This window comes from Lissotriton helveticus, chromosome 4_1 (genome assembly GCF_964261635.1).
Source record: "Lissotriton helveticus chromosome 4_1, aLisHel1.1, whole genome shotgun sequence".
NCBI lineage: Eukaryota > Metazoa > Chordata > Amphibia > Caudata > Salamandridae > Lissotriton > Lissotriton helveticus.
Window position 1 is genome coordinate 14,067,939 of NC_136063.1, and position 72,089 is coordinate 14,140,027.

A 72,089-nucleotide genomic window follows, 5' to 3' on the forward strand; every position below is an offset into this window, starting at 1 on the left:
ATAATGTGAACTATACAATATAGATACACAAATATGCTGTGCTTGCAAACTACTGTTCGTCAATGGAGTATTCTGAAAAATTACAACTTCTACTTTCCTCGGCTTTGCTACTCTGGCACGGACGTGCGGTGTTACATGCTCTTCAAATTAACAATCTTCATCCAGTGACTGTCTACTCTGTCTACATACACCTATGCTATCTATGAGGAAGATACCATCCCGGCATCCATCCATTCAAAGTAAATGTCAATCATTCTTCTTAATGTCTCAACTGGACAAACCTTATCATTCTTTGCCAGTCATTAATTTAACTTGCTCGTCCTTCCTTACACCCTTCTTTCCCATTTCGTTCATCCCATCCATCAAGTTCATCTCTGATCTGACTGGGCTTCTCGATAAAACTTTCACAGCTGAGTTGAAGTCAAATTTAGAGGAGGCCATTGGTTACTCGTCAACTCCCGCCGCTAATGCTATTGCTAATGCGAAGTCAAGGATGACTGCCTTCTACCTGGTTGACAAAAACTTAGTTCTAAATTTGTAAGTCTTCTTAAAAGTAAAGTGTACTTCTACTGTACAACATATACACCCCTGCAGAGAGCCCGCTCTGCAATCTCAATAAGTAAGGAATATAATAGCTTACCACTGCCCGCCACTACCGTGGCATCCCCCACAGCAGTTCCTGCTGGCACCGCATCTGCCCCTGGAGTGACCAACTTCGCGCTGGCCCCGGCACTGGTGGTGGGCTGTGCCGATGGTGTTACGCCTAGAAAATACATTTAATATTTTTAGATGCCACATACACCACTCCCTACTTTGTCTAGGAATGAAAAAATATGTCACTACATAAACAAATTTAATTATGCGTTACTCTCTAGTCTAAACTAAAAATTCCCCTTTCATAAGGGGAGGGTGTTTTTTTTTTATTCTTAGCCATAACATGCTACACTTTTAGGCACAACTGATGAATGCTTGCTTTTTAACACGCACCATTTTTCTCATAACAGACAGAAGCTTCCCTTCTACGAACAAAAGCAATATGTTACTCGGAGCCGTCATCATCACCACCAAGACTTTAAGTTCCAACCAAGTGAGGGCTCTCCCACAATTAATGTGTAAAATCAGCCACTGTTCAGTTTTTTAGAGTGCACAGAACTGGTTGTTTGACTTTTAATAAAGCTTTAAATCTTACATAGACTCTGTGGTTTTTGGTCATGAGTGGGTGAGCGAAAGGGTTTGCAATTTGCAAGCATGAGTCCGTGACTCTGAGAGGTCGGGACTCTGACTCCGTATTCTTATGACCTGGGTTGTATAATCATAGGGGATCATCGCTGCATTCAGGAGCTAAATATTTACTCTGACACGCTAGCTAGTCAGTAAGGAGATTGGGGGTTCAACTTCTGTTATGACTGAGGTATGTGGAAACTGGAAGGTCTAACTGCGCCTATTATCACCAATGCCCTATTTCTTGTCCATAGTTCTGTATGTGTAGAATAGTCCCTGCAACAGTAGTAGTATGTCATCCTATCCAATTAAAAAGTAAACTAGTATCTTATTCTTGGTGGCCATTGACATTTTATTGTTGGGAATTGTCAAAGCATAAACATTAAGAAGACTTCAATAGACATTATGGACAACCCAGAGGACTGCACATAGTGCCTGAAGCTATTGCTGAATAGGAGTTCTGTTTGACATTTTTTGCCAACTGTGCAAGCTTAGCTAGCTACACAGGCCGACTAATAAAAGAGTAGTAGCACAGAGAGTCATAGTAGAGGCAGGATAAGAATTTAGAAACAGTCTACAAGAAGATCAAAGACGATTTAGGAAAAAATAGAATTATGATGAACGTATGGATTAAAGAGGTGCTGTAAAAGTTAGGGAAGTATAATTATTAATATTAACAAGAAAACTTACTGGGGCCAGCCGAAGAGCCCTCGGCGGACCGATCCTGGCCTTCCTGCTCCGCTGGCGCCGCCGATGCCACCTCTGTCCTCCTGCCCCTGGAAGGAGCTGATGTACATGAAAGAAAGACACAAATATGGATGATATATGTCACACAAAATCAAACATTTAAAAAAACAATAACAAATTATTTCGGGGAATTATACAACAATTGCACTAAATATATTGACCTATCTGATGTGGTCTACTAGGATATTAGTATTGCTGGATTCGTGGACCGTCTACTTGGAAAGTTATGTAACTCACTAAACCAACTACGAAAAGGTTCTACTAGGACTGGAAGCACCCAGCAGCACGCAAAGTGACAGACAGAGTCCGTCATGATTTCAGACCACTAAAAAATGTCCTACTAAATAATAAGTCATAATATACTCAACCTATCAATCCACTACCACTATCTCTTCTTAGTGGCAGGGGTACAAAGGAAGGACTGGACTTGAGTCTCTAGTCTCTCTAGCATTACGCAGTTCTGTAAAGAACACTCATACATAATCACTCAAGCCAAATGAGCACAAAATTGAAAACAAGTAAGCATAGTAGCACTGCCACTGACTGAGCAGGTGAGCACCTGCAATCACAGAAGCTTCTGAAACATAATTTACCTGCAATGTAATCGGCAGCATTCTTGCTCTTCGGAAAAACCGTATATTTGCAATATAAAACAGTGCAGAAGAAAACAAAGTAGTGATTTTGCTACTAGTACTCACCAAGCCCAGGGATCTCGATTCCAAGCAGGTCGAGCAGGTCTTGTTCCCGGTCCAGGATGTCGGACCACCGGTGCGTCACCTGGTTATAGGTGCGCCGGACCCCAGACTCCCGATACATGGCCCGGCACACCTTACCCCATAGCTGGCGATGCTCCTGGAGGCCATACACGGTACCGGCCCTGCCGCCTGCCGCAACGGTCTTCGGGAACTGTCGCTGTACAAAGAAGACCAGTGCAGCCACCTCCACCGTGCTAAAGTTATACCTAGGACTTACTGACTCCCCCCTTAATCGCCCACAAGGGAGCCGGCTACGGGGTGCGGGACTCTTCCCCTTTGACTTACCGGCTCCCTTTGCCATGGTCCTGGGTCAAAGAAAGGAAAACTAGGAAAGAATAGGAAAAAAAAGTAAATAATAGAAAAGAGAGAGCTAAAAAAGAAGTAGTTATTGAAGTAACAAAAAGTTGAAAAAAAACACAAAATATAGATGTTGTAAAATAGAGAGATAGATAATGAGTAAAAAAGATCAAAAAAAGTTTAAACAAACAAAGGGTTACAAAGATTAAAGCTGGATAGAAAAAGCATGCCCAGAACCATAGCAATGAATGAAAAACAAGATGGCCGCGCCCATTGCAACCACGTGGGTAAGTTTGCGCAATATTTCCTCCACGAGCACGCAAAAACGATGCAAACACGCAATCGCGCCTCGCAAGTAGGAAATGCACAACGCGAGCATGCAACTAGCGCCCGGAAATGGAAATACGCAATGCGAACACTGAAAAAAAGATGACCGCGCCTATGTTCGACCAAATGGGTAACACGCAAAAATTTAAAAATACGCAAATTCACAAAAGTTCGAGGATTTTCGCACAAATTTATGTTGCACAAATTTATGTACCACGAATTCCCAAAATTCACCCATACTTCACCTATACACACATCTATGCACAGTCACACACCCCCACCCACCCACAGAGCTACTCAGGCACCCATACATATACTCAGACAACAAATTATTGACCCATATAGACACTCATGTAGCTACTCACCAACCCGTGCAGCCACTTACACACCAACTGACAGATATTCACACAGTTTAGTCACTAACCCATGCATTAAGTAAGACACAATTAATCACTCACTGTTAGAATTGGGGGTCTTTGGTTGGCACAGATGAGTACTTGTGACAAACAGGGACCCTCTCCTCTAGTCAGGGCAAGGGACTTACTCCTAAAAAATAACACCTGCTCACCCTCTAGGCAGTGTGGTGCGAGAAGTCAAGGCTAAACTTCAGGGCGTTATGGGCTAAGCATTTGTGATAATATACAGTAACCAGCTGGCACACTACAAATGGACACCAGGCTAGTTTTTATATAAAAAAATAGTTACTTTATATATATTCAAGCAGACTTATGACAATACCAAAATAACGGTATAAATTAGGCCACAATACTCCTTAGCAATCAAAATACGGTTCTTGGTAAAAATGCGTAGTCCGTTGTTTCTATGCGCGTTGCGCACTCTTGCCTGACTCCCAATGTGGAAACAATGTCACAAAAAGTATTTAAGCAAACGTTGCAGGCTCTTGGGCCCGTGGCGTACGCTCTGTAGTACGCGTTGAAACAATGGTACCTTTTGTGAGGCGGAGTCAGGGTCGCAGGCGGTGTCCGAGGCGTGCGAGCACCCACAAGATGCTGGCGGCTCTTTATGAGGTGGGCCCGGCTCTCGCAGCATCTCAGTGCGAGGCAGAGAGCGGGGGGGGCCTCACGGAGCGGGGTGGACGATGCTGGGTGCTGGGCGTGATCACGGTGTACGAGCCACACCTTCGGGTCGGGGCTGCTGGAGAAGGCGGGCAGCGCGGCACGAGGCAGCTGGTAGGAGTCGTACAGGCCGGCTCTTTCCGTGCGGCACGGCCCCGCTGACTGCAAGTGCGGTGCGAGAGGGTGCGTACGCTTCAGGCGTACGGGTCATCCCGCATTCAGGGAGGCACTCCCGTTCACTTCCAGTAGTGGGGGGGAGCAGCAATGCGAGCAGTGCGGCTCGTAAGGGCAAAGTAAGGCAGAGTGCGGGCAGCCCAGCGGGATGTGCATGGAGCGGCTCAAAGCTTGATCGGATCACACGATGCGGGGGGCGGCCAGGTACCAGCGTCATGGCAAGGAGGGGGGCGAGGCGCACTGGGGATCGCAGGGGGCAAGCTCACCCATAAGCCCTTGGAGATTAGTTTGAATGCACACGTTCTGCAAAGTCTCTTTAAGTCTTTTCCTCTCCTTCTTCAGCAAGGCACCCGCTGCAGGCCAATCCCCCAGGTCAGGGACAGTACTCCTCCTCACAGCTTCTTCCAGGTCCTTCTTGTCGGGCAGAGGTTTGTCGTGGTCAAACAGGATCTGATTTCTTAGGAGCAGGGCTTCTATCTTTATACCCAAAATCCTTTGTTCTTTCAGTCCAGGTGGACCTTTGCCTAATCCTGTGCAGGTCATGAGCACTTTGTTTTGGAGATTCTGGCTTTTTTTTCAGTGTGCAGGGCAGATACATCAGACACTCCCTAGGGGGTAGAGCCAGCTTTGAGTGGGTAGAGCACAGCACTATTCAGAGTCAAGGGGCACTCCTCCCACCAATCCTGGTGTAATCTTTCCATTCACCACTGGGCAGCCCAGACTGTCTCCTGGAATTCCCAAGCCCTCTCACTCACACAAACCAAACAGCAGATACACATAAGAGCAGAGGTGGGCTGAAATGGTTAGGCAAGCAAACACCAGCTTTCTAAAAGTGCTGTTAGCAAACACAGGATATTAAAATAAACTTTACTAAAATATGTATTTTATTATGCTGAGTTCAGGCATACCAAACTTGACTTTCTATCATGTTCCCTGAGCCTGTTGGGATTATAGAGTGTAATAATTCCAGCAGCCCATTCCGGCCTATGAGAACAGGTAGCTTACCAATAGTGAAATACGAAAATGGCTGTAATTCACTATTAGGACATGCCACACACATCAGGCTTGTCCTACCCTATGTTTACAATGCACCGTGCTCCTGGGCCTACCATAGGGGTGACTCACATGAAGTAAAGGGGGTATTTAGGGTCTGGCAAGTGTGCGCACTTGCCCAGCCAGCATGACAGTACCAGACTGCACGCAGGTTCTGCAATGGCAGTCCGTAGACACATTTTACAAGGATGCTTCTGGGGATGGCAAAACCTGTTGCTGCAGGCCCACTAGCAGCATTTGGATTCACAAGCCCTGGGACGCCTGGTGCACTTTACTGGGGTTTGACAGTAAACCAAATAAGCCAATCGTGGAAACCAATCACATATACACTTTTCAATGGGAGCACTTGCACTGTGGCGCTGATTGGCAGTGGCACAGTACCCTGAGCAGCTTACACCAGCAAAACACATGAGGCCCATCAGTAAAAAAGTGGAAGGAAGACTCACACCAAGGTGTCAGGTCTAACACGTGTCCCCTCCAGCTGAAATGTGGGGAGAACTACCCTACCCCAGGGAGTTACTCATCAATAAGGCTGAAAAATCTGGACAGACCGTCAGCATTGGTGTGATCTGTGCCAGGGCGGTGTTCCACCGTGAAGTCCACACCCTGTAGGGAGATGGACCACCTCAACAGTTTTGGGTTCTCACCCCTCATTTGCATCAACCATCTGGGGGGCCTGTGGTCTGTCTGAACCTGGAAGTGAGTCCCAAACATGTAGGGTCTTAGCTTCTTCAGCGCCCAGACCACAACAAATGCTCCTCGCTCAATAGCACTCCACCTTTGTTCCCGGGGAAGTAACCTCCTACTGATGAAGGCTACAGGTTGGTCAAAGCCCTCCTCAGTCATCTGTAAAAGAACGGCCCCTACATCATGCTCTGAGGTGTCTGTCTGTACTGGGAACTCTTTGGAGAAGTTGGGTGCCAGGAGCACGGGCACCGTGCACATGGCAGTCTTCAAGGTGTCAAATGCTTTCTGACAGGTGTCAGTCCAGATCACTTTCTTTGGCTGCTTCTTGGAAGTCAGCTCTGTCAAGGGCGCAACAATTTTTCAATATCCCTTGACAAACCTCCTGTAGTACCCGGAGAGTCCTAAAAAGGCCCTCACCTCTATCTGGGTCTTTGGGGATTCCCAAGTCAGGATGGTTTCAATGTTGGGTTGAAGGGGTGCCTCCTGGCCGCTCCCAACCCGGTGTTCCAAGTACACCACGGAACCCTGCCTGATCTGGCACTTACTCGCCTTGATCGTGAGGCCTGCCTTGCGCAGTGCCATCAACACTTCCCAGAGGTGGCGCAGATGGTCTTCCCATGTGCAACTGAACACTGCAATGTCATCCAGGTAGGCGGCACTGAACTCATCCAGCCCAACCAACACCTGGTTGACTAACCTCTGAAAAGTGGCAGGGGCATTCTTCATCCCAAATGGCATAACCCGGAACTGGAAACGCCCATATGGTGTGGAGAATGCTGATATTTCTTTGGCCCCATCAGTCAAGGCGATCTGCTAGTACCCAGACGTCAAATCAAACGTGCTGAGGTACCCGGCAGCCCCTAACCGATCAATGAGCTCATCAGCTCTGGGGATGGGGTGCGCGTCAGTCTTGGTGACTGAATTGAATCCTCTGTAGTCCACACAGAACCGGAGTTCAGGTGTGGCTCCTGACGCTGCAGCCTTTGGGACCAAGACCACTGGGCTTGCCCAAGGACTGCTGGAGGACTCAACCACCCCAAGAGCAAGCATCTTGGAGACCTCCTCTTTGATGCAGGCCCTGACCCTGTCAGTTACTCTGTAAGCTTTGTGCCTTACAGGTAAGCTGTCTCCTGTGTCCACATCATGGACGCACCAATCTATGACACTAGGAATCAGGGAGAACAGGTCAGAAAACTGCCCCAGCAGTTGGCGGCAGTCATTCTGCTGCTCAGGGGTCAGGGTGGCAGAGAAGTTAACTCCATCCACCGACCATGTCGCTCTGAGGCTACCAGGAGGTCAGGAAGAGGCTCAGTATCCTCCTCCATCCCATCATCCGTTGCCACGAGCATGCCCACTTCAGACCTCTCCAAGTGGGGCTTCAGGCGATTGACATGCAGGACCCTCAAGGGGTTCCTGGGAGACTGCAAGTCCACCAAATAGGTAATAGAACTCTTGCGCTCCACAATCTCAAAGGGTCTGGTCCACTTGTCTTGGAGCGCACAAGGCTCCACAGGGGCCAGGACCCACACCTTTTGTCCAGGCTGAAGCTCGACCAGAGTGGCATTCTGGTCATACCACCGCTTCATCTCTTCCTGGCTGGCTTCCAGATTTGCCTCAGCAAGTTGCCTGAAACGCCTATTCTGATTCCTGAAGTCCAGCATGTAGCTGTATACATTCTGGGGAGGTTTCCTGGGAGATTGCTCCCAGCCTTCCTTGACCAGACTTAGAGGTCCTCTCACTGGGTGGCCATACAGGAGTTCAAAGGGGCTGAACCCTAGGGACTTCTGTGGTACCTCGCGGTAAGCAAAGAGAAGGCATGGCAAGAGGACATCCCACTTACGCCTCATGGGTTCTTCCAGACCCATAATCATACCCTTCAGGGTACGGTTGAATCTCTCAACCAACCCATTTCCTCGGGGGTGGTAAGTGTGGTGAACTTGTAGGGTACACCACACTCTTGCCAAAGGGATTTTATATACTTGGATATGAAATTGGTACCCCTGTCAAACACCACCTCTAGAGAGAATCCCACTCTGGAGAAAATTCCCATCAGTGCCCGTCCCACCACGGGGGCCGTCACTGTCCTCAGAGGGATGGCTTCGGAGTAACGGGTGGCAAGGTCCACCAGGACCAGGACAAACCTGTTGCACATGGCTGTCCTGGGGTCCAGTGGCCCCACAATGTCAATTCCCACTCGCTGGAATGGGGTACTGTCTACAGGGAAGGGCTGGAGAGGAGCTTTCTGCTTCCTCCCACTTTTTCCACTTGCCTGGCAAGTCTGGCAGGTCCTACAATGAGCATCTGAGCTCCTACGCATTTGGGGCCAAGGAAAGTGGGTGACAAGCCTTTCAAAGGTCTTGTCCTGCCCCAAATGTCCTGCCAATGGCAAATCGTGATCCAGCCCCAGTAGGAAGGCTCTGAAACTCTGGGGTACCACCAGCAAACGGGCTGACCCAGGCTCAGCAACCTTAGGCTCTGAATACAGGAGGTCATTCTCCCAGTAGATGAAATGTATTCCAGACTGATCACAGTTGGCCTGGTCTGCAGCCTGTTGCTGCAGACCAATGAGAGAAGGACATTCTTTCTGCGCTCTGCAGAATTCCTCCCTGGTGCGCCCTCCTTCCTGCTGCCAATGAGTCAGCTCAGGTAGGTCCCCCAGTTCAGCTATCTGTTCCCCTGTAGGTTCCAGGGCATCCCCCTCAAGGTCTGCTTCTTCCTGGACCGTGGGAACTACAGGGGTCGGCTTCCCGCGCCTCCTGCTCCTTCTCTCCAAGGTTGGTTCCTGGGCCTCTCCCTCAGACTCCAGGACCTCATGATCACCTCTACTGACTGTCATTGACCGAGTGGTCATGCATGCCCAGTCCGGCAGACCCACCATCCTCAGGTGAGTACTTTTCTCCACCTTCTCCCAAGCTGAGCTCTTTAAATCATTCCCTAACAAACAGTCAACAGGCATGGCAGTCCTTACAGCGACCTGAAGAGTACCAGAGACCCCCTCCCACTCAAAGGGAACTTGAGCCACGGGACACTGAGTCTCAGTGTTGTCTGCGTTCACAACTCGGCAGAATGCATGCGGGACAACCTGCTCTTGAGACGCCAGGTGATGCTTGACGCTGGTCACACTGGCTCCTGTTTCTCTAAGAGCCCCCACCTTCTTGCCATTGATGGTCACCCACTGCCCATATTTTTTAGTGTTCTTGGGCAGGTGGCTTGCTGGGACCACCTCACAGTCTCCTAATTAGACATGGGACATCTCTGTGGGACCTCCCCCTCCTTGGACAATCCATTCCTCACCCAGGGCTACACTGGCCATCTGCCGGGGGCTGCACCAGGGGGTGCGGATTTCACAAACTGGCAACACTTGGGGTCATTGGCAAAATGACCCAGCTCACCACACTTATAACATTTTGGGGGCCCTTTTTGAACAGGGGTACCTCTTGGGGCCCACTCGGTCTTGGGGGTGGGGGAGGCTGAGAACCTTTCCCTTGGTTCCCTTGGGGATTACTTTGGTGCCTCTTTTGGAACTCCATCTGTTTGCCCTTGTCCCCCCCACTCTTCTGCTGGGGACCCTGCCCACCCTTGGCTGAGTCTCCCACTTGACCCTTGTGGACCCTGGTGCTGACCCTGCGGTCCGCCTACTCAGCAAGCTTCCTAGGGTTAGTCAGCTTGCTAACAATCAGGTGCTGGCGTAGCTCAGGAAAACAATTACTAGAAAAGTGCTCCCATGCAATTAAATCAAAGAGACCTTGAAAATCATTCACTTTGCTACCCTTCACCCAACCATCCTGTGCTCTGCAAAAAAAAGTTACATATTCAACATAGGTGCTCCCAGGAATCTTTGTACAACCCCTGAACCTCTGTCTGTACAATTCAGGAGCTAACCTATACCTGGTCATTAAAGCTTCCTTCATGTGGGGATAGGAATTAAACTTCAGAGGGCAAATCTAGCAGTGTGTCCCGCCCCTCACTAAGGAACCACCCCCACAACCCCGCTCCCCGATCTCTCTCAGTGACCAGGTGGGAAGACATGGCTACCTCATAGGCCTTGAACCACTGCCCCATGTCATCATTTAAAAAAAATTCCTTCACCACCTCCTTTGGGATGTACACCCTTGACTCTACTTGCACTGGCGATGCGCTGCCACCAGAGGGAGTATGTGCTCTCAGATCAATCTCCCTCATTTTCATCTCATGCTCCATCTGAATTCTTCTTTCTTCCAGAGCCATATTTTTGCTTTCTAGCTCCAATTGCCCATTGACTTTCAGTTTTGCCAACTCCATTTCGTGTGCCCTGGCTTCTTTCCTGTTTGCCAACTCCTCTGGCGACAATACTCTGCCAAATTCATTTAGGCTCTCCGCTGTTTCAAGGTCTACAACATTTGCAGGCACTCTTGACTCACTCCAGGCCCTCAGCGCCTTCATGAAGTGAGCCTTGTTTTTACATCCAGACTGAGACACTCTAAACTTGAGACAGAAGCCCTTCAGTTGGGCGACGGTGTGGCTCTCCAGCCTCTCTTCTTCCCAGTCTATTGCTTCAATGTCAGGGATCACAGAGGCGGCCTTACCTCCATTGAGTGAACTAGGCATGACTTCTTTAAAAATGGAGATCTCTCAGCAAAGCACAAAAAAATCAACAAGTATGTGGCTGCGTTATTGGCCTGAACTCACTACGTAGTGTTCAATAATCACTGTACATAAATCACAGATGCAGATTTGGGATCCTCACCTCTGCCTCCAATGTTAGAATTGGGGGTCTCTGGTTGGCACAGGTAAGTACTTGTGACAAACAGGGACCCTCTCCTCTAGTGAGGGCAAGGGACTTACTCCTAAAAAATAACCCCTGCTCACCCTCTAGGCAGTGTGGCGCGAGTAGTCAAGGCTAAACTTCAGGGCGTTATGGGCTAAGCATTTGTGATAATATACAGTAACCATCTGACACACTACAAATGGACACCAGGCTAGTTTTTATATAGAAAAATAGGTACTTTAAATATATTCAAGCAGACTTTTGACAAGACCAAAATAACGTTGTAAATTAGGCCACAATACTCTTTAGCAATTAAAATACGGTTCTTGGTAAAAATGCGTGGTTCGTTGTTTCTATGCGCGTTGTGCACTCTTGTCCGACTCCCAATGTGGAAACAATGTCACAAAAAGTATTTAAGCAAATGTTGCGGGCTCTTGGGCCCTTGGCGTATGCTCTGTAGTACGCGTTGAAACATTGGTACCTTTTGTGAGGCGGAGTCCGGGTCTCAGGCAGTGTCCGCGGCATGCAGGCACCCACAAGATACTGGTGGCTCTTTACGAGGTGGGCCCCGGCTCTCGCAGCATCTCAGTGCGAGGCGGAGTGCGGGGATGGCCTCACGGTGCGGCGCGGGCGAAGAGGGGTGCCGGGCGCGGTCACGGCGTACGAGCCGTACCTTTGGGTCAGGGGCTGCTGGGGAAGGTGGGCAGCGCGGCGCGAGGCAGCCGGTACGAGTCACACAGGCCGGATCTTTCCATGCAGTGCGGCCCCGGTGACAGCAAGTGGGGTGCGAGAGGGTGCGTACGCTTTAGGCAAGCGGGTTGTCCCGCGTTCAGGGAGGCACTCCTGATCGCTTCCAGCGGTGGGGGGGAGCAGTGCGGCTCGTAAGGGCAAAGTGAGGCAGAGTGCGGGCAGCCCAGCGGGACGTGCACGGAGCGGCTCGAAGCTTGAGCTGCTCACACAATGCGGGGGGGGCGGCCAGGCACCAGCACCCCATCCAGAAACCCCCTAGACCCCCACCCTCCCTCATCAACATCCCTACTATCCCCCTCACGAAGGGACCAAAAGATGGGTCACCCCTGACCAACTGTATGCTCATTAACTGCAGGTCAGCTACTAAACATGCCACAGAGCTAGCGGAATCCATTCTCAACCATGACATTGATATAGCCTTCATCACAGAGACTTGGCTGAACGACACCTCTCCTTCAATTATGGATATGCTCGTACCCCCGGGCTTCTCTATCATCAACAAAGATAGGACAGACCAGAAAGGTGGGGGACTAGCAATCATTCACAACAACCTATCTGTGACGGAAATTGACACGTTCAATTACAACTCCTTTGAATGCCTAGCCACCAACATTATCACAAGTAACAATAATTCACTACTCTGTCATCTCCTATACCACCCTCTTGGCAACACCCCCTCGTTGATGGAACACTTCTTAGACCTGGTCGCCCACTGCTCTCTCCGAGACAGCAACAACCTAATTCTTGGAGACCTCATATGCACTGGAATGATTTAAACAGCGCACCAATACAAAACCTGAACGAACTATTACAGAGCAACGACCTCACCCAGTACTGCTCAGAAGAAACCCACAACAAAGGTGCAATTCTGGATGCCATCATCGCCCAACATAACGTAATCACATTAGACCGCATCCTTCCTGTCGACTGGTCAGACCACCACTTAATCTTATTCCGCATCTCCCAACCGATCATGCACCAATCGCCCATCCAAGACCCCCCCACATGGACAAGAAACCTAACACAGATCAACATGGATGACCTGGAAGAAAAAATAACCACTCTCCTCCCCATCCCCCAGGATGGTCTCTCCACAACAGACCTCACATCCCACTACAACACAACCATGTCCTCTATCCTAGACCAACTTGCCCCCCTGAAACTGAAAAAATCCAGGAACATCCCCTCCAGATCCTGGTTCAACAAGGACATTAACGACGCAAGGAGGCAGCTTAGGGCCACAGAACGTCTATGGAGAAAGGATCCCTCTGCTACCCTCTGCGAAAAACTCAAAACTGCAAGAAGAGTGTACAAAAAACATCTCATTGAAGAAAAAAACAGCTTCTTCTGCACCGCCCTCGACAATGCGAAAAACAGGCCAAAAGAACTCTTCACCATCATCAAGCAGCAAACCTCCAAACCCTCTTTAACCCCAGTCCAGGCCTGCAAAGTTCTATGCGACAACTTCGCAACCTTCTTCAATGAAAAAAACAAGATCGAGCAATCACTCTGCACCATCCTCAATCACGCCTCTAAAAACTCAGCAATCGAAACCACCTCTAGCTTGTGTCCCACTAAAACCTGGAGAACCTTCGACCTCGTACCTGTAGCTGAGATTCTCAATCTAATCTCCTCCTCCAAACCCTCTTCACACATCCTCGACCCTGTACCCTCTCAACTGACCAAAAAGCTGAAACTCTCCCTCGCACCACGATCGTGCGAAATCATAAACAGTTCCTTAAAAACTGGCATCATACCAGATTGTTCAACGTAGTAATGGCGAGTGCACACCGGTTTCATCCATTTTACAAGTTTTCATCCTATGAAGAATTTATTAGCGTGCAAGCCCGGAATCGTGGTCTGCCCTGGCCACGTAATAGTGAGAAACAACTGGAGGAATGGTGCGACCTCTCACACCATGTCCAGGCGCACAGCAATCCCGAGTGCATAACAATGATGCAACCAGTTAATCCAAATGTATTCATCCTTTATTTAAATGTCATTTTCATCACAAAGTTTAGTTTTTTAATCCCAAGCTTTTCCAACAGTCACATGAGAGACATCTCACATTAGTTACGGTAGCCTTTAACGCTGCAGAAATACCAGATTGTCTCAAAGTCAGCCAAGTCACACCTTTACTCAAAAAGCCTGGCCTAGACCCCAACGACCTGAACAACTTCAGACCGGTTTCCAATCTCCCCTTCCTAGCCAAACTCCTCGAAAAATGCGTTCTCCAGCAACTGAATCGACACTTGGACAATATCAACCTGCTAGACCAACACCAATCAGGCTTCAGAAAAGGCTGTAGCACTAAAACTGCGATCCTTAACATCGTTGATGACATCCTCAAATCCCTTGACACTGACCAATGTTGCCTACTCATTCTCCTAGACCTCTCGGCAGCCTTTGACACTGTGGATCACAATCTTCTCATCAAGGCTCTCAAACACCGAGTATGTGCATACGAGGTGGTACTTCACTGGTTCTCTTCCTTCTTTCACGGTCGATCCTAAAGGATAAAAATCAAATCCTTTACGGCAGACCCACTCCCCGTCAACAGAGGTGTCCCCCAAGGCTCAGTACTCTCTCCTCAGCTGTTCAACATATACATGGAACCCCTCACAACCATCCTAAAAAAAGCCAACATACCCTTCCACCTATATGCTGATGACACCCAGATCTACCTGGAAACCTCCTCCATTAATGACATTCTAAGACTCAACAACTCTCTCAAAGAAATTCAACAATGGCTTGCCACACACCACCTTAAACTCAATCAAGAAAAAAACAAAATCCTCCTTATCTCCATCAAAGATGAAAACCCGCAAATCATAGAGTGGCTGAAAGCTATCGATGCTCTCAACGGCAATCTCACTCTGGCTAACTCAGTAAAATCGCTAGGAATCACCCTCGACCAAAAACTAACCATGACAAATCACGTTAAGACCTCTGCCAAGAGTGCCTTCCTTAATTTAAAGCTCCTCAACAAAATCAAACCTTTCATCCCACCCACGGCCCTAAAACTAGCCACCCAATCACTGGTGTTATCTAGACTGGACTGTGGGAACGCAGTTCTCTCCGGTATAGCTCTCTCCCGCCTAGCCCCCCTCAAAACAACTCTCAACGCGGCTGCCAGAATGGTCACCAGAATTAAAAGTACAACCTCCTATCTCCCGCACTCAGAGAACTAAAATGGCTCCCAGTGGAATTGCGTGCCAGCTTCAGAACTGCCTGCCTTACTCACAAAGCCTTACACACAGGGAAACCAGAATACCTGGCCTCCAAGCTCAAGAAAGCCGACCAGTCAAGAAACCCTAGGAGTTCCAACACCCTCCTACTAATCCCTCTGAAAGCACACTCGCAAAAAACTGCAGCTCGTTCTTTCGCAGGAAACGCACTAAAAATATGGAACTCCATCCCGGTTGACATCAGGACTACTCCCTCCTTCATAAAATTCAAAAGAATCCTAGAAGACTTATACCTCAACCGTACCTTCCCAAGCTGAAATCTGAAGTGCATAAGATGACACCTTGATGCCAACAGACAATTGCTCCAACATTCCCATCCTCACCCACGACCCTTAACCCCCTACTCTCCTCCACTGCCGGAGGGAGACGGAGCTCAGGACTTTAGCCACGGATTGAAACTACCTTGGAACCACTCTACCTCAATGTGCTCCTAGGACGCACAGCACACTGGAACTTTTGATCACTTCCGCTTTCTTGTTCCTCTTTTATGTGTTTTTCTCCCCTACTCGCTGTAAAGCGCTCCGATACCTTCGGGTCTGGCTAGCGCTCTATAAAACCATTTAAATAAATAAAAATAAATAAAATAAGGAGGGGGGCAAGGCGCACTGGGGATCACAGTTTTCCAGCGCTAAGGAAGGCCAAAGGTCAGCAGCAGAATGCGAAGGCAGGAAGAGTCCAATAATCCTGGGACTCCGTTCAGGGGGCAAGCTCACCCACAAGCCCTTGGAGATTAGTTTGAATGCACACGTTCTACAAAGTCTCTTTAACTCTTTTCCTCTCCTTCTTCAGCGAGGCACCCACTGCAGGCCAATCCCCCAGGTTAGGGACAGTACTCCTCCTCACAGCTTCTTCCAGGTCCTTCTTGTCGGGCAGAGGTTCGTCGTGGTCAACCAGGATCTGATTTCTTAGGAGCAGGGCTCCTATCTTTATACCCCAAATCCTTTGTTCTTTCAGGCCAGGGGGGCCTTTGCCTAATCCAGTCCAGTTCCTGAGCACTTTGTTTTGGAGACTCTGGCTTTTCTTTCAGTGTGCAGGGTAGAGACATCAGACGCTCCCCAGGGGGTGAAGCCAGCATTGAGGTGGCAGAGCACAGTCCTATTCAGAGTCAAGGGGCACTCCTCCCACCCATCCTGGTGTAATCTCTCTATTCACCACCGGGCAGCCCAGACTGTCTCCTGGAATTCCCCAGCCCTATCACTCACACAAACCAGACAGCAGAAACACATAAGAGCAGAGGTAGGCTGAAATGGTTAGGCAAGCAAACACCAGCTTTCTAGAAGTGGTGTTAGCAAACACAGGATATTAAAATAAACTTTACTAAAAGATGTATTTTATTATGCTGAGTTCAGGCATACCAAACTTGACTTTCTACCATGTTCTCTGAGCCTGTTGGGATTATAGAGTGTAATAATTCCAGCAGCCCATTCTGGCCTATGAGAACAGGTAGCTTACTAATAGTGAAAAACAAAAATGGCTGTAATTCACTATTAGGACATACTACACACATCAGGGCTTGTCCTATCTTATGTTTACAATGCACCCTGCCCTTGGGCCTACCATAGGAGTGACTCACATGATGTTAAGGAGGTTTTTAGAGGCTAGCAAGTGTGTGCACTTGCCCAGCCAGCATGACAGTACCAGACTGCACGCAGGTTCTGCAATGGCAGTCCCTAGACACATTTTACAAGGATGCTTCTGTGGGTGGCACAACCAGTGTTGCAGGCCCACTAGCAGCATTTGGACTCACAAGCCCTTGCACGACTGGTGCACTTTACTGGGGTCTGACAGTAAACCAAATAAGCCAATCATGGAAACCAATCACATATACACTTTACATAGGGAGCACTTGCACTGTGGCACTGATTGGCAGTGGCACAGTGCCCTGAGCAGCTAACACCAGCAAAACACATGAGGCACATCAGAAAAAAAGTGGAAGGAAGACTCACGCCAAGGTGCCAGGTCTAACACTCACTTATACAGTTAGTCACACACCTACTAAATCATCCATTCAGACACTTATACATCCACTCAATCTTCAATACACCTTGGCATATATATATAAAATATATGTCATCTTTACAGAAACACATAGTCACTGGATGATGCCATCAGTGATGTGATTTGAGATGTCATCAGCGATGTCACTGACCATGTCATGAAAGATGTAATATGTGATGTCATCAGCAGTTCATTGCGGGGGTGCGAGTTATAGTTAGCTCAACTAACTATAACAGCCGAATTTCTCTGGTTTTGTACGAGTGAGATGTCCAACTAACTATAACATCCCTGAAACCAGGGGGGCCATAACGGAGGCCAAATTTAAGCGGCCATCAGGCCTTTTTTTGGTGCACTATCCTAGTTTACAGCAATCTGAGCGTCACACCTATATGCAAGGAAGGGGAAACAAAGGTACAGACAAAGCATGTCACCTCTTCACAAATCCTCAAGAGAGACATGCTTTTTACTTTATGTAATCCCTGTACATAAGAGCATTGTATGCATTGTAAGAATGCCAAATTTGCTGGTTGTAGGAGAGTAGGATCTGTTACTATGGTTACCCCCACTTTTTGTTGGTATTTCACTGTTTTTCGAATTTAGTCTGGCTGGGGCCCTTCTATCCAGGACCCCAGCCTAGCTGCTTCCTCTCTAAATTGATTGCATGTACTTTAGGTACACTCCAGTTTGGTTACTGGGGTACCCATGTGTGTCCCTAGTATATGGTACACTAGGTATTAAGGGCATAGGTACCACAGAGGCCTACCAGGGTCTGAAGGATGTTTTATGCCACCCCGGGAAGCCTTCCAAAATGACACCACAGGACTGCTACTGCAGCCTGGGTAGGGTGGTGCATGCACCCCTTACTAAGATATAGGTTACCTATATCTAACTTTAATCACTGCACATAGAAACCTATCAGTCATCCCTATGGCAGGCGTTAATAATCCTGAAGGCAGGATTCTTGGTTTTGTTGTAGAGGGTGCCCATGCATGAGCTGGGTCCCTCTGCAGCGTTCGGAACCTATTCTCTGAGGCTGTTCCATGATGCAGCCAGACCTTATACTCTTAAGTGCATTACAACCTTGTGGTAAATGCTAACTTTGGAATGGCTGCATGTAAACATGTCGTGTTTGGTGTCAAACACTTTGGAATCCTACCCCCCTGTTAGTCCTGGTGGCGGTGGTAGAATTCCACCCTTCTAGAGGGAGAGACATGTGCACACTGGTCTAACGGGTAATAGTTTAAAAGAGCCCTGGCATCACAAAATGGATGCTGCAGCCACAGGCACGAGTCTGGCCTCCTGCTGCTGACCAAAGCTCTGGCAGGGGAGGCCCGGGCAATAGGTTTACTGTCACTGGGAGGTGTAACCACCTCCCAGGCAAGCTTTAGTGTATTGGGGCTGGGTGGGTGCACTCCGAGAGTGTTTTGAAGTCAGCATAAGGTGCACATTTGGTATCCCTGTGCATAGCCCAGTTCAAACTGGTTGCAGGGGCTACCAGCCCCTTCTCTGGTCCTAAGCTGGACAAAGGAAATGGGTGTAGCCACCCCTCTGTCCAGACCCTCCCATAGGTGGGTCCCCAGAGTATGTCCAACCCCTTTCTTAGGTATAAGTAAGGAACCCCTGGCAACAGGACTTTAGATTACACCTGGACGAAACTCTGAAAGTGAATCCTGGAACTTTGATGCTCAATAAAGACTAGAGGATGGAAGATTCTCCCTTAGGATCAAAGAGTGACTCCCCTGCTTGGCAGGCACTAACGAAGCATCTTGCCATTCTGCATTTCTGAAGCTCCCACCGGACTCTGAAGTATTTGCAACACAGGAAGAGGCTTTCCAGACTTCTCAGACGCCGACCCAAGTCCCCAGCAAAGCTGGGACCTGCAGCCCTTGTGAGTGACATGGAACCAGAACTCCTGGACGCCTTGCACATTTGCAAGTGCATTGACTTCCCGACGTCTCTTGAAGTTATGCTTTAAGTTACTGGTAGCCGAAGCCCTGAGCACCATCGGCAATGAAGACTGTGGGCCTACTCTCCATGAGTGTTCCGTGAGCCCACTTCTTGAATTTAAGCTCAATGCTCCTTTGCGATCCCCGGTCCTTCAACTGGTTGGTCCCTATGAAGGCAACTCTGATTTTCTTTGGGTTTCCCTGGTTGCTCCAGACGTGCCCTGACTCCTCGCCACATGGTCAGTCCCTTGGACCTTGCTGGTCCACACCGAAGCACTTCTTTGATTCCTGCATGGGTTGCTGTTGCTAAGGCTTTTTGGGGCAAATCTGGGCACCGACACCGCAGCCCCTAGGAATGAATGTCAATTACCGAATCGGTAAATACCGATTCGGTAATTTGGGGAAACATTGAAGGGTGGCAGGGTGTCACTTTGAAACCCTGTTGCACCTCTCAATTGTGCATGGGTGCACATGTTGCATACATGCCCTTAGGGAATGTATGTCTGCAACATGGCACTGTTTAAAAAACAAAAGAAATGCTTTTTAAAGGGTTTTCATAATTTACCGCCAACTTCTATTTGGTGGTAAATTAAGAATTCTTAAACCCCTGTAGCACTGATTACAGTGCTACCGAGATGTCAAAATACAGATTCGGTAATTATACCGATTTGGTATTTTACTGATTCGGTAAATTACCGAATCTGTATTTTTACATGCCCCTACATCCCAAACTCCAAATACCGGTCGGTAACGGCCGAAATCGGCCGTTACCGACAAGTATTCGCCTATCTACATCTGGCCCTAAATGTGTAGGTTGAGGCACACATTTTGCGTTTAGGGAAGCGTCATTTTTTGGAAACAACCCCCACACAACCCAAATGTCATTTGTTAAATCTCCTAATGCTCTCAAATGTTAGAGGTGAGGTGTTAAGATCTGATGTCACTCCTTGTGATGTCTCTTCCTGTCAGGTTATTGGTTGTGATGCCACTTCCTCTCATGTCAAGTGCCATGATGTCACTTGCATACTGCTTAACTGGGATATTCCCCCTACTTTTTTTAGGAGTTGTGCCCTGGTGGTTACCCCTTAGACTGACCTCAAAGTTATCCCCCTCTGTCCTGTCCTGTCCTGGACTGCTCACGCCTCTTTGAGAGACCCCGATCTCCAGTTTTGTCATCCTACTTAATGCCTTGCGGAAACCTAAATAAATTGAAGGTACACTAATTATCCAGCTCAGTATAAATAGCTCTTTTTGGTTTATTATTTATGTAAAAATGTTTCACTTTAAAATGTACATTAAGTTGAAGTTTGTGCAGGTTTTTAACCCTGTGTTGCACAAAGCAGTATTCGCCTCTTTAGACTTGATTGACTCAACTCTTTTGACATGACCATCTCACTCATTACAGAGCTGCGGATGGTCCTTGTTGGAAGGCCAGGAGCCGGAAAAAGCGCCACCGGGAACTCCATCCTCGGGGAGAGGCGCTTTGTGTTCAGGGCGTCTCCGACATCAGTGACCCTGGAGTGTGAGAAGGGGGTCTGTGTCCGAGATGGGAGGTGCCTGGTGGTCGTGGACACGCCGGGGTTCGGTAACAGAAATACACCAAGAGATGTAGTGCAGAGTGAGCTGAGACGCTGTGGGGAGCTCTGTGGCCCTGGGGGGCCCCACGTCCTTCTCCTGGTGCTCCAGGCCGGGCGCTTCAGCCAGGAGGAGGCGGAGTCCGTGGACACCATCCAGAGGGTGCTTGGAAGGGAAGCGCTGAAGCACATGGTGGTCGTCTTCACCCGGAAGGAGGACTTGGAAGATCGTTCAATAAAACGATTTGTGTCAGAATCTGAGCCAAAACTCAGGGAGTTCATCACTAAATGCGGGGGTCGTTTCTGCGCCGTCAACAACAGGGCGACTGGAGACGAGAACACCCAGCAGGTGGAGGAGCTGATCCGCATGATAGAAATGATGAGAGAGCAGAAACAACATTTTAGTTTTGAAAAAGCATGTACTACAACGTGCATATTGTCTTAGTTCAATCTGTGGTGAGTCTATGTGCGTGGTACCATGTTAAATCTAGGGGTCAGAGGGGCTGTGGTGAGTCTAGGGTCAGGGTGACATGGTAAATCTAGGGGTCAGAGGGGCTGTGGTGAGTCTAGGGTCAGGGTGACATGGTAAATCTAGGGGTCAGAGGGGCTGTGGTGAGTCTATGGGCGGGATGCCATGGTAAATCTAGGGGTCAGAGGTGCCATGGTAAATCTAGGGGTCAGAGGTGCCATGGTAAATCTAGGGGTCAGAGGTGCCATGGTAAATCTAGGGGTCAGAGGTGCTGTGGTGAGTGGTCGGACGTGCTGTGGTGAGTCTAGGGGGTGTGGTACCATGTTAAATCTAGGGGTCAGAGGTGCTGTGGTAAAACTAGGGGTCAGAGGTGCTGTGGTAAAACTAGGGGTCAGAGGTGCTGTGGTGAGTCTATGGGCGGGATGCCATGGTAAATCTAGGTGTCAGAGGTGCTGTGGTGAGTGGTCAGAGGTGCTGTGGTGAGTTTATGAGCGGGGTGCCATGGTAAATCTAGGGGTCAGAGGTGCTGTGGTAAATCTAGGGGTCCGAGGTACTGTGGTGAGTCTATGGGCGGGATGCCATGGTAAATCTAGGGGTCAGAGGTGCTGTGGTGAGTCTAGGAGTCAGAGGTACTGTGGTGAGTGGTCAGAGGTGCTGTGGTGAGTCTAGGGACGGGGTGCCTTGGCAAATCTAGGGGTCAGAGGGGCAATGGTGAGTGGTCGGAGGTGCTGTGGTAAATCTAGGGGTCAGAGGTGCTGCGGTGAGTCTATGGGCGGGATGCCATGGTAAATCTAGGGGTCAGAGATGCTGCGGTGAGTCTAGGGGCGGGATGCCATGGTAAACCTAGGGGTCAGAGGTGCTGCGGTGAATCTAGGGGCGGGATGCCATGGTAAACCTAGGGCTCAGAGGTGCTGAGGTAAGTCTAGGGGCGGGATGCCATGGTAAACCTAGGGGTCAGAGGTGCTGTGGTGAGTCTATGAGCGGGATGCCATGGTAAATCTAGGGGTCAGAGGTGCTGTGGTGAGTGGTCAAAGGTGCTGTGGTGAGTCTATGGGGTGGGGTGCCATGGTAAATCTAGGGGTCAGAGGTGCTGTGGTGAGTCTATGAGCGGGATGCCATGGTAAATATAGGGGTTAGAGGAGCTGTGGTGAGTGGTCAGAGGTGCTGTGGTGAGTCTATGAGCGGGGTGCCATGGTAAATCTAGGGGTCAGAGGTGCTGTGGTGAGTCTAGGGGCGGGATGCCATGGTAAATCTAGGGGTCAGAGGTGCTGTGGTGAGTCTGGGGGTGTGGTACCAGGGTAAATATAGGAGTCAGAGGTGCTGTGGTGAGTCTAGGGAGTGGGGTACCATGGTAAATATAGGGGTTAGAGGAGCTGTGGTGAGTGGTCAGAGGTGCTGTGGTGAGTCTAGGGAGTGGGGTACCATGGTAAATATAGGGGTTAGAGGAGCTGTGGTGAGTGGTCAGAGGTGCTGTGGTGAGTCTAGGGTTGGGGTGCCAGGGTAAATCTAGGGGTCAGAGGTGCTGTGGTGAGTCTAGGGGCGGGATGCCATGGTAAATCTAGGGGTCAGAGGTGCTGTGGTGAGTCTGGGGGTGTGGTACCAGGGTAAATATAGGAGTCAGAGGTGCTGTGGTGAGTCTAGGGAGTGGGGTACCATGGTAAATATAGGGGTTAGAGGAGCTGTGGTGAGTGGTCAGAGGTGCTGTGGTGAGTCTAGGGAGTGGGGTACCATGGTAAATATAGGGGTTAGAGGAGCTGTGGTGAGTGGTCAGAGGTGCTGTGGTGAGTCTAGGGAGTGGGGTACCATGGTAAATATAGGGGTTAGAGGAGCTGTGGTGAGTGGTCAGAGGTGCTGTGGTGAGTCTAGGGAGTGGGGTACCATGGTAAATATAGGGGTTAGAGGAGCTGTGGTGAGTGGTCAGAGGTGCTGTGGTGAGTCTAGGGAGTGGGGTACCATGGTAAATATAGGGGTTAGAGGAGCTGTGGTGAGTGGTCAGAGGTGCTGTGGTGAGTCTAGGGTTGGGGTGCCAGGGTAAATCTAGGGGTCAGAGGTGCTGTGGTGAGTCTAGGGGCAGGGTGCCATATTAAATCAAGGGGTCAGAGAAGCTGGGGTGAGTGGTCGCAGGTGCTGTGGTGAGTCTATGGGCGGGGTGCCTTGGTAAATGAAGGTGTCAGGTGCTGTGGTGAGTCTAGGGGCGGGATGCCATGGTAAATCTCGGGGTCAGAGGAGCTGTGGTGTGTGGCCGGAGGTACTGTGGTGAGTCTAGGAGTGGGGTGCCAGGGTAAATCTAGGGGGTCAGAGGAGCTGTGGTGAGTCGAGGGGTGGGGTGCCATGGTAAATCTAGGGGGTCAGAGGAGCTGTGGTGAGTCGAGGGGTGGGGTGCCAGGGTAGATATAGGGGTCAGAGGAGCTGTGGTGAGTGGTCGGAGGTGCTGTGGTGAGTCAAGGGACGCAGTGCCATATTTGATCTAGGGTTCAGAGGAGTTGTGTTGAGTTCAGTGGTGGGAGGTGCTGTGGTGACTCTAGGGGTGGGGTGCCATGGTAAATCTAGGGGTCAGAGGTGATCTAGTGAGTCTAGGGGTGGGGTGCCATGGTAAATCTAGGGGTCAGAGGGGCTGTGGTGAGTGGTCGGAGGTGCTGTGGTGAGTCTATGGGCAGGATGCCATTGGCAATATAGGGGTCAGAGGGGCTGTGGTGAGTCTAGGGGTCTGGTGCCATGGTAAATCTAGGGGTCAGAGGGGCTGTGGTGAGTTTATGGGCAGGGTACCAGGGTAAATCAAGGGGTCAGAGGGTCTGTAGTGAGTGGTCAAAAGTGCTGTTGTCGTAAATTGACAGCGATTAAGTTAGCATTTGCTGAAGCTCAACAAGTTTTTCATTGTTATGTTGCCCGTTTTCGGAGGCCATTTTGTATTACTATCCTCTATTTTGTATGCCTTACATTACCTCGTGCTCGCCATTTGTTTTGTCCTACCTCTCTGCTAATTGCTCGCATATTCTGCCTAGTAACAAGCTATATTTAGCTTGTGATCGAAATATACGCATGCGCAATCAAGCCAAATCTGTTTCTGATAAATCACTGACGAGAGATGTTTACCCCAAACTGGTCAAATCGTTAGCCCCTCCCACTTGTTGAATGTGCACTGAATATCCCCTTATCTGTACATAAATTAGTTTTGTGTTTGTGCCGCCTATTTTCCGAGCACCTGTGTGGGTATAAAAGGACCATGTGCCTTTCGTTAGGGGTGCTACTTCATGCATTGCCGAAGGGTGTTGTCTGAATGTACCACCACCCCATGGGGTCTTAATAAACTTGTCTTTTCTATTCCAGTTTCCGTGCAAACTTCTATTTTAAGGTATTGAGAATTGTTAGCGGTGTAACTAGGCCTACTGAAAACCGATACCACACTGTGGTGAGTGTAGGGGCGGGATGCCATGGTAACTCTAGGGGTCAGAGGTGCTGTGGTGAGTCTAAGCGTGGGGTGCCATGGTAAATCTAGGGGTCAGAGGGGCTGTGGTGAGTCTATGGGCAGGGTACCAGGGTAAATCAAGGGGTCAGAGGTGCTGTGGTGAGACTAAGGATGGGGTGCCATGGTAAATCAAGGGGTCAGAGGAGCTTTGGTGAGTGTAGGGGTGGAATGCCATGGTAAAAATAGGAGTCAGAGGGGCTCTGGTGAGTGATCAGAGGTGCTGTGGTGAGTCTAGGGGTGAGCTGCCTTGGTAAATCAAGGGGTCAGAGGTGCTGTGGTGAGCGGTCAGAGGTGATGTGGTGAGTCTATGGGCAGGGTGCAGGGGTAAATCTGGTGGTCAGAGGGGCAGTGGTGAGTCTAGTGTCAGGGTGCCATGGTAAATCTAGGGGTCAGAGGGGCTGTGGTGATTCTAGGGTCAGGGTGCTGGGGTAAATCTGGTGGTCAGAGGGGCTGTGGTGAGTCTATGGTAGCGGTTCCATGGTAAATCTAGGGGTCAGATGTGCTGTGGTGAGTCTAGGTCAGGGTGCTGGGGTAAATCTGGTGGTAAGAGGGGCTGTGGTGAGTCTAGGGTCAGGGTGCCATGGTAAATCTAGGGGTCAGAGGGGCTGTTGTGAGTCTAGGGATGGGGTGCCATGGTAAATCAAGGGGTCAGAGGGGATGTGGTGAGTCTAGGGTTGGGGTGCCATGGTAAATCAAGGGGTCAGAGGGGATGTGGTGAGTCTAGGGATGGGGCGCCCTGGTAAAACTAGGGGTCAGAGGGGCAATGGTGACTCTAGGGTTGGGGTGCCATGATAAATCTAGTGGTCAGAGGGGCTGTGGTGAGACTAGGGATGGGGTGCAATGGTAAATGAAGGGGTCAGAGGTGCTGTGGTGAGTCTAGGGGCGGGGTGCCAGGGTAAATCAAGGGGTCAGAGGTGCTGTGGTGAGTCTAGGGGCGGGTGCCATGGTTAATCAAGGGGTCAGAGGTGCTGTGGTGAGTGGTAAGAGGTGCTGTGGTGAGTCTATCGGTGGGATGCTATAGGAAATATAGTGGTCAGAGGTGCTGTGGTGCTGTGGTGAGTCTAGGGGTGGGATACCATAGCAAATCTAGGGGTAAGAGGTGCTGTGGTGAGTCTAGGGGTGAGATGCCATGGTAAATATAGGGGTCAGAGGTGCTGTGATGAGTGGTCAGAGGGGCTGTGGTGAGTCTAGGGTCAGGGTGCCATGGTAAACCTAGGGGTCAGAGGTGCTGTGGTGAGTCTTATGGCAGGATGCCATCGTAAATCTAGGGGTCAGAGGGGCTGTGGTGAGTGGTCAGAGGTGACGTGGTTTGTCTAGGGTTGGGGTGCCATGGTAAATCTAGGGGTCAGAGGGGCTGTGTTGAGTCTATGGGCGGGGTTCCATGGTAAATATAGGGGTCAGAGGTGCTGTGGTGAGTCTAGGGAAGAGAGGTCCTGTTGTGTGTCTAGGGGGCGATGTGCCATGGTAAATCAAGGGGTCAGTGAGGCTGCGGTGAGTGGTCATTGGTGCTGTGGTGAATTTAGGGGGCAGGGTACCATGGTAAATATAGGGGTCAGAGGGGCTGTGGTGAGTGGTCAGAGGTGCTGTGGTGAGTCTAGGGTTGGGGTGCACTGGTAAACCTAGGGGTCAGAGGTGCTATGGTGAGTCTAGGGTTAGGGTGCCATGGTACATCTAGGTGTCAGAGGGGCTGTAGTGAGTGGTCAGAGGTGCTGTGGTGAGACTCGGGCGGTTTGCCATGGTAAATCTAGGGGTCAGAGGTGCTGTGGTGAGTCTAGGGTCAGGGTGCCGGGGAAAATCTGGTGGTCAGAGGGGCTGTGGTGAGTCTAGGGTCAGGGTGCCATGGTAAATCTAGGGGTCAGAGGGGCTGTGGTGAGTCTTATGGCAGGATGCCATCGTAAATCTAGGGGTCAGAGGGGCTGTGGTGAGTGGTCAGAGGTGACGTGGTTTGTCTAGGGTTGGGGTGCCATGGTAAATCTAGGGGTCAGAGGGGCTGTGTTGAGTCTATTGGCGGGGTTCCATGGTAAATATAGGGGTCAGAGGTGCTGTGGTGAGTCTAGGGAAGAGAGGTCCTGTTGTGTGTCTAGGGGGCGTTGTGCCATGGTAAATCAAGGGGTCAGTGAGGCTGCGGTGAGTGGTCATTGGTGCTGTGGTGAATTTAGGGGGCAGGGTACCATGGTAAATATAGGGGTCAGAGGGGCTGTGGTGAGTGGTCAGAGGTGCTGTGGTGAGTCTAGGGTTGGGGTGCACTGGTAAACCTAGGGGTCAGAGGTGCTATGGTGAGTCTAGGGTTAGGGTGCCATGGTACATCTAGGGGTCAGAGGGGCTGTAGTGAGTGGTCAGAGGTGCTGTGGTGAGACGGGCGGTTTGCCATGGTAAATCTAGGGGTCAGAGGTGCTGTGGTGAGTCTAGGGTCAGGGTGCCGGGGAAAATCAGGTGGTCAGAGGGGCTGTGGTGAGTCTAGGGTCAGGGTGCCATGGTAAATCTAGGGGTCAGAGGGGCTGTGGTGAGTCTAGGGTCAGGGTGCTGGGGCAAATCTGGTGGTCAGAGGGGCTGTGGTGAGTCTATGGTAGCGTGCGATACAAAAGGGGCTGATGGACGGAGCACTTGAGCAAATCAAACACTCACCCCCAGTCAACTGATCTGGGTTTAATCCATCACCATTCTTTAGCTCACTCGGCCACCCCAGTTCAGACATGGCTATATGCAAATCAAACCTGCTCGGGTGAGTCTAGGGGCGGGGTGCCATGGCAAATCTAGGGGTAAGAGGTGCTGTGGTGAGTCTAGGAGTGGGGTGCCATGGTAAATCTAGGGGTCAGAGGTGCTGTGGTGAGTATAGGGGCGGGGTGACATGGTATATCTAGGGGTCATAGTTGCATTGGTGAGTCTGTGGGCAGGGTGCCATGGTAAATGTTAGATTTGGGGGTCTCTGGTTGGCACAGGTAAGTACTTGCGACAAGCAGGGACCTTCTCCCTCTAGTCAGGACAAGGGGATTTCCCTCTTAAAATAACCCCTGCTCACTCTCTAGTTATTGTGGCGTGAGCAGACAAGGCTTATTTCAGAGGCGTTACGGGTTAAGCATTTGTGAACACATACAGTAACTAAGTGACAACGCCACAAATGGACTTGACACTAAATTTGTATCAAAAATAAGTATCTTTTATATAAAGGTTTAGCACAAGACCAATTAACGTCAAAGGGTACCACAATACTATTAGCAATAGAGTTCTTGTAAAAAATGCGTAGTGTAAACAGTCTGTGCGATTCGTATCTCTCAGTTCGACCGTACGGCGATGAAATGCAACAACAGAGTCAAATTAGCGGAGCGGTCGCTTCTGTCCGATGCACCTTAAACACAGAGTGCGAGTCGTACACAGTACCTTAGTTCGTCAAGAATGATGCGTTGAAAAGCCCAAGCGTTACAAGCGGCGATGTCCTCTTTTGATGGTGCGAGCTACGGCTCGTAGGGGCCCAGAGTTGCGTTACTCGAAGGGACGGTGCCTTGTGTGGTGCGGTTGCTGTTTGTTGTGGCGTACGCGCCGTACCTCGAGAGCGGGCGCCTTTGTAATCCTTCGAGCGTGGTGCGAGGCGGCAGAACACTCCGGTTGAGCGAGACGTACCCAGCCGCTCTACGCGCTGCAGCCTGTTATCATCAGCGGCAGGGGGCGCGTGGAGCAGTGCGGTGCGAAGGGGGAGAAGCAAGGTACGAAGCGGAGTCCTTCCTTCACGTTGCGAGCTATGGCTCATGGGGGCCAAGAAGTCGCGTTGCTCGGGCCGGACGGGTCCTTCCTTTATGTTGCGAGCTACAGCTCGTAGGGGCCAAGAAGTCGCGTTGCTCGGGCCGGAGGGGTCCTTCCTTTACGTTGCGAGGTACGGCCCGTAGGGCCACACAGTCGCGTTGTTTGGGTCGGACAGCTGGGCACGGTCTTCCCAGAGTACGCGGTGATTCCTCACAAGGCGCACACAGCTCCTTGCTTCAGCGCTGCGGGGAAAACTGCGTTCTCAGCAGCTCCTCTCCATGTTGTTGAAGTCCACTGGTCCTGGGACTTCGTTCAGGGGGCAAGCTCACTCACAAGCCCTTGGAAATCTTTTTAAAGTATAGGTTTGAGCAAGAGTCTTTTCTAGTCTTTTTCCTCTCCTACAGTATCAAGGCAACCACTGCAGGGCAATCCTCCAGGTCAGGGACAGTGTTCCTCCTTACAGCTTTCCCTGTTCCTTCTCGTCGGGCAGAGGCTCTGATTTCTTGGGAGCAGTCCTCCAATATTTATACCACAATTCTTTTGTTCTTTGAGGCCAGGGGGCCTTTGCCTAGTTCAGTCCAGTTCTTGAGCACTTTGTTGATATGACTCTGGCTTGTCTTTTTAGTGTGCTGGGAAGAGACATCAGACGCTCCACAAGAGGTGGAGCCAGAATTGTGGTGGCAGAGCACAGTCCTATTCAGAGTCCAGGTGCACCCCTCCCACCCATCTGGATGTAATCCTCCTATTCACCACCTGGCTACCCCAGCCTGTCTCCTGGAATTCCCTAGCCCTGTCACTCACAGAATCCAGACAGCAGATACACATCATAGCAGAGGCGGGCTAAAATGGTTAGGCAAGCAAATACCACCTTTCTAAAAGTGGTATTTGCAAACACAGAACATTAGAAGAACCTTTACTAAAAGTTGTATTTTATTATTCTGAGTTCAGGCATACCAAACTCGAATTTCCACCATGTTCCCTGAGTCTGATAGAGTCATAGATTGTAATAATTCTAACAGCCCATGCTGGCCTATGAGAACAGGTAGCCTTGCAATAGTGAAAAACGGAAATGGCTGTAATTCACTACTAGGACATGCCACATACATCAGGGCTTGTCCTTCCTTATGCTTACAATGCACCCTGCCTACCCTGCCTACCTAGGGCCTACCATAGGGGTGACTCACATGAAGTCAAGGGAAGGTTTAGGGACTGGCAAGTGGGTGCACTTGCCAGTCAGCATGAGAGTACCAGACTGCACACAGGTTCTGCATTGGCAGACCTTGGACACATTTTACAAGGCTGCTTCTGTGGGGGGCACTACCAGTGCTGCAAGCCCACTAGCATCATTTGGATTTACAAGCCCTGGGCACTCCTGGTGCACTGTAATGGGGTCTGACAGTAAAACTAAATAAGCCAATTATGGAATACAATCAACATATACATTTTATACAGGGAGCCCTTGCACTGTGGCACTGATTGGCAGTGGCACAGTGCTCTGAGCAGCTAACACCAGCAACACACATGAGGCACATTAATAAAAAGTGGAAGGGAGACCCACGCCATGGTGCTAGGTCTAACACGTGTCACCTCCAGCTGAAATGTGGGGAGAACTACCCTACCCCAGGGAGTTCTCATCACAAAGGCGAAAAATCTGGACAGACCATCAGCATTGGAGTGATCTGTACCAGGGCGATGTTCCACTGTGAAATCCTTACCCTGTAGGGAAATGGACCACCTTAACATCTTTGGATTCTCACCCCTCATCTGCATCAACCATCTGAGGGGCCTGTGGTCTGTCTGAACCCAGAAGTGAGTCCCAAACAGGTAGGGTCTTAGCTTCTTCAGTGCCCAGACCACAGCAAAAGCCTCACGCTCAATTGCACTCCACCTCTGTTCCCGGGGAAGTAACCTCCTACTGATGAAGGCTACAGGTTGGGCAAAGCCCTCCTCAGTCTTCTGTGAGAAAACAGCCCCTACACCATGCTCTGAAGCATCAGTCTGAACAAGGAACTCTTTGGAGAAGTTGGGTGCCAGGAGCACGGGCGCAGTGCACATGGCAGTTTTCAGGGTCTCAAAAGCTTTCTGACAGGTGTCAGTCCAAATCACTTTCTTTGGCTGCTTCTTGGAAGTCAGCTCTGTCAAGGGTTCAAGTACCTTGCCATACCCCTTGACAAACCTCCTGTAGTACCCGGTGAGTCCTAAGAAGGCCCTCACCTCTGTCTGAGTTTTGGGGGGTTCCCAAGCCAGGATGGTTTCAATCTTGAGTTGCAATCTTGAGCCGTTCCCAACCTGGTGTCCCAAGTACACCGCAGAACCCTGCCCGATCTGGCACTTACTCGCCTTGATCGTGAGGCCTGCCTTCCGCAGTGCCAACAACACTTCCCAGAGGTGGCTCAGATGTTCTTCCCATGTGACATTGAACACTGCAATGTCATCCAGGTAGGCAGCACTGAACTCATCCAGTCCAACCAACACCTGGTTGACCAACCTCTGAAAGGTGGCAGGGGCATTCTTCATCCCAAATGGCATAACCTGGAACTGGAAATGCCCATCTGGTGTGGAGAATGCTGACCTCTCTTTTGCCCCATCAGTCAAGGCGATCTGCCAGTACCCAGACGTCAAGTCAAATGTGCTGAGGTGCCGTACAGCCCCTATTCGATCAATGAGCTCATCAGCTCTGGGGATGGGGTGCGCGTCAGTCTTCATGACTGAATTGATTCCTCTGTCGTCCACACAGAACCGGAGTTCGGGTGGGGTACCCGGCGCTGCAGCCTTCGGGACCAAGACCACTGGGCTGGCCCAAGGTCTGCTGGAGGACTCAATCACCCCAAGGCCAAGCATCTTTGAGACCTCCTCTTTGAAGCAAGCCCTGACCATGTCAATTACCCTGTAAGCCTTGTGCTTCAGAGGTAAGCTGTCTCCTGTATCTACATCATGGACGCACCAATCTGTGATACTAGGAACCAAGAAGAACAGATCAGAGAACTGCCCCAGCAACTGGTGGCAGTCAATCTGTTGCTCAGGGGTCAGGGTGGGAGAGAGGTTAACTCCATCCACTGACCCATCTTGCTCTCTGGGGGCCAAGAGGTCAGGAAGGGGCTCAGTCTCATCCTCCCTTCCAGCATCTGTTGCCAAGAGCATGCCCACTTCAGACCTCCAAGTGGGGCTCAAGGCGGTTCCTGGGAGACTGCAGGTCCACCAAATAGGTAACAGGACTCTTGCGCTCCAGAACCTCAAAGGGGCCAGTCCACTTATCCTGGAGCGCACAAGGCTCCACGGGGGCCAAGACTCACACCTTCTGTTCTGGCTGGAGCTCTACCAGAGTGGCATTCTGGTCGTACCATCGCTTCACCTCCTCCTGGCTGGCTTCCAGATTTGCCTGAGGAAGTTGCCTGAAACACCTAGTCTGGTTCCTGAAGGCCAGCATGTAGCTATATACATTCTTGGGAGCTTTCCTTGCTCCCAGCCTTCCTTGACCATACTTAGAGGTCCTCTCACTGGGTGGCAGTACAGAAGCTCAAAGGAGCTTAACCCTAGAGACTTCTGTGGCACCTCTGGGTAAGCAAAGAGAAGGCACGGTAAGAGGACGTCCCACTTATGCCTCATGGGTTCTTCCAGACCCATTATCATGCCTTTGAGGGTACGGTTGAATCTCTCAACCAACCCATTTCCTTGGGGGTGGTAAGGTGTGGTAAACTTATAGGTTACACCACACTCTTGCCAAAGGGATTTCATATACTTGGATATGAAATGGTCCCCCGGTCAGACACCAGCTCTAGAGGGAACCCCACTCTGGAGAAAATTCCCATCAGCGCATGTCCCACCACGGGGGCTGTCAGTGTCCTGAGAGGGATGGCTTCCGGGTACCAGGTGGCATGGTCCTCCAGGACCAGGATAAACCTGTTGCCCATGGCTGTCCTGGGGTCCAGTGGCCTCATAATGTCAATCCCCACTAGCTGAAATGGGGTACTGACCACAGGTAATGGCTGTAGAGGAGCCTTCTGCTTCCTCCCACTTTTTTCACTTGCCTGACAAGTCTGACAGGTCCTGCAATGAACATCTGAGCTCTTGCGCATTAGGGGCCAATACAAGTGGGTGACAAGCCTTTCAAAGGTCTTGTCCTGCCCCAAATGTCCTGCCAATGGAACATCGTGAGCCAGCCCCAGTAGAAAGGCTCTGAAGCTCTGGGGTACCACCAGCACACTGGCTGACCCAGGCTCAGCAACCTTAGGCTCTGAATACAGGAGTGGTACAAAAGGGGATGGTGATGGACGGAGCATCTGAGTTTATCAAACACTCACACCCAGTACAGAGATCTGGGTTTAATCCATCACCGTTCTTTAGCCCACTCTGCCACCCCAGTTCAGACATGGATATATGCAAATCAGTCTGACCCTGTGCCTCATGGGAACAGTCCAGCCCGAACTGCCAAGCCATGTCTTCCCTGGACCGGAAACAAGCTTCCGAGGACTGGTTTCTGGCATTCCAGCTGTCTTCAGCCCGGCTTGCTTGAATCCAGTGGCAAAGTGAGCAAGGGACTCACGTCTGAGCATACCCTGCCACACTTATGGCGGCCAAAAGCGGTACAAAAGGGGGTGGTGATGGACGGAGCATCTGAGCCAATCAAAAACTCACACCCAGTCAAAAGATCTGGGTTTAATCCATCACTGTTCTTTAGCCCACTCTGCCACCCCAGTTCAGACATGGCTATATGCAAATCAGTCTGACCCTGTGCCTCATGGGAACAGTCCAGCCCGAACTGTCAAGCCATGTCTTCCCTGGACCGTAAACAAGCTTCCGAGGACCGGTTTCTGGAATTCCAGCCGTCTTCAGCCCGGCATGCTTGAATCCAGTGGTAAAGTGAGCAAGGGACTCACGTCTGAGCATACCCTGCCACACTTATGGTGGCCAAAAGCAGTACAAAAGGGGGTGGTGATGGACGGAGCATCTGAGTCAATCAAACACTCACACCCAGTCAAAAGATCTGGGTTTAATCCATGACCGTTCTTTAGCCCACTCTGCCACCCCAGTTCAGACATGGTATATGCAAATCAGTCTGACCCTGTGCCTCATGAGAACAGTCCAGCCCGAACTGCCAAGCCATGTCTTCCCTGGACCGGAAACAAGATTCCGAGGACTGGTTTCTGGCATTCCAGCCGTCTTCAGCCCGGTTTGCTTGAATCCAATGGCAAAGTGATCAAGGGTCTCACGTCTGAGCATACCCCGCCACACTTATGGCGGCCAAAAGTGGTACAAAAGGGGGTCATTCTCCCAATAAATGAAATGTGTTCCAGACTGATCACCGTTGGCCTGGGCTGCAGCCTGCCACCGCAGACCCTCGAGAGAAGGACATTCTTTCTGAGCCCTGCAGAAATCCTCCCTGGAGGGGCCTCGTTCCTGCTGCTAATTGGTCAGCTCAGGCAGGTCCCCTAGTTCATCAATCTGTTCCCCTGTAGATTCCAGGGCATCCCCCTCAAGGTCTGCTACCTCCTGGACTGTGGGAACTTCAGGGGCCGGTTTCCCGAACCTCCTGTGTCTTCTCTCTAAGGCAGGTCCCTGGGCCTCTCCCTCCGGCTTCAGGTCCTCTTAAGCACCCCTACTGGCTGCCATCGACCGGGTGGTTGCGCACGCCCAGTCAGGAAGACCCACCATCCTCATATGAGAACAGGTAGCCTTGCAATAGTGAAAAATGAAAATGGCTGTAATTCACTATTAGGAAAAGCCACATACATCAGGGCTTGTCCCACCCTATGCTTACAATGCACCTGGCCCTTGGGCCTACCATAGTGGTGACTCACATGAAGTTAAGGGAAGGTTTAGGGACTGGCAAGTGGGTGCACTTGCCCAGTCAGCATGAGAGTACCAGACTGCACACAGGTTCTGCAATTGCAGACCTTAGACACATTTTACTAAGCTGCTTCTGTGAGGGGCACAACCAGTGCTGCAGGCCCACTAGCATCATTTGGATTTACAAGCCCTGGGCACTCCTGGTGCACTGTACTGGGGTCTGACAGTAAACCAAATAAGCCAATCATGGAATCCAATCAACAAATACATTTTATTCAGGGAGCACCTGCACTGTTTAACTGATTTGCAGTGGCACAGTGCCCCGAGCAGCTAACAAAAGCAAAACACATGAGGGACAGTAACAAAAAGTAGAAGGGAGACCTATGCCAAGGTGCTAGTTCTAACAGAAAACCTAGGGGTCAGAGGTGCTCTGGTGAGTCTAAGGGCAGGTGCCATGGTAAATCTAGGGGTCAGAGGGGCTGTGGTGAGTTAAAGGTCTGGTGCCATGGTAAATCTAGGGGTCAGAGGTGCTGTGGTGAGTCTATGGGTGGGGTGCCAGGGTAAATCTAGGGGTCGGAGGTGCTGTGGTGAGTCTAAGGACAGGGTGCATTGGTAAATCTTGGGGTCAGAGGTGCTGTGGTGAGTCTAGGGGCGGGATGCCATGGTAAATCTAAGCGTCAAAAGTGCTGTGGTGAGTGGTCAGAGGTGCTGTGTTGAGTCGATGGGCGGGGTGCCATGGTAAATATAGGGGTCGGAGGTTTTGTGATTAGTCTAGGGGTGAGAGGTCCTGTTGTGAGTCTAAGGGGTGGGGTGCCATGGTAAATATAGAGGTCAGAACTTCTGTGGTGAGTCCAGGGTTTAAGGTGCTGTGGTAAATTTAGGGGTCAGAGATACTGTGGTGAGTCTAGGGGAGGGGTGCCAGGGTAAATATAGGAGTCAGTGGTGCTGTGGTACGTCTAAGGATGGGTTACCAGGGTAAATCTAGGGGTCAGAGGAGCTGTAGTGAGTGGTCGGAGGTGCTTTGGTGAGTCTATGGCGGGGAGCCATGGAAAATATAGGGGACAGAGTGCTGTGATGAGTCTAGGGGCGGGATGCCATGGTAAATCTAGGGGCCAGAGGTGCTGTGGTGAGTGGTCAGAGGTGCTGTGGTAAGTCCGTGGGCAGGGTACCATGGTAAATCAAGGGGTCAGAGGTGCTGTGGTGAGTGTAGGAGGCAGGGTGCTTTGATGAATCTAGGGGTGGAGGGGTTGTGGTGAGTCTAGGAGCCCGGAGTTGCTATGATCATGTGTTATAGCAAATGCCACAGCTTTACGTTTTAATGTACATCGAATGCAGCACCTGCCCCTTTAAACATCACTGTGGTGTGCTCCATCTGACATACATATAAGGAGGAAATTGTACATTTTCCCATTACTTCATAATGCCTAGTCCTACGTGATGTAATGTTATTATTTGTTGGTTATTTTCCCTGGAAATGTCAAGGTACACAGTGACCTCTGTAGCAGAGGCGTGCATTCTGTAAGATATGTTGATATATGTGACCAATTAAATAAGCCAGGAAAGATTTATTATCACATTTGTTCTTGTTGACAATTTCTTTTTAAAATAAAGGTATAGGTTGGCTGCCGGACTTGTCATGACTCCGCCCCTCATGTACCTACCCCCATTCTGCCTCCACACTTTGGGTCTCATTTATAACAAAATGACGCAACGCGGCACCACAAGACATTTTCCTGTGCCGAGCTGCGTCATTTTAAAACAACGGGGATGTGTCATATTAACAACACTAGGATGCACACCTGTGCGCTGGCACGCAATTGGCTGCTATACGCCAATTGCAGGCACCCTAACAGCATCAATCATTGCACTAATGGAAAGAGGAAAAGAATTTGGAGAAATAACATTATTTCTCCTCATTGCCCCTCCCAACGCCTCGCCGAGGAAGGCGTAGGATTCTGACGCATTCCCAGATTCACGAAATGTTGTGAATTCAGCAGAATACAAGAGCGTTGCGCGGGAACACCTACAGCAACACCCATGGCACGCTCCTATCACGCAAACTGATCCGTTAAAAAGTACTGTATTTACAAGGCCATGAAAGCCACGCTGGGTAACTTTACATGGCCCTGTAAATAAGGGCCAGCACACTGTACTTCCGGTGCATCTAATAAGTGACACACTGGCGGCGCAACGGGCTTGTAAACATGTCCCTGTGTGGGATATTTACAAGTGATGTGGCAGAGCCTGCCGTTAGCCTCCTTGACTTAACAACATGCTCCGCCACTTCAGGAATCCATGGCTGCACCATATTTACAACAATATTGTGCAGCCTTGCGATTCCCCCTGTGCTGGCGATACACTTAGCAGTGTAGCGCCAATGCAGGCACCCTTGCACTGTAGTGCAAGGTTGTCTGCGTGCAGGGTAAGAGTGTTTATGTACAGGAAGTTCCCCCTTCCTGCACATAAACAATCTCGAAATGCTGTTTTGTCACTTCCATGTTTGCTGCTCAATACAGCACACATGGAAGTTCCAAAATGTCATTTAAAGAAAAAAAAGATATTTTATGTGCAGGAAGGGTCATCTTCCTGAGCATAAACCATCCAAGGCATTTTGCTTTTTCCATGTGTGCTGCACAGGGCAGCATACATGAAAAAAGCAAAACCGAGGAGAAATAAAGCATTTCTCCTCATTTAGCCAACTTAAGACCAGGTTGTCCCTGGTCTTAATTTTGGCTCTACCTTCCATTTACGCTGCCCTTGCAAATAGGGGGCATCCTCAAAATGAATGTGTGTTGCGGTGGAACGCCCACCTCAACACCCACTGCCCACCCCTTCACGCTAAGTGTAGGCTGAAAGGGGGCCTTATTTACAAGGCAGTGTTAAGACACGTTAAGTAGCTTAACGCTCCCTTGTAAATAAGGCAAAGTCCCTATCTCCATGGAAACGTCACAAAAAGTGACGTTCCCAGGGCAATAGGGCTTGTAAATATGCCCCTCTGTTTCCTAATTTATGGGATTCCAGGCTAATATATATTTTTTTTATTTCTGAAGTAATTCTGCAACATCACCATAATTAATCAATATTCACATTCAGTGCTCAATGTTCACGCATGGAAAAATTTCAGAGTTAGAAAAGTATCCTTGATTAAACAACCATTACTAAGTTTCACAACAGCTAGCTTTCCTCACATGGTAAGACTTTTCACCATCAAAACACACAACAAACACACAAGGCACATCCAATATACAATATAAAACATAAGTAAGAGCTGTGGGTCAACCCTTCAACCATTGCGTTTGTTTAGATGAGGCATCTTCAGCTACTAGCTCTCTGGGTTGCCCCTCACATTTTGCAGTCACCCCAAAAATGTTCATGGATTTCTATATTTTTAACCCGTTTACTGTGGCAATAATTTTGCCGCAGTGCGGGCGTTCCATTATGTGGGCTGGACCATGTCAGCCAACTGACGTGCACAGGACTACCGAGGTAGTGCTCGTGATGACCGCTGGCCAACAGGCGCAATTAAAGAGTTAATGTCCTTGGTAATATAGACTACCAAGCATTGGAAACACTATTTTAAGGATTAAAGTGCTCCTCCACTGTTTGGTGTGTTGGTAGTTTGGTTGTGTGATGAAATGAATTGAAAAGGACGTCAGTGTTTGGGGATGAGTGAGTTCATGGATGGAAGGATGAGTGAGTGGCATGGCTTTTTGACTGTACGCATGCATGTTTGAACACTGAGTGCACAAATGGATGGAAGACTGGATGAAAGAGTGAGTGATCACATGGATAAGTAGAGGGACATTACAGCACCCGTATGGGCTGAATCTTTAGAGATCATTAGTGAACTGAGAGGCTGCGTCATGTGCTCAAGTTGGCAGTGGTGGCTGGTGACATTGGAGAACGAGCGCAGCGACTGAGCCCGAACAACCTACAGGGGATTTGAAGGGGCTCTCCCCCGAGAATATTTTTTTAAAAAGTAGACAAATGGTATATTTTTACGCAGAAGAAAGCAGGAAGGGTAATAAAGCAATACGACTGAATTATTTATCATTTAAGAAATTGCCAATTTTTTATGAGCTATAGAGGACAATCTTTGCATATGCTGATGTAAATGTGTGCAGTTATATCAGCACAAACTCGGCCCAGATGCATTGGTGCACTTTACAAGAGCACCAGTTATATTACACTAAGTCAGATTCATGTTATTAGACTCAGGGAGAGTAAGTTATTTACTCAGAATCACAGGATGTTGAGACAGTGCCATAACTTGGATGCCCATTTCTAAATTTGGCCACATCGTTTCTATTTGCTGAACATAAAACAGCATCAGTGCAAATGCATAACTTTGAAAACTATTGTTAGCAACAGTGCAAGTACCAACCACATCCAACACAGTAGGGACAGCACAAACAGCAGTGTTCGCTCCTATGGTACACACACACACACACACACTGACAAATGCAGCACAAGGAGACACAAACGATATGATGTATGGAATACAGGCCACGCATACGAGACAAACTCCGCAGGGGACACGGCCCACAAACACAGGAGCACAAGACAAGGAGACAGGAAGAAATAAAGCATGACATGAGACCAAACAGGTAAGATAATGTTCAGGTGTAACCCAGGACAACTGTAGTTGAGCTGGTGGCAGGATGCTCTGGGGTTGCCGAAAGAGGGATCCTCAACAATGAAATTCCTAAAAGAAGGTATACGCAGATGCACTAAAAAAAATCAGAGTGGGGGTGCTGAAGCATACGTTTGCCCTCCTCCGTGTCAGCAATGAATTGGAAAGATGTGCTACTGTGCACAAACCATGCACATATTTTGGGAATTGCTTATGCTCTCGGAAGAACAGCATTAGGCGGGGTTAGCACTGGGGTGCAAATGACCTCAAGCATCCAATGAGATAGGTTGTGTGTCAGACCAGAGCATGTCAGTACAAGGCAACACAAGCAAACAAATGGGCCTATTAGCATATCGGGCAGATCCCTGGTTCACCCCCTGCCGTATTAGTATGGTGGCGGGGCACGGCAGCGGACAGATAGACTATCCGCCGCTTTTCCACCTGACGGAATGCCGACCGGGCGGAAAAGGGACACAATATGGTGGCGGTGCCTTGCAGGCACTGCCATCCATATTCCTATGGCTGCGGATGGATGCCTTTCCATGCCGGAGACTCCACCATGGAAAGGCATGTGGGAATTTACTGTTGAAGCCTGTTACGGGCCCAGGGGTTTGGGAGGGGTGAGGGGCTGCACTTGGGGGATACCTACGGTACCCCCTACATTGGCATGTACAAGGTGGCAAGCACAGCACAGCCATATTTGGCACTGTGGCGGGTGCTACACAAAACACCGCCCGCCACAATGTTAAATATGCAGGATGCGACCTCCAGGTTGGTAGTCACATCCTAATGGGCACCTCGGGACCGCCACACCTCTGGCGGGCGGTCCCGTTTACCATTATGGTGGCGGGCGTACTTTGACCGGCCGCCATCGTAATAGGCCCGAAAGTCTCTGAAGCATGCTTCTGGTTCAATAAATATTTTAATATATTGAAAACGCCCCTTTGTGTATTCTTTGTATATGTTTCTGAACACAAGAAAGCACGAGTGACTGGGCGAAAGTTTGAGATCTGCCACCACAGTTCCTGCGGGCCCAGAGTTGTCATCTTCAGTGGGAGCCAAAACTGTTTGCTCCATTAAATAAATGGAAACAGAATGTGGGCATTATTCTGGACGAGGAGATGTGTCATGCAGCGACAGTTCTAGGACTATTTGGTACATGATGCAAAGTCCTTGCGTGGAGAGGCATTGCTCAGCAGTGGTTCTGATGAGCTGCGGCTGAAATGCAGAATCCTGCTTCGAGGAGACACACCATATCAGAGTAGATTAATCGGTTCCAGTGGCGATGAGTCATGATGCAGAGGTGATGTGTCTGTCCTGCTGGAGATGTGCTGTGCGATGGGGAGATTCTTCTGTTGTGATGTGACCAGAGATGGGCTGGCAAAGCACCCACTGGCTCACTTCCAAGGGTCCAGGACTGAGGTGGGCCCACTTGGGACAGCAGGGCTCACTGCTGGCAGAGTCCAGGTGCTGGGTTCAAGGTTGTTGTTGCGTGTTTTGTCTCTGGGGCTCTGATCAGGAGGCCAGCCAACTAGCCCTTGAAGTCACTCTGTTCTGGGTTCAGAGATACAGGTTCACTCCTTCTAACCCGGCAGGAAGGCAGCAGAGAAGGGATGCAGTCCTTCAGTGCAGAAGTCCAGCAAAATGGCAGTCCTTTCAGCAACACCTTCTTGACAGAGTCCCCAGGTCCAGATGTGTACTGAAGAGCTGGTGTGGGAGGTCCTATATTAATACCAGGAGCCTCCTTCGAAGTGGGAGAAGCTTCTAGAGAATTCCCTTTGAAGGTTTCCTGCCTCCCCTGCCCTGGCTCCAGACTAACTACAGGTGGTATGCAAGCCTTTGTGTGAAGATAGGACACAGCCTAGTCAGGTGCAAGTGGGTCCGTGCCCAGCTCCGTCCTTCAATCCTGCCTGTGATGGCCCATCCAGGCACAACTAAGTGCCCTATTGTGCGCAGACACCACATGGCTAGGATAAGATAATGGCAATTTTCTAAAAGTTCCATTTTCAAATTGTAATTAAAAATCTGACTTTTCCACTAAAGAGGAATTCCAAAGACACCAGTCTTGAAATGAATCCCTACTTCCAATTGGAAGATACAGCTTATTAAAAATAATAAGGCAACATAATGTTATGAGTTCAAGGCAACCTGCATTACCTTTAAAATCCTTAATTTTTCATCTCGATATATCCTGACTAATCTTCATACCTTCTATATTCCCTCTCGCCAACTTCGTTCTATGGGACAGAATCTTGTGGCTGTCCCCAGGGTTAGGAGGGCTCCTGCTGGGGGGCGCTCCTTCTGTGTGTTGGCCTCGAAGCTCTGGAATGCGCTCCCCATTTCCATTCAGAGTATAAAGTCCTACCTGCCTTTCTGTAAAGCTGTGAAAACATTCCTCTGCCCTCCGTTATAAGCTGTATTTTCTGCAACCAGCTTTGCAATAGTCTGTTTTCAGTGCAGGGACGCCCCTTTGCTGGGGCAGCCGTGCGCTCTACGAAATTCATAACATAACATATACTATGGGAGAGGTAGTCCTTGAGGTAGTGATAAAAGAATTTAAGAATTTTTCGATAGCAGAACATGTACAACTTTAAAGTGCATGTCATACTTTTTAAACACACTTCACCCTGTCCTATGGACTTGTTCTAAGGGTGACTTACAAGTATTTAAATAGAAGCTTTGAGCCTGGCAAAAGGTTTACTTTGCAAGGTCAATATAGAAGTTTAAACTGCACTTACACAGGTTGCAAAGGCAGCATTTAAAGGGATAATTGAGTGGGTGGCATAAGTAGTGCTGCAGGCCCACTGGTAGCATTTAATGTGCATACCCTGAGTACCGGCAATACTACTTTACTAGTGTCATACTGGTAAATTACATTTGCTGATTCAGTATAAGCCAATGTCCATGGTATTGGGAGAGGGAGCACAAGAACTTTAGCACTGGTTTGTTGTAGTAAAGTGCACAGCATCATAAAGTCAGAAAACACAAAGTCAGCAAAACAAGAGGTTGAAGGAAAAAATTTCGGGAAGAACCACACCAAGGATCCTGGGTATGACAAATCGCCCTCAATATCTTCTTTTGTGACCTACATGGTTTTATGATATCAGAATCAGCTTTTGCTCCTCTGAACAAAAAGTCTTGGGTTCAAATTCCTGCAGGGCCAACTAAGCCCTGCATCCTTCCAATGCCGGTTGTATAATAATTCCAGTGTCTGGCTGGCAGAGGTTACAAGAGCAAGCGATCTTTGAACAGATTTGTATGCAATCACTTTAAGACCATTAAATTATCATTAATTGCCCTAAGAAGTGCAGCAGAATAAGGAACAGGAACACAGAGACTTGCAGTCCCTCGTCAAAAGATCTCTGGTTCACAGATCTCTCGAAACTTTGTGAAGGTAAGTCGATAATGTATGCTAGGCAGAATACGAGTGATGATTTGGGGGCAGAGTTAAACATTTAGGGAGCTGGCAAGACAGGCTTGTGAGATAACACTGAACTCTGGGTTCTATGAGGCTGGCAGGTCTGACGATTGAATCAGAAATAGTGCTTGAATAGGTGTGATGAAACAAACCTTGGTGCAGTGTGCCAAGAGATACAGCATGTTTTAATGTGATGCACAGTGGGGTTACTGCCTTACTTTTGGGCATCAACAGAATGCATCGACTTTTAAATATTCTCTCAGAGCTGCACAAGGTCACAGAGGCATGCAGAGCTTGCAGTGACAACAGCTAAAAAGTCACGTTTCTCCAGACTACCTCAGCAGCTTAAGCCAAAGTTCCTTCATTAAGTCATTGTTGTGCCCAACAACAAACTAGACATTTCACCACATTTACATAGTTTGGCATGGCACATTTTCCTAATAATTGTCATGTTCCACTAACCTACTAACCGACTAGAAAAAATGACAGTGCTATAACATGTACTGCCATCAGAAATGCCAGTTTGCTGCCCATCTATATATACCATTGTGTAGGAAAGTGCCCCTTTTTGCATTGCTAACCCCTAACGTTTTGCCAGATACCTGATGCCAACCTGACTGAGTGTGTGCTGGGATTCTGCTAACCATGCCCAGCACCTATGTTATTTCGTCAAAAACTCTACCTTTGTACCCACTATTGGCACATCTCTGTCTATAGGTAAGCTCCTTGTAAAAGGTAACATGAGTACGAAGGGATCTATGGGGGAAGCCCTGTAGGGTCTGCAGTACCTAATCTGCCACCCTCAGAGACCCTGCACCTCAAAACCCACACACTGCCATTGTAGCCTGAGTGTTTTGGTGCAGAGATAAGTGAAGGGTCCACATGACACTCATCCCTAAGTAATTTTGAGCATTATAGGGTCCGGTAGGACTCCAGAGCACAGAGCACAGTGTATATTGCCACGCCGGTTAGTATATTTTTTACCTACTAATCCCTGTGTGTCATGCCTGCAATGCAATGCCTGAGGGCAAGTAAGTCACCCCTGTAGCATGGTGCACTAAACCACAGGTGAGGGTACAAGTGAGTGAGCACTGTACCCCTACAGTGTCTAAGTCCATTCTTAGACTTAGACATTGTAATTGCAGTAAAGGCATAAAACAGTGGCCATTACAAACTCCACAGCTCCATAATGGTTTTACTGAAACCTGTGAAGTTAGGTACCAAACTTCTTAGTACATTAAACCATCACTTATGCCAGTGTGAGTTTTAATGTAAAATGCACACTGAGGACACCCCGAGATGCACCCTGGAAAACGACAAGCCATGTTTTGGTTCCTGAGTTGCTACCAATTATTTGCCGCCACCAGACAGTTTTCTGGGTCCCTGCGTAGAGAGCCTCCACTCTCTGGGTCCAGAAACCAAGCCCATCCTGGGCCTGTCGCCTTTGTAAGCTTTCCCTGTCTTTTGCTGCCACCAGCAACTGGCTTCCACCAGTTCTGTACCCCTACTTTGGGCTGGAGAATCAGCAGGAAATCCAATAAGGAGGGCTTTTGCCATTAGGAGGACTTTTGCCAACCCCACTTGTAAGGTGGTAGAGGCGAGGAGAAGCACACATCTAAGTCCCCCTCATCTAGAAGATGAGGTGACCCAGCCAGTAAAATAGGTGGTGCACTCACCCCAAGAAAGGGACCCATTTTCCCATCCTGCAGACCCCTGTAACACCACCGCTAAATGTTATATTTTAGGGTGACCCTGAACCTTTGCTCCTCAGATTTGAGAAGAAGAAAGAAGAAGGACTGAAGAGCCATGCTGACCCAGTAAGAAGAGGACACCTACTGCTTTGGCTTAAGTAGTAGGTTAGCAAGTCGCAAACTGTATTTTGCAAGTGGGTAATAGGTTCCCAACTCGCAAAATAGGGTTTGTACATTGGGCTGACCAGATTTGTGGTTGTAAATGGACTGATTTCCCGTTTGTGAGTGCAAAAAATGGTTGTGCATCTAGCCCTTACTTACCTGCAAACCGATAACTCTTTTTCTCCATAGGAACCCATATTGTATTTTTTCCTCTGAAATGTTCTAAGGCTAGACCTGATTTTTTGTATGGAGTCAAAGTATCTGTACTTTTGAAGAGTAAATTGTCTTACTTACCTTTGTACTGTAGGACCCAGGGTGTGATATCTAGGCATATCACCTCGAATAGACAATGGAACTAAAACTTCCCAAAATTTCCATTTATTCTGAACTGTTTTGAAAGCAAATACAAACCAGTAACAATTGCAATTTCATCTACAATTGCATTTCTGTGTACAGCCTTGCGTTTGGAAGTATATTTTACCTACCTGTGCCAGGTTCTGCTTAGTTCTAGAAATAAAAAATAAGTGTATCGTTTTTATACTTAGCTAATGGATCTGGATTCAGTCTCTGAGTGTGTGTCATCAATTCTTGATTGAGTGAATACAATAAATGCTTAACACACCCTCTGCTAAGCCTAACTGCTCGCTAGCTGTTAGTGATTATCTAATTTAGCCTCTGTTATACCTCTGGGAAACCTCTGGACTCTGTGCACACTATACCTTACTTTGGTAAGGTATATACAGAGCCAGTTTCCTACACATCATTGTTCAAGGGTGGAGCTAATATTATGTTGAATTTCTCCACTTGTCGGTGTCCACAAAGCAATGACAATATTGCGTTTCCTCAGTTATATATACACTTTACTGCACAGGAACACCTCACATTAAAGAGCCGACCTCCTGCTGGCAGGCAGTTTTATTTTTTTATTTTTGGAGGACTTGTATTGCGCACGAATCACCGGGGGGCATCTCGGCACTTTCCTCAATCACACCTGGAGAACGAAGTAGCAGGACAGACGTCAGGGCCGCTAATACAAATATGCTTTGAGGTGTTTCCTAAAAGCATAATAAGAAGAGATTCCACGCAGGGCCACTGGGAGACTATTCCAATATTTGGGGGCTAAGTAAGAGAAGGCCTTGCCACCCGACCTGCTGCGTTTGATGTGCGGTACTTGGAGTAATTGCATCGAATGCGACCTCAGCGCCCGGGTGGGTCTGTATCTTACCACTTTCTTTTGCAGATAGACGGGACCCAAGCCCTGAAGGGCAGAGAATGTCAGACAGCAGACCTTAAAAAAGGACCGCTGTTTGACCGGAAGCCAGTGGAGGGATTTTAACAAAGGCAGTGACGGTGTGCCAGCTGGTTGATTCAAAACCAGCCTGGCAGCAGTGTTCTGAATGACCTGCAGCTTTCTCAAGTGGGACCTCGGCTAGCAGAGCATTGCCATAATCTAGCCTGCTAATGATCGTTGCTTGGGTCAACGTCCTTCGGTAAGTCATAGGGATAAAGGGTAGAATTTTTCGTAACAGCTTCAGCCTGAAATAGCAAGCCCCGGCTATTGAAGTTATATGGTCTTGCATTGAGAGGGTTTGATTCAGTTTGATGCCCAGATTGATAACACTCTGTGCCAGCACAGGAGGGACACCGAGTTGCGTCGGCCACCAGTCCGAGGACCATGACTCTCCTGCCTTACCCAGAAGCATAATCTCTGTCTTGCTTGGGTTAAGCTGAAGATAGTTTTAACCATCCAATTGGAAATCTCCAACATACCCGTACAGAAACGATGTTTATCGGCCTCTCTATCTGGTCCACAGTTGAACACCAGTTGGTTGTCATTGGCGTATGACACTGTTTCGAACCCCAGGGCTTCCACCACCATAGCCAATGGCGCTATATAGATATTAAAAAGGGTGGGGCTAAGGCAGGAGCCCTGGGGGACACCCTTGTGCAACAGAATGCCTTTGGACTGATAGGGGCCCATAGTGACAGTTTGCTGTCTGTCCTGCAAAAAACTCTCAGCCACTTAAAGGCTAGACCCTAAATACCGGCCGAGCTCAGCCTCTCCGAGAGCTTCGTATGTGAGATGGTATCGAAAGCCGTGGAGAGGTCAAGCAAGACCAGAATAGCCGATCCTCCTCCGTCCATAGTCATCCTCAAGGAATCTGTTATGGCCAGCAGGGCTGTTTATGTGCTAAAGCCCCGTCTGAACCCAGATTGTGAATGGTCCAGGATAGTATTTAATTCAAGATGTCTATTTAATTGTTGATTAATATAGCTTTCCAGCATTTTTCCCAAAAGAGGGAGCAAGGAAATGGGGCGATATTTGCCTAAGTCTTGAGGATCGGCTGTGGCCTTCTACAAGTATTGGGTGTACAAAAGCTTCCTTCCATGCGAATGGAACCACGCCTTCGGAAATCGAAAGATTAAAAATCTTTTGAACCGAAGGGGCCAGAGCATTTGCCAAAAGGGCCATAACCTTGGGGGGGGCAAGGGTCTGCCAGGGAGCCCGATTTAGCTGTTTCCAAGGCTTTAAGGACCTCCATAAGGGAGATAGGTGTAACATGTTCCAGTAAACATTCAACCTGGTCAGAGTGACCTTCCCCACACCCTTCTGAAGAAGTGGGGTCCTGTTTAGGAGAAGGAAAGTTGGCGTATATATTTTCTCAATTTTTTGCAGAAAAAAAACGGCCAACGAGTCACATAATTCTTGCGATTCAATTACTGGTTGTTTACAGGCATCCGGTGCCGTGAAATCTTTCACAATCTCGAATAATGCCTTAGAAGAATTATCTGCTCTTTCGATTTGTGTCACTATTTACCGACATCTGGCTGCCTTCAAATTCTGGTGATAAGATACCAGAGCCAATTTGAAAAGCGCCCTAGATTGTATGGACTTACACCGACCCCACTGTCTCTCAAGCCTTTTGCACGATGATTTTTCCTGTTTGAGCTCCCTCGAATACCAGGGGGCTGAACGGCGATCCCGGGTAGATCTGGCCCGCGTGTAATTCCGCTCGTCTTGAAGTTGGAGATGAGCGGAATTACACGCGGGACGCTACAAGCAATATGATTCAAGAGGCCGTGTAAAAAGAAATAAAGTTTGAAGAGGCCCTGAATACGCCAGCGTGCGCACATATATATATATACGTATAAACAAAGTATATGTTGCACTACAATTACGGCAAATTATATGGACTTCTAAAACATAGTTGCGATCTGGGTATTGCACTGCGTGTACTCTGGATCTTTAATAACGACTTTTATTGATCGAGCCGTTGTCCAAGCAAAAAATCATCTAAAGTGAGAATTATTATTCTACCAAAGAGATAGGAGGTACAATTCCCTACTCAGACGATTAGCTCGGTATACAAGATATCTTGGGAAGGCAGTCAATATTTCCTGATGAAGACGGCCATATACTAATTGTCCGTCGAAACGCGTCGAAATTAAGGGAACAGTACAACATGTATTTGATCTAGGAGTATTCTGATTGTTGCTGAATATACCTTTTTCGTACCTCCCTTCATAGTCTTAGGAAATTGATTAAATGTATTTATGTATTTGATTTGTTCCTTCTGATGTATTCTCTGTGTTCCCAAGTTTTATATATATTTTTAATCTGTCTTTTTTAACTATTTTTATGTATAAATAAACTGTGCATTTTGAACTGATCGTTTTTTCATAATTTTGTAGCTTATGCATTGCTCTTAGTTTTTACGCTTGAATATTTGTTGGTTATTTTGTCTTAGATGAGTTGATGTCTTTTTACTTAATGTGCCCAAAGGGAATTTCTATTTGACATAAAGTCTATTGTAGGTACCCTATCCCTTTGGTATTGGGTCCCTCTCTCTTTTATTAGAGAACAGTTTAATATTGCCACGCCTTCAGCAACGGCTATGTCCCGAATGTCAAACAACTCAGTGGGAGAATAGAATATCCTAGGACCGGAATTGGCATTGAAAGTCATCTGACATGGGGTCGTGGCCTCTGGGCTCGAGTGGGCTCGGACGCCGGCGCGCCCACGGCGCGCCCGCCGCTCGCGTCCGCTTCGCGGAGGGAGGAGCATGTTCCTTTGAACAATCAGAGGTTGCGTCAGAGGACACGCCACGTCCTCAATATCGCGCCTCGGAGGTCGGTGGGGAGATTACCGCACCCACTTGGGCAATAGCTCGCTTAATCTCCCCGACGGCCCCCCAGCGCCTAGAGACCCTTACGGGTGATTGTGCGCTTTACAAATGTGGACTTTACTTTACTTTACTTGAAAGGCCACACCTCTGAGGAAGGAGATCTCTCCTGCAATGTCAAGTTCAGAAGTGGAGAGTGGTTTCCTCCATTTAGTACCACTGACCTATGAACTCTCCAAGGGTTGCTGTTTTATCACTGAATGAGATTCCAAAGAGTGGTATGGTTTATTCCCATGTGCCGGTGCAACCGTGATTGGAGTCAAGGATGCAACAACTGGCGACGATGCCGGAATGCCAACACCAGTCAGCACCCCAGGTGTAAGAGATGACTGTGATCCAACCAAGGAAGCAAGACCAGAAATGACAGGAAGCAGCAGGCAGACAACTTGAGCATCAACAAATAACAAGGAATAACCAGGGTTGATACTAGAGCACAAAACTTGCTCGAAGGCAGACCACAGGTTCACAAAACAAAGCGAACTGGCAACGGCACACATAGAAGACATACACTTGACAAACACACATAGACAACACTGTGAATATATCGCAGTGCACACACTACAAACACACATGTGGTTCTAAGTAACAGTGGAGGGTCTTCACTGCAAAAGCCACATTAAACTTACAGTAACCAGTATGCAGCAAATTCTGGAAGCACTGCAGGATGTTAGGCAAACACAATCTTGTGCCAGGGACAGAGGCGCATGAAATACAATGATAACTGTTGCATCTCACAGGAGAGGACATGCACACACTTTCTCTTTCATCCGCAACATAGGTACAGCACATGTCGTAATCAATACTGATTTCAAACTCCTGATGAACTCTAATTGTGAAAGATTTGTTCTGAGACGAGCAGTACAAAAAGTCTATGGGGCTTATTTACAAGCCCATTGCCTGTCATTTGTTTTGACGCACCAGCAGCGCAATGTGCATGCCCATATCTACAAGGCCATGTAAAGTCACACTGGGTGACTCTTCATGGCGCTGTAAATATGGGCACGATTCACACCTTACTCTGCCAGAAAGGGGTGTTCCACGGGTGTTGCTGCGGGTTTCCCACAGTTATGGAACCTTACACATTCACATATTTACAATGTTTTGTAAAGCTGGTAATGAGTCAGAATCCTAAGCCACCCAAGGGGAGGTGTAAGAGTGGCACGATGAGGAGAAATACTTTTATTTCTCCTGTTTTTCTTCTCCTCTCTTTGTGTGCTACAATCTGCAGCACAAATAGAACAGGAATATTACATCAATGTGTTCCTTCCTTCACAAAAATGATTATCGTTTTAATGCAGGCACCCGTGCAAAATGAGGCAAGGGTGTCTGCATTAGGGCACGACTTTTGTTTGTGCGCTGGCAGGGAAGAAGGACGCATCTTGTAGATATGGTGTGTAGTGTAGTTCCTATCTTCCCAATAGGCTCTGCGCATTGGAATAGTACCTACAGCAGTAAAGGCCTAGACCAGACGTAAACTAGGTCTACTACTGTCGATACTAGACTTAATTTTTGGGTTTGCCAGCTAAGCTCAGAGTTCGCTAGAAACTTTCTCGAATGTTCAAGGAAGGAATTAACTCCCCTGATTAGACAAGAAGGGATTTAGTTTCTGACAACCATAGAACATGACAACTTTGCTCTCCCCTAATCAAGAGTCAATCTCGAGAGTCGTGTGAGCACAAGGCAATTATTTTACTCAGTCAGTACGTGCATTCTTAGTCTCATCAGAATGTAGAGAAAAGGAAGAGACGGGCGTGTTCAATAAAAGATGTTATTTATTGATCAGTCTCTTTTCTCGTACATGAGAAATGGATCTATATTATTGCAATACTTATAGTTAAGTAAAGTGCATACATTAAAAGCAATAGTATAAAATAATACTGTAAAAACATTGATATGGTTTCTGAGCCATATGATGTTTAAAATGATTAAAATATATTTACATACACATATACATTTGACTAAACGTACTCAACTGGTGTTTCTAAATACGCCTACCCCGTGTACCTGACCTAAGTCTAATGCGTGGGTGGGAATAGAAAGTTACAGTTTAAGTTAAGTTTGTTTTTGCCAAGTGAATAACTAAATAATTCTCTGTGAGGGGTTATTCAGTTCTGTACCTGGAAGTTTAGGATGGATGAGGAATGGTATCTCTTTCTCTGCTCTCGATATTCCAGGCTGCCTGCGAGGGCTGCCCAGAAGCGCCGGTGCTGGGTCTCTCGGCTTGAGATAGCAGCGCGTCTCTCAGCGCGTCAGGAAGGCGGGGCTGCTGCCAGCGGGGTCTGCTTCTGCTCTCGGCTTCGGCAAGTATGGCTGCTCCGTCTTGTCACCACGCGTGTGTTTGCATAGGGCAAGGTCGGCAATATTTATACCTTAAAGGTGCCGAGATTGACGTAAGGATGGACATAGGTACGTCAATAAAGATGTCATACGACTTGCTCGTTAGCACATTCTTTACTAAAGTTCTCTGTGAAATCAAAACAATGGCCGCACGGATTATCCAGGTTGTCATAGGTTTGATTTGTTATGAGAACGTCGTATGCCTTATCATGGGCTGGAGGAATGTCGCTTGTCTAATTAGATCTCAAGCGTTATGACCTAATCAGATAACACGTTCCTGTGCCGTAGTGTGACTGCGTCAGATAACGGTATCTGCATCATGGGGGTTTTCTTGCCTCATGGGCTGACTGTTAGTTAACTTGATAGTTAGTTTAACCAGAATAGGGTCAGGAATAGGGGGACTGATTCAGAACCTATAGAAATCCACGACACCCACTCCATGCTAACTATGGTCATATCTACTAATCTATGCATAGTATAACATAGTACAACATACTATAGAGTATAGTGTATACCTTACCACCCCAAAATACATAAATGCATTTCGAAATTTTCAAATATACTGAAAAATTGCAGTCATATATATTGTATGCACTTAAGCTATGAATTAAATGCAAAAGTAAACACGCATTTTTATGCATTATTGCTCATTGGTATATGAGAAATACACATGAAATGGCTCTTAATATGGCTATACAGAAAGGAAGTTCGAGACCATTTCATCACATAATAAAATATTTGTGAACATCCCAGCGAGCAGCTAAAGTCTATAAAGTATCTAAAAATAGAAATTTTAGTTCTCTAGGAATAGTTTCTTACTTTAAGCAGAAGATCAGTGTCCCGGGGAAAAATATGTAGAAAAATATTTTAAGGGGCTTGCTGAAAAATATTGCTGTCCGTGAGCTGGAGTGAAATTGTTCATGTGACTTTATTTTTAAAGTTGAAGGCCGAATTCAGGGAACGCTGTGTGCGAGTTTACTCAAAAGTCTCTATTTCTGTTCTGGAGAGAACATCATATCATTCAGGCTTTCGAAAAAACTGTCAACAGCTTCATGGGAAAGTTCCACTAAGTCGGAAATAGGGGTAACCATGCATTAGTGCGCATGATTGTCTCCATTGACATTCTGATTCGCATTGCTGACAGAAGGTCGTACCTGTTCGATGTTGCTTTCATCTTGAACTTCACTACTCTTCAATCGCAGTGGTGAAGATTCCAGGAATGCCGTCATCAGGATTGGCAGCCTTTGAGGGCAGCACAAAGCGTGAACCTTGGTAGGAACCAACAGTGTATCTGCATCCACCGGCGCATCCGATTGTAGCGTCAGACAGGTGTCTAACACGCATTCTTCTCCGCATAGCAGACACCTTAGTACAGGTAAAACACACCTTTGCCACATTGGTCGAAATGATAGAAACCAAGTCATGTTTAGGTCTCTAAGCCGGGAGAGTCCCAGGATTTTTGATATCCGGTCCCGGTATCCAATGGCTAGGATCGTATCTTCCATTGTCGCGAGAGTTTGATCTGTGACATGGGTTGCCATAATGAAAAATAAGGACTAGGAATAGGATTCCGGCAATTAGTCCTAGGATCAGGGGAAGTCCGCCAAAAATCGAATGGACGAAATCTGGAAAAATACCCAGTATGGCTTTGAATGGTGTTAATGCCATCGAAAATACTGTCTTAAATACCCTTGAGACCCCAGTGGTATCAGAAATATTTAAGATTTCGCTCAGGATTTCCGCGAAATGTACGGGGGAATTAGTTGATAATAATGTATGTATCTCTGCAGTCGTCCTTGCGACTTGTAGATCATACGTTTCTTTTGATGACGTGAGCCTTGTAGGCGTCTGAAGAAGCACTGTTTTCATTCTGCTTAAAGTGTCTATTCGAATAGAAGTAATTTTCAAACTGGGCCATGCCCTTGCCTCCCTGTCTGGAAAGGAGCTGGGGAATAAAGAACGTCCACAGCACTTGACCTTCGCCGTTGTAGTGACTAGATAAGGAGTCCCGGGCATAAGACTACAACATCTGCGGTCTACAATAAGAATGTAACTCCCATTATAGAGTCTTTGAAAGAATGGTTCTATTTCAGTTGCAGGTGCGCCTTGCTGGTGACATGAAAGGTTGTATGAATTCCCTTCACAGGCTCCATGCAAACTAATTCCGTTACACAGAAGCGTGCCGCTTAGTGACATAGCACAATTGTTGCCACTAAGAAACACTTTCTGTCCTTTATTACTGACACATGCATGTGAATAGGGCAGGTTCCAAGTTGTTTTAAGGTACCCTTTTCCCAATTTCTCGTACATGCCAGCCTGTATATATTTTTGGCAGTATTGAAACCTGAAGGTTGAGATTGGAATATTTATGATTCCGTGTATTATCCATTCACTGACAGGTCGTTCTGACATTGTCATTGGTAATCTTTCTAGTTTTTCAATGCTCAAGATTGTATAATCAGCACCCTTTTGCGCCATACCGATTTGTCTATCAGTAAGGTTAAAGATTTGGAATAGTGACGTTGTGTTGATTAAACGCCAAGGCACATAGCCTGAACGCAGATTTTGTAACGTCCAGCCAAGCTGTACAATGGAACGCAATTGTGACTGACCATGTTGTAATAACAGTAAGTCTTGCGATAGTATATCGATTGCTGAAGACACAATGCTGTCCAATGAAAAAATTCTGGAGGACAGAGTCATTAACCCATTGTCCACTACAGATAGTGTTTTTTCCAAATTAATACGGTCAATTTCCCGTATTCTTTCTGCTGTCTCAATTTGAGTAACCTTCCAGGCCTCATTGTATGCTGCATATACAGAGGCTGCTATGAAACGCTTTTGACGCTGTTTGCGTGGTCCCATTATGAAATCACGCAAGTCAGCACCATCAGTAAGTAAAGTTAGGTGTTGCTTAATTTCAGGCAGTGTGGAAGTCTGTAGCCATTGAAGGCATAATTTGCCCACACTGTAGGTTGTTATTATCCCTGGGTGATGTCTTTGTGGATATCTAGGGTCTGGCCTGGTCATTTTGAAACCCTTTTATTCAGGAATCTATCTTGACAGTTATTTGTATCTGTGGGCCAGATCAACCATTGTTTCCAATCAGGATGTGTTCTGTTATGGTTTAGTATATGGTTTACGTCTATCTCTTCATCTGTATCAGAGCTATTGCTAAACATTGTTGGCTTTGGAATAGACGGTTTAATTAAATCTTTGATTTTGGCTAAGCCAAGACAGGTGGTTTGTTGAATAGTGTCATTTAAAAATATCATTTGTTCTGGGATCATGCAGGCTCTAAACAAAGCTTCTATACCCTGTACTTGCCATTCTTTTGTACCCCAAACACTTTTCAAATCAACATTTTTGTCCCAATAATCAAATCCAAATGTATTCATTTTTTCAAAGAATGAATCTGAATATATCAATTTTGTGTTGGTTATCATGGTTTTCATCCCTGTCTTGTTTGACAATTTAAAATAAAATGTTTCAGCATTACTTATGTTAAAACCTGAAAAATATGAATATTTGTCATACACGGTTCTAGAGCTCCCTTTTGGAGGTGTAGCACAATGTTCCCATTGATTATAATTTAAAACATTTCTAGGTTGTGCAGATTTATGCAAAAAATGGTTACCATAATGGTTATAGCAATACATACTATCATAATTTGTAGAACCTTGCAAATAATCATGTTTTGTAAATTTAGCAGACATTACTAAGTCAGACATCATGTTGTTAATACTTTCGAAGTCCCAATCATCAGCAAATGAGTTTGGTTTTGCAAAATCACTCAAGGAGATCTTGATTTGGTGTGGATATTTCAGGATCTCGACCGGACCATAAATTTCATAGTCAGTGTTGTCCCAGGCTACCCCACCAGGTATAGGATTGGCTGTGAAGTTGGCTGAAGAAAGTTCTGAAGAGAGTTCTCTTTTCTCGACGTGTGAAGATGTGTGTGGTTTGAGGATCAAGTTGATGTTCTGACTTGCTGTGTCCATTTTAGCATATTTTCCCTCAATGAAGCGTCCCAAAGTAAATACCATGATGAGCCAAAGTATGAGGATAAATGCACCAAAACCCACCCAAAATTCAATCCATGGAGAAACCAGATATGTTTCTTTCAGTTGTTTCAAAAGTTCCTTCGCTTTGTCTTTAAAGGATTTTGATGATGGCTGTGTCTTTGATTCACTGAGGTTTTCAGAGGAATCATCGAAGTTGATGAAGTACCCGGATGCAGTTCTGTCAATTGTTCCAATTGCTTCAGGATTTTTGTTTCTTGCATTGTCACTTGGTACTTCATTGTAGATTGGTGTGTCTCTGCTAAATGTTTTTATTTGGGTTTTCAGAGGTCTTAGTTCTATTGCATTGTTGCATAGTCCTTGTTGTTCTTCTGCAGGCGTTTCGAATGTGATGAGCCTTTTTGTTAGGACCTCTGTACTGGTAGCAAACCTTGGTGTTCTGCTACTTATTGGGAGTCCACTTGGCCTACTGTTTGTTATCGGCCACATGTTGTGGTTTTACCAGGTCGATGGACACAACTCGGTTCTCCTTTTTTCCAGCAAGTGGCGGTAGTACAACTGATCTTGTCCCGTTGACAGACAAGACAGGAACTGCTTTTCTGTAAGAAGGCCAAAATTCCTTCTTTACCGCGATCTTCTCCCTGACTAGATCCCCGACTTTTGGAATCCAGACAGGTCTTGCTGGGACAGGTGGTGATTCTTCAGTGGTCGTTGGCTGTTGTTTCAACTGTATGTTGCTCAGGTATTTTCTTGTTTTGTTTAAGTCCTGTAAAATAGCCAAACGGTCTTTGACATCAAAGGTTTTTTCTATTACCACTGAAGTCTGACTATCAAGGTCAGAGATCAACATCCTAGTTCCGAATAATAATTCGTACGGACTGAATCGCTTCAGAGAATTTCTTGGCAAGTTATTTAGACTACGTTGGACACTTATTAGATGTTTGACCCACCCAGCTCCCGAACCTAATACCTTTGCCGTTATAGATTGCTTTATGTCACGGTTTTTTCTTTCAACAATTCCGTTCCCCTCAGGGTGAAATGGACAAGAGTACCGCAATTGCACGCCCATGCTGACAATGGCATCCTTATAAGCCCGAGAGCTAAAAGCAGGACCATTGTCCGAATGCAGAATGCCAATTGCGTATGTGCCGATGAAGACCCGCAAATCTTTTATAACAGTTCTGGCGTCAGCCGTTCACTGGGGCCACATCCATATGAATCTCGTGCATGAGTCCACTGCGACCAAGATATATTTATAGTTACCATCCCTTTGTAAGGGACCGCAGTGGTCTAGATAAACACAGGCTAATGGTTTATCCGAGATTAGAAGGGGCGTCTGTGCTGGACGTCTCACAGTTGATACTTTAATTTTTTGACATATTTCACATGCTAGAACATAGTTCCTTGTTTGTCTTCTCATTTGTGGCCACCAGTATCTCTGTTTTAATAATGATACAGTGGCTGAGACGCCAGCATGGGTAGAAGCAAGCCCTTCGTGTTCCGCTATTATTAGTCCTAACCTATGTTCCATGTTTGGAATTGCCCTATCCCCCACTCCAGGGATTTGAGCAAAAGGAACATTGTTTGCATCAGTTATGTATGAGTATTTTACTGGAAAGCCTTTAGGGAGTGGTTCTATCGAATCCTTTTCTGAAGCGCTGACAGCTTGTAATATTTCGCTGTCTATTTTTGTTTTTGACCTGGTGACGGCAGCTACGGTAGCCGTTTGCACAGCTGCCTTCGCGGCCTCATCAGCCAATGAATTCCCTGCAACGTGAACGCCATCACGTTGATGACTCAGTGTATGTATCACGTGAGTCTTTGGTAGTTCTTTTTGTAAAAGAGCTACTTGTTCCCAGAGCATTTTATGCTTGATTGTGCCACCTTTCGCATCCTTGAAACCGTTCTGAAGCCAGATCTGCAAGTATTAATTATAAGATTGAACGCAATAATACGAATCGCACACTATGAGTGTGGGGAATTCTCGATCGGTATTTTCAAGCGCCATCTTGAATGCTAGTAGTTCAGCTCGCTGAGCTGTACAATCTCCTAGGGATTGTGTTTTAGTGAGGGTTGGTTTAAATTTCCCTTCGTGCCAACGACCTTTAACAATCGCGCACGCAGCACTGTAAGCTTGTTTACCCCCTACTGCGGGTTGTGCTGATCCATCTGTATATATTATACAGCCGTAGTGGTCTAGAGGCAGAATTTCGGTTGGCGGAGGACATTCAAATTCATATTGGAGAAATTCTTGTGTTTTTAAATAAGGATCAAATTCGTACACCACGTCTGTTGCAGCAAGAGAGTTAGCCCATTGTATCCATCTTGGATGGAGTGCTTTAGCATTTGGAATGCTTGCCTTTGTTACCGCCTCTAAGGCTGGTATTGGTGTCACGATTATTATTCGTTTACCTTGTGCCAGGGCTCGTTCTTTTGCTATAGCTGTCTGTGTTGCTGTAAGAATTTTTTCCGTTGGGCTAAATTTCATTTCAGCCTTAGTGTACAAGTGTGGTTTGAATGCAATTGGTACCTTTTCTCCCTCATTAGAGGTCAGGTATGTGAATCCGCATCTCCCTGGGATGACTCGGATCACAAGGTTGCGTGTATTATCACGTGTTTCTAATTTTGTTTTAATTAGCATGTCTGTTTGTAAGGATCTCAAAATTTCTGTGTGTGTTTGAGTCCAACTGGATCTTTTAAAGTCTGGTTTAATTAGATCATAAAGGGGTTTGACCCTTTCTGCGTAATTTGCAATGTATGTTCTTCCGAAATTTAGGAAACCTAGAATTGACTGTAGGTTTTTTAGTGTTTTAGGGGCTTGGATTACGGCACATTTCTCTAGGAAATTGTCTGCCAGGCTTTTGCCTTCACTTGATAACTCGTATCCTAAGAATAGGACTGTCAGATGGGCAATTCTGGATTTTTTGAAGTTGAATTTGTAACCCTCTGCAGTGAACCCAAGTATTATGGTGTTCACCCTTTTCAAGTGAGTCTCCAAGTCATCATCTGTTAAGTAAATGTCATCGACATAAGATAATGCTTCATCATCATATAGTTGTAGTAATTCTGTTACTCTCGCTGAGAATACCCCCGGGCTGTTCTTGTACCCCTGGGCTAACCGACAGAATTGTTTTTGAGTGCCATTTACTGAGAATGCAGTTAAATATCTGCTCTCCGGTGCTATGTTTTGACAAAAGAATCCATTGGAGATGTCCAAGGTAGTTTTGTATTTTTTGCGCACTATGTTATTCATTAGTGCAGCACTGTGTGAGTTTTGCACTGCAAAAGTTTTACAACATGTGTTAAGGTGTCGGTAATCCAAAACTAGACGGTATGAATTGTCTGGTTTGGAGACCGGAAACAAAGGATTGTTCATTTGTGAGGTGCAAGTTTCAATCACCCCCTGGTATTCTAGCTGATCTAGTATTTCATTTACCTGTTTTTTAGCTTCTTGCTTAATTTTGTACTGCCTTTGTGCAGTAGGTTGTGATTTTAACTGGATTTTGTGAGGAGGGGAGTCCTCATCCCATCCTACATGATTTTTATATAAAGCAGGTGCTAAGGCCACTGCCCACTTTCTAGCAAGTGTGTATTTTTTATGAATCGGGATTTGATTCGAGAAGGCAGGCATAATTACTTCTTCACCATGAGGGCACTCCCTGACAAACTCTGGTGGCCAGTCTTTTTCAGCTAGAAGGATGTCATAACCCTTTGAGAGGTTATCCCAAAATAGTCCCCTTATTTTCCTAGTCTTATCTCCCTCTATACGTAATGTTATCTCGTATATCTTTGGGGCTTGCTAACTCTGGTGTCTGCAGTTTCCACTTGAAGGTATTCATTCGTGTCCACTGTCTCCAGATGATTCATAAGGACTTTGCGAGCTATGCTCACCTCTGCTGCGCTGTCTAGCATTGTCTGAGCCCATTCTCCGTTTTTCAGTTGTGTCCTCAGTATTCTCGGCATTTTTAACTACCTTGATACTGGCTACCTTCTTTTTTGGAAATTGTAATTTCTTTTTTAGCTGAGCAGGTTCCTTGTCTTTGGACTTGGCGTGCTCTTCTGATCGTCCTCTTCTTTCCGATTTCTGCGAGGAAGTCTGAAAAGATTGAGAGGGACGTGTATCAATGTCTTGATATCTATCAGGTTTTTTAATATTATCCCTATTTCTAAGGTTATATCTATTCCCAGAGGGGTCACTCTGCGGTGACCTCTGTCTTTGGTTTGGAGATTTCTCTCTTCGCCTGGGAGACCTCCCTCGGGACTGGAATTTCTTTTCTTTAGGATTGGATTGTTTGTTTCCATCCCAGTTCTTTTTTGGTGAATTAATATTTAAAAATATTTTTTCTGGACTTGTAGTCAGTTGCGGTTTTACTGGTATTCCACCTAGACTATCTCTGCCTAGTTCTTCATAGGATTTTTCTATGATTCTGGCAATTTCAGCTGGTTGGTCTGCTATATCTGTCTCTTTTAACCTCTGGCGGATCGCCACGTTTGCTGCCTCACCTTTTATGTTGGCTAATAATATAGCCGAGACCTGCTTGAAGTCTTTTAGTAATTTCATACCAAGAGTTAAAGCAGGTTCTGGACCGTATTCATCTTGAATTTGTTTTAGCACATCTGGTATTACCGAAATGGATGGAACACCGTGCGTTTTTGTGTAGATGGAAGCAAAGACTGTACCCCAAGTGTCACAGTCCTCAATGTGTGGTGCGATTCCCATTGAGAGACATATAGTCAGAATCCTGTGTTTTTCTAATGGGGTGGTGTCAGGAAACACCGCCTCTATTTGGGTAATTTTCTGTGCCAACCAGAATGGTATCTGTTCCCGTTTAGCTGGAACTTTACCTAGGCAGGATTGGATGTTCTGTGGTGTAATTTTATTTGTGTTCCCCTGGTGAGGGGTCAGCTGTGGTAGTTTAATCGCTGGCTGAATTGTTGAAGTCCGCATTACATACTGAACTAATTGTCTATGAATTTTTATTAATTGTTTTAGCTGTATTAACAGCTGTGGTGCAGGCATCTCGTTGATGTCTGGATGTGGTGTGTATCCGGCTAGGACCGGCCACGTTGCTCCTGGTCTACCTAAAGGACCGAGCCTTGTAATGTGATTATTATGTTTTAGGGCGCCATCAAATAAGAGCAAATGCTCTTGGAATTTGAGTGGTACTTCCACCTCCTCGAAAGGAGTGTACGTTTCAGGAGGTTCCTCTACTTTGTAATAGTGGAAGTACTTTGTTACAGCATTTGCTGCTGGAAAATGTATCCATGAATAGTATACCTCTGTCTGCCGATATTCGTGTGCCTCAATTACGAATATGACTGTGCCACCTCTAGGTGTCAGTCCATTTTCTATAAGTTTTAAGGTTATAGATCTCCTTTTTATGACCGGAATGAGTATTATTTCCACGTCTGCTGCTTGCATGGTAGCATCAGCATCTGCGAGTTCAGTTGCTAATCTAACTGCCTCTCTTTCATCATCACTCTCTGCCATTTTACAGACAGGATGGTATTATGTTTGTTTGCAGATCAGGTTTCTTTATGGAAACAGAGATTAGATGCACAATATTTTGGAACTGTTTTTATCCTTCAACGTTGACTTGACCAAGAACCATACATAGGAGTTCCCTCCTGCGAGGTTTTGGAGGATATAACCTTTCACCCACTCCAGACGTCTTTGGAGTATTTGGGAAAAGGGGTCTGAGTGAGAAAGCACGACTGAGTTACTCTAAATGTCTTACGTTAGTTTTATCGCCCTTTCCAAACGCGTTGGGCGCCATGTAGTGTAGTTCTTATCTTCCCAATAGGCTCTGCGCATTGGAATAGTACCTACAGCAGTAAAGGCCTAGACCAGACGTTAACTAGGTCTACTACTGTCGATACTAGACTTAATTTTTGGGTTTGCCAGCTAAGCTCAGAGTTCGCTAGAAACTTTCTCGAATGTTCAAGGAAGGAATTAACTCCCCTGATTAGACAAGAAGGGATTTAGTTTCTGACAACCATAGAACATGACAACTTTGCTCTCCCCTAATCAAGAGTCAATCTCGAGAGTCGTGTGAGCACAAGGCAATTATTTTACTCAGTCAGTACGTGCATTATTAGTCTCATCAGAATGTAGAGAAAAGGAAGAGACGGGCGTGTTCAATAAAAGATGTTATTTATTGATCAGTCTCTTTTCTCGTACATGAGAAATGGATCGATATTATTGCAATACTTATAGTTAAGTAAAGTGCATACATTAAAAGCAATAGTATAAAATAATACTGTAAAAACATTGATATGGTTTCTGAGCCATATGATGTTTAAAATGATTAAAATATATTTACATACACATATACATTTGACTAAACGTACTCAACTGGTGTTTCTAAATACGCCTACCGCGTGTACCTGACCTAAGTCTAATGCCTGGGCGGGAATAGAAAGTTACAGTTTAAGTTAAGTTTGTTTTTGCCAAGTGAATAACTAAAGAATTCTCTGTGAGGGGTTATTCAGTTCTGTACCTGGAAGTTTAGGATGGATGAGGAATGGTATCTCTTTCTCTGCTCTTGATATTCCAGGCTGCCTGCGAGGGCTGCCCAGAAGCGCCGGTGCTGGGTCTCTCGGCTTGAGATAGCAGCGCGTCTCTCAGCGCGTCAGGAAGGCGGGGCTGCTGCCAGCGGGGTCTGCTTCTGCTCTCGGCTTCGGCAAGTATGGCTGCTCCGTCTTGTCACCACGCGTGTGTTTGCATAGGGCAAGGTCGGCAATATTTATACCTTAAAGGTGCCGAGATTGACGTAAGGATGGACATAGGTACGTCAATAAAGATGTCATACGACTTGCTCGTTAGCACATTCTTTACTAAAGTTCTCTGTGAAATCAAAACAATGGCCGCACGGATTATCCAGGTTGTCATAGGTTTGATTTGTTATGAGAACGTCGTATGCCTTATCAGGGGCTGGAGGAATGTCGCTTGTCTAATTAGATCTCAAGCGTTATGACCTAATCAGATAACACGTTCCTGTGCCGTAGTGTGACTGCGTCAGATAACGGTATCTGCATCATGGGGGTTTTCTTGCCTCATGGGCTGACTGTTAGTTAACTTGATAGTTAGTTTAACCAGAATAGGGTCAGGAATAGGGGGACTGATTCAGAACCTATAGAAATACACGACAGGTGCATTCATGGCCTTTTATTTGGTCACACGGCAGGAAGGCCTTCTGCGCTGCCGTGCATTAAAATATAGTAGAGGAGGTCCAAGGAATGCATAGATGCGTTGGGATGTTAGATGAGGAGAGTAGGCAAAAGAAGATGAAAAAGAACCCGGCTCTGCAGCCAGAGAAATAACTGTGAGCTAAGCGGCCAGGTGAACCACCAGGGTTTGCAGACCCCCCAAGTCATGATGGTGCAGAACAAGCATGAACCCTGCTGTGATGGGGATGGTGAAGCGGGGAGCATGGAAGCAGAGCTTGTGAGTAGCTTAGCAATGAACTCTACTTAAGAATAACAAAAGTCTCACAGAGCAGTGACATTTGCATTTTCTAAAGCTCTGTTTTCTAGCAACTAAAATGTGCGCCAAAGAAAAACACTTTTGCATTAAAGCCAGAAAACGTCATTAAGTGACAGTACATGAAAGATGCAAGAGGCTGTTACTGCACATATGATAAGCATAAGAAAATTATTTATAAAGCACCCTCCCTTCTCCTATGTCCGCAGGGATAGCGCTGTTTGGACACGATGTGTCTTTAATACATTGCTAAGCGCTCTCTGTGGACAAAGGAGGAGAGAGGGCACTTCATAAATAATCTGGTTCTTTGAAAAGTGCCGCACTGCGTCTTTGTGGAAGTCGTTTTGGAGAATGAAAAGGTGACTGGGGAAAACTACATTTAATGTTGGTTTGCCCAAAAAAGTGTTTTTTTTTTTTTTTTTTTTTTCCAAATGTAATCTTTCTCTGCTCTCATGCATTACTAAAACCTCCATTTACAACTCACATTTCTGCAGGTGCTAATTAAAACTGGGTGGGGGTGTCGATGTAAAACTACCCGCAGACAGCATCTATTAAAGAAGCAGGAGGAAGAAAAGGGAGCCCAGGAGAGGGAGGGAGCATCTGTCAGTAGTAAATTGTAAACAAGCAGTTGCAGATTGCAGGTAAACATGCCATGCGGGCAATAGGAGAAAGCCTATTAAGAAAATAGGGCCCACAGACAGTAAATAAAATATGCTGCGTAAGAGTGTCAGCCCTCATGGGCGGTTACAAAGAGAGACAAGGAGGTACTAATGAGGGACTACTAAGCTTATTGACGAATCAAAAGCCATCATTTACAAAGGACAGGTAAACATGGGCGGAACATGGGGTGGAGCTTAATTCACATATACTGAATACTGCATGTCTCGAAGAGACAGCGCAAATGCTGCTGTAAGTGAGACCTAAAAATCATAGCGCACCGTGGCACATTACTTATGCCGCTGCATCACTCCTAACTTTAATACTGCTAAATGCCTTTTGTGAATACCGAAAGACGTAAAGTTAGGATTTTGTCTCACTTCATTTACTACTACTAAATGCTTTCTGTGAATACCAAAAGCAGTAAGTTTAGGATTTTATCTCGGATTAGTTCTGTGAATTGGCCCCTAAGAATTTCATACTGACGCTGGCATCTGAATCACTGTTTTTGAAGGTGGAAGGCTTCTGTTTCAGAGACGCTCTCATTGAGATGCTCACTGCAGATTGCTCTGCGAAGGCCTACCCGGAGACCCGGAGGACCCACACAAAGCATAGGGTTGAATAGTTGCTCTTGAGGGAACATCCCTGCATCTGCACTACCACAACTCATCCTGGACCAGAAACCAGCTCCAAAGGAAAGAGGAACCTCTCTGCAAGCCAAAGGCAACTGCAGAACTCCCTTGGACTAGACGTGCTGGTCCCATGTAGCCCCCAGGCAAATCGGAACCAAAGAATCACTGGCCATCAGGCCCACCTAGGGATCACCCAAAATTAAATGGTCCAGTGCATTGTGGGAAATGTGGACCTGAGTTTCAGGCAGCTATCGTTTTCCCCAGGACTACAGGATGTCAAAGTATCTTAAGGCTGAGTTTGCTGTTTCCAAGGCTTGTTGGTGGCGAGTCGGGCTACCACTATCTTTACTCCACATGTTGCCTTGATCCTGCACGATCTTCATCCCATTGCTCAGTGGCCCTGTTGTCGAGAGAATGCTTCCCGTTCTTCACCAGCTCCATCTAAACTGCAACTCAGCACCATGTAATCCTGTGGTAGGCATCAGGGACAGCCAGCACATCACTGCACCTGGGTCCTGTGAACCAGGTAAAATTCAACTGAGTGACGGAGACCAGTCCTAGGGGCCGCCTCACTTCTACACTCAGTGGGTTTCGCTGATCTCACCCTGCCAGTTACCGATTGTCACTTGTGCATTTTCCAATTGAACGCAACGTTATTATTTTTCAAATTTTAAATATACTGATTTAATTTTCCTTACAAATCTGTCACTCTAGGTATACTTATCCAATTGTATTCATTTTGGTGTCTAACAACATATAAATCATCCATGTTGATACTCTGATATCCTTAACACATGCTCCTCTGGTAAAGTCTGACTGTCCTATGCCACATTATCAGGACTGAGCTAGGGATTTCTTGGTGTTAGCTACTTCAATCAGCTTTGAAACAGGCAACAGTGGCAGATATAAGGTACCCTGTACAAGAATACAAGAAGGAGATGGCTCAAGCTAAATATCATCTTAAGGAATGTTTTTTTGTTCCAAGGTAATACTGAATCATGAGAGAATAATGCTTTTTTTGCCTCAACTAAATCATTTTTAGTTAGACAATTCAACACAAATGTGCAGGGGGGGTGGAATTCCTGATTCTGTTACCGAATTGGTAGTGAGTAGCCTTTTGAAGAGCGGAAGTCAGAAAAAGACACAAACTCTCCATGCACACCCTTAGAATATGTTGGCCTTTAGTCCTGCTAGTCCACAGTGCACCATTTGTACACCTAACACCTGAGCAGGTAACAAATGTACTATGTAACATCAGAACATTACAACCCTGACTCCCAAGGGATTGTGGTAGCAGATCTAGAACCCTTTTGCTTAGTTACTTGTGCATACCCAAAGAGATACACAGAGGTGTTTCAGTATTCATTAAAGCATTGATATTCTTATATAAAATACAAGCGCTGCTAAGATCAATAGACAAAACTCAATAGCGTAATGAGTATTACAATTCCACCATTGTGCTAAAACAATGTGCCTATGAGTAGCATATAAGTACTGTGTAAAGTGTACTTCTACGTAGCGCTCCCATACCTAATTGCCTAGGGTGAGTGATCTGCCGAAGGCCCTTATTGGATGATTTAACTCCCCATTACCTGAGTGTTAGTGTCTTCCGGTAATCCCATTTTGTTCACAAGTTGGACATCTCTCCTCCAAGGGGGACAACAGGAACCAGCTGGGCTGGAATACCGACATGCAGTGACCTCGTAGTGACAGAAGAGTGCTCCCCTGTCTGATCACGGAAAGGCTTATGTATATATAATAAACAGCATCCATGCTTTTGTACCAAAGCTTCCTCCATGCTGTCATTGTTTATCCTCATGGGATAGCTGTGTCACCTAATGGATGATACAACAAAATTTGTGCAGTGAACTTGGTACTAAATGGTCATGGTTTTGTGATAGTTCGCCCACGAAGTAAAAATGTAAGCAAATGTGGTTTCTGTGAACCATATCCTGCTCAGTCACGTAAGCAAATGTATGTCAAAGGTCATTGTGTAAGAAAAGAAGGCAACTTAAGAAACATGTGCATGTAAAATGATGATGCTTTATCCCGGGCCCAACCCAGTCACGTGACTAAGGTAAGGATAAAAGAAAGATCTTCAATGGAATGAAAACCATGGGGAAGATGTACTAAGATTTCACACAACGCAATGAAGCAAGAGAAGCTGGGGTGCAACGTTGCTTGAAAAGGACTGAGCAGAACTGTGCCATTTTTACAAAGATATGGCACAGTTATGCTCTCATGTAGTAAATGTATCTGTTCCCTCAATCGAGTTCTAGCACCCGGCTACCCTTTCTCTTACATCACCCATTAGATGATCATTTAAAACCTCATCCATCTTTTCCCACTGTTCTACAGATTATTCTGTATTATTTCAGAATAATCATGAAATATCATGGACTTTCTCTCCCAGTTTATCTTTACTCCTCACATTCTGTTCCCTAAATTCTTCCTGCCCTCCACCTTCATGCTCTGTGTGTCCTTTTGGACTAACCTTTCCCCTAGCAGTGGTCTTTGTCTCTTCACCAAACTTCCTATCTCAGCTCAGCTCAGAGATTTCCTTACCACAACTTTGAAACAAAGCCAGGATGACCCTTTAATAGAGAAAATTACAATTATATCATTGCGGTGACCGGCTCACTATCCCCACCACTTCTTCCAACATCATGTGGATTCTAAAGGTTCCCAGGGTTTGTGGATTCCCTTGGAGGGGTCCCAGAAATTAACCAAAATATAGTGAAATGTTTGTTTTTTTCAGAAAAATGGGAAAAACTGGCCGCAAATTAAAGCCTCTGGGTTTTTCCCTGCAAATGGTATCAAAAAAGGGTTAGTGGGGCTGAAATCTCTATTTTCTCAGCTTTTAGGGAATGACAGTCTTTTGTCAGAGAACCAACATTTTTCACACAGTTTTTGCATTTTTCTGGGACATAGCCTATTTTTGCTAATTTTAGAGCTTTCCACCTCCATCCAGTTAATGGTAGAAATGAGTTTGAAAGCAATAATGGATCCTGGAAAGCTATACATTTTCAAAAAGTAGACAAAATTCTGAATTCAGAAGGTTTCTTTATAGAAACTAACAGTTAAATATTGGAATCATTAAAAATTTGTTGAAAAAAACAGCCTTTTCTCTCAACGTTTTCACCTATAATTTTGGAAAACAATATACCGTTACATCCGTTAGACCTTCCTGGTTGTGGGGATGTATAGGACTTGTAGTTTCACCAAGAACCCGACCAGAGCCAAAAACTGAGCAGCAACTTGCAATGGTATTTTTTTATTTACTGGGTATAGAGAACTTTTTCTTGGACAATGTATATGAAAGACACCTATGTATTTCTGAATTGGGTACAAATTATAGAGTTTAGAAACAGTATATAATTGCACATTTTCAAAATTAGGAATACTCATACTAACATGAGAATTATTGGTCATTTTTGAAAAAGATTTTTTTTTTACACAATGTCTCTCATTGGGAAGGGAGAAATGCATGAAAACTCAATTAATTGGTAATAACAGTTGATTTACAAATCTGAATTACCCTAAGTCTCCCGATAAAAATGGTACATCACTTGTGTGTGTCGGTCTTGTGCCTACTACAGGAAACGGCGCAAAATGCAACGTGGTCACACCTCAATTTTGCAGTTAAAAATTGACCCTTTTATGGCAACGTGCCAAGCTGTAGTTTTTTAACCCTAGGTCTGCCGGCACCTAGGGAAACCTAGCAAACCTATACATTTTGAAAACTAGACACCCAGGGAAATTCAGGATGGGGTGACTCGACTGCTTCCCACCAGGTTCTGTTACCCAGAATCCCTTGCAAACCTAAAAAATTGGGGATAAAACGCATTTTCCTCACATTTCTATGGTGGAAAGTTTGGAATCTGCATGGATCAACAGCTTTCTACCCACCCCGCTTTCCCCAAAGTCTTATGAGAAAAAAGGTACCTCACTTGCCTTGGTCTGCCTAGTGCCTGCGGCAGGAAACAGCACAATACGCAACGTGGTGGCACCTCAATTTCGCAGTCAATACTGGCCCTTTTTTGGCAAAGTGCCTACCTGTAGTTTTTGAACCCTAGCTCTGCCGTCACCTAGGGAAATCTAGCAAACCTATACATTTTTAAAAACTAGACACCCAGGGGAATTTAAGATGGGGTGACTCGACTGCCTCCCACCAGGTTCTGATACCCAGAAACCCTTGCAAACTTAAATAATTGAGGAAAAATACGCATTTTCCCTACATTTCTGTGGTGGAAAGTTCTGGAATCAGTGTGGATCCACAAATTTCCACCCACCCAGCGTTTCCCCAGGTCTCTCGAGAAAAATGGTACCTCACTTGCCTGGGTCTGCCTTGTGCCTGCGACAGGAAACAGCTCAAAACACAACGTAGTCGCACCGAAATTTCGCAGTGAAAACGGGCCCTTTTTTGACAAAGTGCCTACCTTTAGTTTTTTAACCCTAGCTCTGCCGGCACCTAGGGAAACCTAGCAAACCTATACATTTTTTTAAACTAGACACCCAGGCAAATTCAGGATGAGGTGACTCAAATGCCTCCCACCAGGTTCTGTTACCCAGAATCCCTTGCAAACTAAAAAATTGACAAAAAAACGCATTTTCCTCATATTTCTGTGGTGGAAAGTTCTGGAATCTGCGTGGATCAACAAATTTCCACCCAACCCGTGTTCCCTCAGGTCTCCTGAAAAAAATTGTACCTCACTTGCCTGGGTCTGCCTAGTGCCTGCGACAGGAAACAGCGCAAAATGCAACGTGTTCGCACCGCAATTTTGCAGTGAAAACTGGCCCTTTTTTGGCAAAGTGCCTACCTTTCGTTTTTGAACCCTAGCTCTGCCGGCACCTAGGGAAACCTAGCAAACCTATACATTTTTTAAAACTAGACACCCAGGGGAATTCAGGATGGGGTGACTCAACTGCCTCCCACCAGGTTCTGTTACCCAGAATCCCTTGCAAACCTAACAAATTGACAAAAAAAACGCATTTTGATCAACAAATTTCCACCCACCCCGTGTTCCCCCAGGTCTCCCGAAAAAAAATGGTACCTCACTTGCCTGGGTCTGCCTAGTGCCTGCGACAGGAAACAGCGCACAATGCAATGTGTTCGCATCGCAATTTTGCAGTGAAAACGGGCTCTTGTTTGGCAAAGTGCCTACCTTTCGTTTTTTAACCCTAGCTCTGCCGGCACCTAGGGAAACCTAGAAAACCTATACATTTTTGAAAACTAGACACCCAGGGAAATTAAGGATGGGATGACTCAACTGCCTCCCATCAGGTTCTGTTACCCAGAATCCCTTGCAAACCTAAAAAATTGACAAAACAAACGCATTTTCCTCACATTTCTGTGGTGGAAAGTTCTGGAATCTGCGTGGATCAACAAATGTCCACCCAACCCGTGTTCCCTCAGGTCTCCTGAAAAAAATGGTACCTCACTTGCCTGGGTCTGCCTAGTGCCTGCGACAGGAACGGGCCCTTTTTGGCAAAGTGCCTACCTTTTGTTTTTGAACCCTAGCTCTGCCGGCACCTAGGGAAACCTAGCAAACCTATACATTTTTTAAAACTAGACACCCAGGGGAATTCAGGATGGGGTGACTCAACTGCCTCCCACCAGGTTCTGTTACCGAGAATCCCTTGCAAACCTAACAAATTGACAAAAAAACGCATTTTGATCAACAAATTTCCACCCACCCCGTGTTCCCCCAGGTCTCCCGAAAAAAATGGGACCTCACTTGCCTGGGTCTTCCTAGTGCCTGCGACAGGAAACAGCGCACAACGCAATGTGTTCGCACCGCAATTTTGCAGTGAAAACAGGCTCTTTTTTGGCAAAGTGCCTACCTTTCGTTTTTGAACCCTAGCTCTGCCGGCACCTAGGGAAACCTAGCAAACCTATACATTTTTGAAAACTAGACACCCATGGAAATTATGTATGGGTGTGATTCCACTGCCTCCCACCAGGTTCTGTTACCCAGAATCCCTTGCAAACCTAAAAAATTGGGGGGAAAACGCATTTTCCTCACATTTCCGTGGTGGAAAGTTCTGGAATCTGCGTGGCTCAACAAATTTCCACCCAACCCGCGTTTTCCGAGGTCACCCGAAAAAAATGGTACCTCACTTGCCTGAGTCTGCCTAGTGCCTGCGACAGGAAGCAGCGCAAAACGCAATGTGTTCGCACCTCAATTTCGCAGTGAATACGGGCCCTTTTTGTCAAATTGCCTTTCTTTTGTTTTTGAACTCTAGCTCTGCCGGCACCTAGGGAAACCTAGAAAACATATACATTGTTGATAACTAGACACCCAGGGAAATTCAGGATGGGGTGACTCGACTGCCTCCCACCAGGTTCTGTTACCCAGAATCCCTTGCAAACATAAAAAATTGACAAAAAAAATGAATTTTCCTCACATTTCTGTGGTGGAAAGTTCTGGAATCTGCGTGGATCAACAAATTTCCACCTACCCCGCGTTCCCCAAAGTCTTCTGAGAAAAATGGTACCTCACTTGCGTGGGTATGCCTAGTGCCTTCATCAGGAAACAGTGCAAAACGCAACGTGTTCGCACCTTAATTTCGCAGTGAAAAATGAGCCTTTTTTGGCAAAGTGCCGACCTATCGTTTTTGAACCCTAGCTCTGCCGGCACCTAGGGAAACCTAGCAAACCTGTACATTTTTTAAAACTAGACACCCAAGGAAATTCAGGTTAGGGTGACTCGACTACCTCCCACCAGGTTCTGTTACCCAGAATCCTTTGCAAAGCTAAACAATTGACAAAACAAACGCATTTTCCTCACATTTCTGTGGTGGAAAGTTCTGGAATCTGCGTGGATCAACAAATTTCTACCCACCCCGCGTTCCCCAAAGTCTTTTGAGAAAAATGGTACCTCACTTGCATGGGTCTGCCTAGTGCCTGCATCAGGAAACGGCACAAAGCGCAACGTGGTCGCACCTCAATTTCGCAGTAAAAAATTGGCCTTTTTTGGCAAAGTGCCTACCTGTCGTTTTTGAACCCTAGCTCTGCCGGCACCTAGGGAAACCTAGCAAACCTGTACATTTTTGAAAACTAGACACCCAGGGAAATTCAGGATTGGGTGATTCGACTGCCTCCCTCCAGGTTCTGTTACCCAGAATCCCTTGCAAAGCTAAAAAATTGGGAAAAAAACGCATTTTCCTCACATTTCTGTAGTGGAAAGTTCATGTAATCTGCGTGGATACACAGATTTCCAGCCACCCCGCATTCACCAAAGTCTTCTGAGAAAAATGGTACCTCACTTGCGTGGGTGGCTCAAGGACCCGCAACAGGCAAGGGCCCAAAACCTAATGAGGCGACATCAAAATTACCTATCACAAACCAACCTGGTTTTGCAAGGGGGTTCCCATAGGTTTGTGGCCCGGGGTTCGGCGGCCATGTAGGAAAACCTACCTAACCCATACATTTCTGGAACCTAGACACTCGGGGGAGTGCAGCGAAGTATGGCTTGCGTGGGTCCCTCATCATTCTCCTACCCAGAATCCACTGCAAACCTCAAATTTCGCCAAAAAATGTGCTTTCTTCTCACATTTCTGTGTGGAAAGCTGTGGAATCTGCGTGGATCCTCAAATTTCCTGCCACCCAGGGTTCCCCCAGGTCTCTCGATAAAAATGGTACCTCACTTGCGTGGGTATGCATAGTGGCTGAAACTGGAAAAGGCCCAAGTCGTACGGTGGAGACTTCAAAATTACCTATAGCAAAACTTCCTTATTTTTTTGGGGGGGGGCACCTGAGTTTTTTTGCCCCAGGCTCAACGGCCATCTTGGGAAACTACCAAGCCCAAACAGTTCTGATAACTAGACACCCGGGGGAGTTCATCCCACCCAGCGTTCCCCCAGGTCTCCAGAACTTTCCCACACAGAAATTTGATAAAATGGTGATTTTTTCAGCTAAATTTGAGTTTGCATGGGATTCTGGGTAGGAAAACGTTGGAGAGCCACGCAAGTCATACTTCGCTGGACTCCTCCGGATGTCTAGTTTTCATAAATGTGTGGGTTTGGTAGGTTTCCCTGTATGGCCGCCAAGCCTGGGGCCAAAAACTCATGGGACCCCCCTTGCAAAACCAGATAATTTTGTGTTAGGTAATTTTGATGTCGCCTCAATAAGTTTTTGGTCCTTGCCTGTCACGGGCACAGGGCCTACCCACACAAGTTCAAGTTCAGGCATTTATAGAGCGCACTACTCACCCAGAGGGTCTCAAGGCGCTAGAGGGAGGGGTTCATTGTTTATCGAATAGCCAAGTTTTCAGTTCTTTTCTGAAGGAGATGTGATTCTGAGTAAGGCGAAGGTGGGTGGGGAGTGAGTTCCAGGTCTTGGCAGCCAGGAAGGAGAAGGATCTGCCACCCATGGTGGTTTTTCGGATGCGTGGGACTGCGGCGAGGGCTTGAATGGATGATCTTAGTTGGCGGGTGGGATAGTAGAAGGACAGTCGGGAGTTGAGGCATTCTGGTCCTAGATTATAAAGGGCCTTGTGTGCGTGGGTAAGAAGGCGGAAAGTAATTCTTTTGTTGACGGGAAGCCAGTGGAGGTTTTTTAGGTGACCGGTGATGTGCTCTTGGCGCGGGATGTCTAATATGAGTCTCGCTGATGCGTTTTGGATGCGCTGGAGCTTTTTCTGCAATTTTGTTGTAATTCCGGCGTAGAGAGTGTTGCCATAGTCCAGTCGACTCGTGACCAGTGCATGGGTGACAGTCTTTCTTGTTTCGAGGGGGATCCAGCGGAAGATCTTTTTGAGAATGCGAAGGACGTTGAAGCAGGAGGACGATACGGCGTTGACTTGTCT

The 72,089-nt window shown here is 47.0% G+C and overlaps 1 pseudogene; it reads left to right on the top strand.

The window, feature by feature from the left end:
* The first annotated feature begins 20,409 nt into the window (after window positions 1-20,409).
* LOC144826885 (GTPase IMAP family member 1 pseudogene) lies at window positions 20,410-21,045 on the top strand (annotated as a pseudogene).
* Window positions 21,046-72,089: the final 51,044 nt, after the last annotated feature.